At 40.7% G+C, this 61,521-nt stretch overlaps 2 protein-coding genes across 4 annotated transcripts; both read right to left on the minus strand.

Annotated features, from left to right (window-relative positions):
* Positions 1-31,222: 31,222 nt before the first annotated feature.
* Positions 31,223-54,879, minus strand: BMS1 (BMS1 ribosome biogenesis factor). 3 transcript variants are annotated; one of them, XM_075154367.1, is made up of 23 exons: positions 54,789-54,879; positions 54,054-54,296; positions 53,474-53,664; positions 51,945-52,024; positions 50,220-50,408; positions 49,586-49,728; positions 48,125-48,246; positions 47,221-47,417; positions 46,368-46,504; positions 44,958-45,799; positions 44,025-44,126; positions 42,724-42,881; positions 42,091-42,172; positions 41,018-41,094; positions 39,807-39,989; positions 37,904-38,092; positions 37,119-37,299; positions 36,522-36,580; positions 35,401-35,523; positions 34,191-34,338; positions 33,104-33,279; positions 32,464-32,625; positions 31,223-31,752 (listed from the first exon to the last, which is right to left on the minus strand). In XM_075154367.1, exons 2-23 carry the CDS (start codon positions 54,227-54,229, stop codon positions 31,516-31,518), a joined length of 3,954 nt encoding a protein of 1,317 aa, XP_075010468.1. In that variant the 5' UTR covers positions 54,230-54,296; positions 54,789-54,879; the 3' UTR covers positions 31,223-31,515. The 3 variants fall into 3 exon arrangements, with proteins under 3 accessions (XP_075010468.1, XP_075010471.1, XP_075010469.1); XM_075154370.1 differs by lacking the exon at positions 54,789-54,879 and adding an exon at positions 54,389-54,403; XM_075154368.1 differs by lacking the exon at positions 54,789-54,879 and having other exon boundaries at positions 54,054-54,545.
* Positions 54,880-58,325: 3,446 nt separating this feature from the next.
* LOC142084584 (uncharacterized) lies at positions 58,326-59,826 on the minus strand. The gene is given in 4 exon segments (XM_075155433.1): positions 58,326-59,382; positions 59,468-59,689; positions 59,691-59,750; positions 59,752-59,826. Coding segments are annotated over 4 exon segments (1,311 nt in total). The 3' UTR covers positions 58,326-58,428.
* Between the last annotated feature and the right edge of the window lie 1,695 nt (positions 59,827-61,521).

Consider the following 61,521-nt stretch of genomic DNA (forward strand, 5'->3'; position numbering starts at 1 on the left):
ATAGAATAATTTTGAGCTGGTTTAGGTTTTTTTGTTTTCAAAAATAAACTCCAGTTCTGTATGCACCTGAAAAAATTTGAGAAATTCATGTTGAATGTTCCTGGTATTCCATATGGATTGGTAAGCAAGGCTGAGAATAGGCCAAGAGCAACGTGAATGAGGCACTTTGAGGTAAAGTGCAAAAAATAAAGTGCAACTGCAGCCTTTCAGTATTTAAAGGGGGCTTATAAGAAAGACGGAGACAAACTTTTTAGCAGGGCCTGTTGCAACAGGACAAGGGGGAATGGTTTTAAACCAAAAGAGGGTTGATTTAGACTAGATATAAGGAAGAAATTTTTTACAATGAGGGTGGTGAAACACTGGCACAGGTTGCCCAGAGAGGTGGTAGATACCCCATCCCTGGGAACATTCAAGGTCAGGTTGAACGGGGCTCTGAACAACCTGATCTAGTTGAAGATGTCCCTGCCTACGACAGGAGGATTGGACTAGATGACCTTTAAAGGTCCCTTCCAGTTCAAACTATTCTGTGATTCTACGAAATACATTAGCCAATATTTTAGCGATAATTTCACTAATGGGCAGGAAAACATGGTAAAATAACTTTTGAAATATTCTATTGATATTCCTTGAAAACATGGTTCTAACCAAAAAAGTTTTGTTTTTTAAAGGTTTGTCCATGAACATTTCTTTCTTCCCCCCCTCCCCCCCCCACTACTTATCCCCCTTGTTGTCTACCCATTCACTTTTTCCCCAGAATAGTCTCCTTAATCTCTATTCATGTATTTTCTTTCCCAGACACACTCTCTCTCTCTATTTATTCTGAGACACAAAAAGTAGCCTGCATATTGCCCAAAGTTTATTAGCTTATAGCTAATAAGTTCTGACTGGTATAAAAGACTCCAAGGGAAACAGTTCTGTAAAGTGGGAGATTATGCAGACTCATTCAAGGTTAAAATATTTAAAACTGGCCCACCAAAGAGATATAGAAAAACAAAAATTCATATATTTCAACTTTTAAGGAATCTTCAGCCTCCCATTGTCTTCCATTATGCATTTTACAACCAAAATTTGTCAGGTTTAACGTGCTCCCCCTACCCCCAGCACAAGACAACTTTACTTAAGAATCCAATTTGTCTGCCATTCATCAATGCCCTCCACGTGAACCTCATGGCATCACAGAGACTTTTCTATCCCCCGCATTCACAGAGCTGGAGTCTCTTGAGCCAACAAACTGTCAAATTAGTGCCAACTCATGACAGCTTTATGATATGTAATCTTGTTCACCAGCAAATGGTCTGAGACCCCCTGCTTGCTACTGCTGTCAAACGAGAAATGCTTTTTTGTCTCTCTCTGATAAATTTGTATTTTGAAAGCAGATCCCAGCTGGGAAAGTAGTGGGTTTGCCTCACAAAAATCTTGCATAAGCACACTTAACTGCTTTCTCCATGTGTTACTTAAAAAGAAGCTTTTAGGGTTTTGCTTGAAAATGGTAAGTTAGGGAATAGTAAATTGGCTTAGATTCATTTGAAATGTACATTGTCCTGCTGATTCAAAATACTTATTCACCTAACAAGTAACTAATCCTTACTTCTTCAACATTCAATCACAACTGATGCAGTGCTAAAAATATTTTGCCTGACCTATGTGGGCTGTAAAGCCCATGTATCAAAAGCTGAAGTGCCAATAAACCCAGTTTATTCAAACATATTCAGAAAGAGGAAAAGTTGAATTCACAGAGAAACACTTCTTAAGATTTCAAGATTATAAACACTGGACGACTGAACAATGTGGAGAAGTTAGGAAAGTAACGCGCACACACACCCTTACATAGAGAGTTCTTTGAGACAGGGAAATGAGTCTTTCCTTTACATATCTATGTAATAACTTTGTTCTTGTCATTGCAATATAAAAACAAGAGTATATTAGCTGAATTGTTATATGTATCCTGAAATAATCAGCTTTTACATCCCTCTTTGTATAAATTATCTGATAGCAGCTGCCTGCATTTATTTCTTAATTGGTGGCAGAATTAACCACAAGTAGTAGCCAAAGGGAAAAATTAGTGAGTGAGAAATTCTTAAAAGCAAGAATGCTATTTTCAATTTGCTTCATTTATAATTCAACAGATACAAAGGGTGCAATTCTGCAAAGTTCCCATACAGAGTACCCTAGTGAAGTCAGTGGAAACGTGAGCATTTACAGGAACAAGCCCTGTAAACAGGGTCAAAAGAACCAAACAACCCAAGAGGTGGGGGGGGACAAAAATGGGACATTAGGAACACAGTAATGATGACTTTCATTTTAAAAAATTAGTTATATATTCTCCCCTTCAAAAAGGTCCAAGTGTAACACAATTGTGCTAGAAAACAGTCTCTAATTTTTTTCTACTGCGTGTTTCTCTCTCTACAGAACACCAGAAAACATTACTGCTTTTGCTTAAAAAACCCTATTCATAGGTGCAACACACATATCTAGACTTGAGCCGACAGGTTTTAACTAATAGAGCACTCGTACATACTTCCATATAAAGTCTATCAAGTAATATCCCCGAATTACTCATATAAGAAAAAACCTGGACAACTAACGGACAAACTTTCCTCACTATCCCATTAATCTAGCCATGTAGGACTTGCAGAGACTACAAGGCCATGTAAAACTAGGTGTGCAAATGCAGTGGATCCCTGGCTGCACGGCCACTTAACGTTGAATTTGTGGCTGAGTAGATTAGAAAGACTGCTGCAGGATTGTGTGGGGCGATCCTGATCTCAGAAACAGAGCTGCTGGAAGGGTGAGCGTCCCCAAGCAGAGTCAACAGTGCTGCTACAGGTGAGCAAATGGTGTCTCTGGGCATGGATGGCTTCATATGAAGATAAAACTCTATTCCCAATCAAAACCCCAAGGATGATTCCTAAAACTCACCCACAGTTTTGGGGGGACGTTTAGCACAGATGTATACCAAATGACAGAAAAGGGGGTTGTTTCCTTAGAACCAATCCTTAAAAACCCATTCTTGAACTTCTGGGCGAGGTTCATCAAAAGCCTAAATCAGGACCTCAGGCACCAGGGTAACCTGAGCAGCACACCTTGTCACAAGACAGCCAGTGACTATGAAAAGCTGTAAGAAACACATTCCTGCCACGCAGCTCTTCACCCACCACATCCTGGAGGGGAAAACCTGGCCTGCCGGGGACTGTCCTCCTCAGAATGCACTCAGGAAACCCGAGGAAGCAAGTGCTTTTCCCACTACCGAGTTACCCTCCCACTCGATTCTGCTTGCAGAAGAGGATGGTGGCCCCTGCCAGCACACGCCACACCAGGAAGCCTAGCTGCCCAGCTAGGCAGATGCTGTCTGAAATTACCCTAAAGCTATTCCATTTTTTGTCGAAAATTACTGCAGATTGTCTTGTGGTTGAGGATTCTGTAGCTTCAACATCAAAAATCATTACAAATATTCCACCATTATTTTATAATTGAAGCTAAGATATTTTTGAGGGGGTGGGGGAAGTACTTTCTAACATGGCTGATATTAAAGCCCAATAATTAATGGAAGAGAAGAATCTGCAGCTCATCCATTTCAGCTTTAGTTTATTTGAAAGTTTTGCTTGCTCCTGTACTCTGGCCAACTAGTGCTACGTTACATAGTCTGAAATTGGTTAAGTATCAACAGAAAATTTGACAGCATAGGTAAGCAAGTTTTCATACAACATCTTGCCATACAAACTAATCAATTCAAATGTACAAAGCCCACAGTTCTTCCATCCTTGCTCTTTCTGGAAATGAAAATATCAATATGAATGATGATAGATTTTTGCAAAATAATTTGTCCACTGGAGTTTCAATTAGCAGAACAACTGCCAGATACTAGTTGGAATGAAGTATTGGATAGACCTCAGAAGTTGTTCACAATCCTTTGAAGTTAGTCCTTTAGGCTAGCATTTTCTGAATTCAGATAAGAATTTTTAGATCATGAAGAAAAGAACATATTTCCTATGCAGTTATTCATACTAATATGACTTAAAATTATTTGAATTAATTTTCTTAAGTAAAATCTCAAATTCATTCAGGTTCATATAGCCAGGGACTTCAATGCAACTAAGAATTTGCCATGTTGAATCAGAAGCAATATGCCTAAACCCAGGCAATCTAGTCAGTAACTCTGCATATACAACTGCCTGCCTACGAGCAGATAAAACATGCTACTTGGTCTTTCCTGTCGCACATCAACAATCTGTCTTTCCCATTTACCTGCGATCTAATCAGAAACAGAGAAGCGACCTTTCCACTTGCAAGTTAACAAGTTGCTGCTCACTTCACAGGAGGACAGCTGGAGACTTGAGCAAAATATGTGATCTACAAATACATTTCAATAATGCAAGGCATAAAGTCAAGCAGGAAAATGCTTTTTTATTAGTTGCCTTTTTAGCAGAGAAGTCTTATGTTATAAGCCAGATAAATCCCTGTCACTCCTTCCTCTGTATTAGCACACAGAAAGGTACCTTTCCTCCTTAGTGCCAGTTTACAGTCTAAACAGAGCTGAGGGAGAGAGGAAGGGAGGCACACAAGCTTCTTCTTGACACAATAAGGAATGAAAGCCAATCTCTAGTGTTCCCGCCAAGAGGTATCCTTTCACCCTCACTGTGTGTCCAAAACAGATATAAAGGCTAGAGGTATTGCAGTGTATTCAACATGTAGTACAGTCTGTATTTATAAATAATACATATACTCAAGTATACTTAATATGCTTAATCATTGCAGTTTATGACCCTTCCATGAAAGCTGCTGCTATAAAGTTGCATAAAGCATCAACTGAGTACAGGCTGTAGCAACTAACAGCTCTGCAGTGTATACCTGAGCTTGAACCTTTCTGTGTACGATCTACGTTACGTTGATAAACTTGTGTTTGTAGTCAAGGGAAAACTGCACAGACCTCAGTATAAAATATACTCAACCTTTAATGTTCACTACAGTTATAAACAGTGACATTCACAACTGTCACTGTCAACTGCCAAATAAGTCCTAACAAAAAAGGAATTATCGTTATTGCAGATTTTGAAGAAAGTACTCTATAAATCCTTCAAATCCCAGTCTGCTACAGAAAAGCAGTAATAACCAAAAAAATTTTAAAAAAATTAAAAAGAGAGAGAAAAAAGAGCAAGCAGGAGATTATGGTGCGTTTGTTCTTTGGTGCCGCCTGAGAAAGACTCCCAAGAACAATCTGTAGTTATCATGATTGCCAGACTCAATTAAACTTCAGTGTATATGCCTTGGGTCCTGAGAGCAGGTAGATTGCTTTCATGGAGAAATCGGTTCTGCAGGGAAATCAGATCAATACAGCCCTCAAAATATGCCAGTTTCTCGCTAATTTTGCATTGCTTACTACTCAATAGATGAGCATTAGCCAGCCTGCCTTTCCTTGATCAAGCATGTAGTTAACTCCCCCTAAAAGAAGTAATCTGCTATGCCGCACCAGACATGCTTTCCCTAGGGGATCAGAAAGAGCCAGCGTTCCAGGCATCACTTCTCCACTTAGAATTGAATTTGCGTTCAGACTTCAGATAAAGCAAGAAATGAAAACATTACTTCTAAATAAAGAAGAGCATGAATCTCATTCATACTCTCTTCCATAGAAAAGCATTAAAATTAATTCTCACCATTGTGCTAATGCTTCACATTCGTTTTCAAAAAGCGCTGTTCAGTATTAATAACAGATGCTCCATCCAACTAATCCTTCACATATCCTGTCATTTGTTTTGGCTTTCAGGCTTGCTGCTCTTAATGGATTCTTTTTCCAAGTAATGCACATCATCCTAGGTGCTGTATCACTGCAACAGACGGAGGTGGCTCTCTTATTTTCTTCACCTCCCCTACATGCACATGTTCTGATGCACTTTTCCCTACCTATTACCATACAGTGTTAAAAATGATACACACACAAAAAAGTAATTTTACTTGAACAATAATATACTGTACCTGTAAGTTAACAGTGAGTTCAAGTCAGCATGGTTTCATAGTTAAGACACTAGAATAGGACACACAAGACCAGCATTTAGTTCCAGATTCAGCCAGGATTCTCTTACAACCTCAGGTAAAATTCATAACCCTTCAGCTACAGCTTTCTTATCTATAAAATGAGAATAACGACATTGTCCATATGGTTATTTTATTTTTGAGGAATTTTGAGGCTTAGAGTGTTCTGTATTTGCTGATGTCCAATATTTAGCATCTCAGAATACAGAGATGCTAAACATTTCAAGGAAGAATACGAAGAAAAGCAGAAAAGAATCCTCATAAGTCAGCCTGTTTCTTTTTTAATTCATATGTATTTATAGAAAAAGTAACAGTTTCCATTCTTTCATTGCCAGAAACTAAATGGGATACAAACCCTTTGACACAATTAGACAGGAGGAATCAAAGAGTGACTGACAGTTCCCTTCATTAAAAGATAGAGCCATGGTTGGAGGCAGGATCCTCTCACTTGCTCCTTTTCACTGGCAAGATCTGTGATACATTGCTATATAAATCTCTCTTTCTGCGAGTAATTATATAGATAATGTTTGATTTTATATATCTATACCTATCTAGATATAGATAGGTATCTATATAGTTATATAAAAATCACACACACACAAAATGTGGCAGCAATATGTATCTTGGCAGCCTACATGAAGACGACTTTTAAAAGAATATCCTTTTGTAAAATTAAAATGCCATTCTGCTTCGTTAGACAAATTTTAAAGGAAAAATAGTGAAGCAGTATTGAGCTAATATAGAAATAAAACCATATAAAAAAAATGTTCTGATATATATACACACACATATACGCATATACTCACACACACACAGGATATATACACATATATAGAGAAAAAAATGTGTGTTTAAAAGTTCAGAGCAGGACTTCCCATTCACTACGTAATATCACTGTTAAATTTTATCATTGCTGTCTTAAAATAAGTTGGTAAAAGTACAGATAGGATGCACAAGAAAAGGAAATCTGTCCAACATCAGAAGTTATAATCAGTGCAACAATATCACGAATATCCTACACGCATATCCTTTCCCTTATCAAGTCCTTTGACTAACATTGTTCCAGGAAGGCGGCATACGATCTTCATGTTATATTGCAGTCATCAATAAACTGACAGTTTTGTAGTGTATATACATTTACACATACATGTGCTCAACAGAAATTACTCTGGCACCATTCTCGTATGATTCCAGTTCAGCATATGTACAGAGCGTATGCTTAATTTAAACCCTATGCTTGAAGTTAAACATGAGTTTATGTCCTTCATCTGGGGAGTTAAAATAACTCTCAGAGGGAAATATGAATTTTGCTTGATCCTGATTTGGGCTGGATTTCTACAGGTTCTGTGCAGAGCCCATCGCATACTGTGAACTCTGTCACTCCCTTAAAAATTGGGTATGAGATTTGAAGTTATAATATAAAAAAAAAAATCTCAAAAACCTCATACCTGTCACTAGCAAGGGCACACCGGGGACAAAAAAGAAAAGGTAAAAAAAGACATGAGTATCACTTGCAATTGTATGCTGTTTTCTATGCATTTCACAGTCTCCGAGTTAAAGGCACCTGGAAACGACAGGCTTTAAGCTTTTCATAGTTACCTTTAGTTAGTCTTTTACATCACTCATCATTGACATTTTACATCATATAATGGGGAACGCTTTAAGGAGGAGGAGCAGCAAAATACACATCACTAACTCAATCCAATTTCCTGAGCACCCAGAGTCCCTCGGTTCTGAGAAACTCCCCATTCTGCCACTCTCTGAGATAGGTGAAACAAAGTTTAAGAGACATAGTGCACTAATAAAGAGTGATGTCTGCGACTGCCAAGTTTCCTGTTCCTGCAAGCGCTGGCATTGCTCCTGGAACAGAGGAGAAGAACAATCTGTTAAAGCACTATGGTCTCCAATAGCTCAAACATCTGCAGGAATGAGGGGATTTACTCTTCTTTCCCTTTTCCTTTCTCCCACTTCTTGGCCACTTTCAATTACAAGCACTTGTGATGTTTGTGTATATGCCATACTGCAATATTGACTTAAATCTGACAGCACAAAGCCCCAGTTATTTATTTAGTTTTAGCTCATAACACTAAGTTTCTGTAGCAGCTTTTCAAAGCATTATACTGAGAACTCATAGAAAACAGAACATTTTAAAACCTTTAAAAAAAACCAAAAGTATTTGATCCCAAGGAGTAAAAAAAGCATCCACATAAGATTTTACTACATGTAACTGGCCATTTTTCACTGTTGCAGTTAAAGCTTTGGAGAAGGTTACAGAATATAAAACCTAAGTCATGTTTCCAAAGTGGTTTAAGATGATCCAGAGTCAAGCTGAATATGTGAATATATCTAATATTAATTTCCGTTATAAGTTTTTTTATATGTAATTGAAAACACTAACACAGTCTTTTCTATAGTTATATAGCTAATATATTACACTAGAAAGAGGTCTTAAACCACTATTTTTAAAACATATGTTTTAAACAGGGCTTCATCCAGAAACATACAGGATTCCTCTTTTGTGAATAACAATGTATGCTGAAACAACTTCTCAATAGCCCCAACTCTCCCCAAAATGATTTTTTTAAGCACTGCAAGCATGGAAGTAAACGAATATCATGGAACTCCTATTTAAATAGTTCTGAACTGCTGCATTATCTGAAGCGAGATATAAGTATAATCCAGTTTCTTACCAAATGGCATGCTAGCTCATGTTCTGAGCATCTGTTAGTAGTGAAGTACGTTTGCTCTGCTCTCCATTTCAGCCATTAGCATTAAAACTAGCATTCAGAGTTGGAACGACGTGGCATGTGAAAAGGTGAGTTAGTCCTTATATGGGATTAATTTAAATAGATCAAGAATGGATATCTACCTAAAAAATATGCTCAGCCCCACATTATAGGCTCAACGAAGAAATCAGAGGATGAAGTTCTGTATCACTGAATTCTACAGCAGGTTAGACCATAATGGTCCCTGCTGTCCTCAAAGTCTATTCCTCTAAAAAAAAAAAAAAAAAAAACAAAACCCACCACATCACAAAAACAAGATGCAAACAAACAAAATAAAAATGCCACCAAAACCACACACACCGCACCTGACTCATTTTCCCATTCTGTTGTTCTACTTAAGAGTTTAATTGGCTTAGGAGGGGGAGCGAACATCTTCCTTGTTATGCTAAATCAAGTTTTCATCTCAGAACTTTCAAAACACATTATCTGCAGCATTCAGACATGAAAAGAAAAGTGTCTAGCACACATACCCTGACTGTATTAGATGCGTTTTCCAAGCTTATATCTAAGAGTTCTGTTCCCCTCCCATTTCTCAGGTCAGAAAGGGCTAACGGTACTTCAAAATGTAGCGCATACTCTCAGCTGGATAAGTTCTTTCCCTGTGGGGGGAATTACGGTCCCAAAGGAAGCTCCTTTCTTCTACTTAAAGGAGAATTTTTGGCTGCTGAGGGAGGCAGAGCTGTGGGAGAAGATTTTTAATGAACTCAAGTAGAAATTTTGTGAATTAACAGCTGCATCACTGGACCAGGAGTCAGGAGAGACGTACTCTATTCCTGGCTTTGTGACCTCAGGAAGATTAGTTTTACTTAATAATTACTGCACTACAAGTAATTGGTAGCCAAAAGATCTTGTAATGAAATACTCACATAGTATTTTTAACCATTTTATGTTGCTTTCAGTTTGGTAGCAAATGAGACAGAAGATGTCTCGGTCCTTCTGAAAAGATAAAGTAGAAAGAGAAGACAAAACCCAGGACCTAGTTCTCTGGGTGCCACACATGTGCACAGTGAGGAGCAAAAAGTAAACAGGCAGAGAGCAAGTGAGAAAGAAATCCAAGAAGCAGGATTGCCCCAGCCATACTGACCGAGCAAGGAGTAGCATCCAAATCATCCTATTCCCAGGCATTTCCCCTTTCACTGGGCTATGAAGCCTTCTTCACCTGGTGCTGTTTCAGTGGCCTCATGGCTGAAGCAAAGTTGTTTGCTTTCTGTTTAATCCTTTACAAAGAATAATGACAAGCAGCAACTACCATCTGCTTCTACTCTGTCTTTTCAAAAGACCTGAGGTGCCTCTTACATCCTTTTTAAGATGAATTCAAAGCAACACAAAATACCCAATGGTCAGTACTGCAGAAGAATAGTGACATTTTTAAAAAATAAATAAATAAACCTAGAAATCATCAAGCATTTTAACACCACAAGTCCAATAAATAAAGTCACAGAATTGTCTAGGACTTTGCTGGTCACAGTGTCAAGCATATTTGAGGAAACTAGGGAAGTATAACAAATTGTACATGCAACGGGTCATATCTTGCCTTCTGAAAGCAACGTGGATGGCTTAAAGTTTGGAAAGGGGAGAGGATTATTAATCCTCTATAATACTCTCTTATCACAAGACTATCAATCACTTCGCTATATGTTATAAAACAGAGACTAGATCCCCAAAGCCTAATAAAATTTAGAAAGATATTCTGCATCCTCTTCCCTCCTGGTTTTGCAGAGTCTTTCCCCAGCTGGTATTAACCCAGACAACCTGTCTCTTCGCATTAGCCTCAAGCTGCCTTTAAGCTCTCAGTGCACCCTGGGTAAGAGATTTCTGTTCTCATCCTGCACCTTAACGAGTAAAGTTTCTAGTTCTGATGTCAATATTTTCTCTAGGTCAGGTCAATATTTGATATCTTGGCTTTCTTCATAAATGAAATTAATACTGCAGCAAGAAAAAGCCCTCTGAGTTTTTCAGTTTTGAAACACAAGCTCAAGAAGGAAATCTCAGGTGTCTTTTGAGAACGGAAGGAAAATATCCCAGCTATGAACTTTAGACAATGACTATAATTTTTAGTATCTATCTATAATTACAATTCAAAAACTATTGTATCTAATATTTTTCAGAAAGTTGCCCCTAAGTATTAGGATACATTAACCTCATTTGCTGCAAAATGGGGGGGGGAGGAGGGGAAGGCAGGAGAAACCAATGACCAGGTTCCTACTGTGCTGCATCATGAAACCAGGCTGTACAGCGTAAGAAACGTAGGATATTTGCAATAACCTCTGTCATGGAGAATTCAATTGAATAGAAGTTTCTCGTTCCTATCAATCTGCAAGTTGGCAGGGTAGATATATGACATATAATGTTTGTTCTCTCTTCCCCCCTTCTACGTATATTTATGGGGCTAAAGAAATCGATAATCAAAAAGTTTGTTACAGCATAAATTCTTCATCAGAAGAATAATTACCTGATGCCAGCATCCCCTGTCGTACCTGACATTTAGCTGAATTAGCAGGTGTTTACCACAGTTCTCACGTGTGGTGTCCAGTTTGCCATAGTGGAAATAAAAAGGCAAAACCCACACAGCATTTTTCAGCTATAACTTTGCTATGCAGAAAAAGGCAAAATGTCCTGTTGTGGGGTAACAGAGGCATACAGCATGTCCTCAGTGGACAGGAATGGCCTCAGATAGCAATGAGCTATGACTCGGCAAGCACAACTCAAAGCTTGGTGTCTCAGCACTGTGACAGCACACACACTCGGTACAAGTTAGCTTTGTGCACCCTAAGATCAAAGGCAAAACCCTCGTGGTCTGAAGCTCTCTTCTCTAGAAACACATCATCAGCTTCAACACCTACAAAGCATTAGCTTAAATCCAGCAGCATGAGGAGAATACCCTTGTAAAAGGCTTTTCAGCTCTAGCCGAGTAAAATCAGATTGCTCAGTTAAATTAAAAGTGCTTTTTTTTTTTTTAATACCATTCAGGAACAATTAAGTCCATAATGTACTCAAACTATGAATTTGTAGAAATCTAATATTTAGTTACCAGTATAAAGCACATCTTTTTTCCATTCCTTTTATAATATTCATCACCAACATACAACCATACTCCATGCAAAACTATTGAAAAAGAGTGAGAACAAAGAATACTTGCTATTTGATTGCAGAAACAAAATTATAATGGAATTTCTAGAGACTGAAATATTTCAATTATTTTTTGTGGGAATGAATTTAAAGTGTTTTATATTTTTCCTACCTTTCCTGCCTATATTTGCATGAACTTTGTTGAAAGAAATCAGTCTTGAAAGAAATCAGTCTTGTTTTTTCTAACAAACTGGAAAGGTTAAACCCCCTGTCTCAATAAGAAAAGAAACAAATTAAGAAAATGCTAGAACTGGTGGATCACATGTGCTTTCTACTATCTTCAATGTACGCACCAGCATGTTTTACACAACAGAAATTCTCCAGTCCTATTTTACTTTAATAGTATTTGCAAGAATTAAATAAATCTCTACCAGTTCTCCAGTAACATGATAAATATGAATCACGCCCTATAATCAGTAAAACACATAGTGTCCTGGTACAGTGATGGAAGCCAGTGAGAGCAAACATCGTGAGGTGGAAGCCAGACACAGCCAGGAGAGCCCCGTGCCCAAGGACTTGCCTGTGGCGTAAGCCAGGCTCAGCTGCCCTTCCTGCCTTCAGCCGTTCCTCACACCTACCATATGTTCTTTTGTCCTGGGAGTTTCCTCCCCAGAGCACAAAATAAAAAGATTACTTCAGTCGACCCCTCTTGCACTTTAATCCAGCTGACCAGGGACACACTTCAGCAGGTACATGCTCTGGTTTCATGCTTCACAAGTAAGCAAAACAAAGAGCAGCAACAAGCTCAATGTGTAAAGTTACACATCACGGAAAAAAACCACCTGACTCATGTGCCCGCTCAAGAAAACCTAGCATTAGCCAAAGTATTAGCCAAAATATAAATTACTAGTAAATATAACCTCTGCAAAGAGCATTTCTAGATCTACTTCTCAGCAGGCCACAAGACACTTCCATCTCACAGAAAGAAATCAGCCTGACTTCTCTTGTTGTCTTGAGGAAGGCTGATTCACAGCACCAGGACACAGGAGCTACAAAAAGACCCATGACAGTCTTGCTGTTGCAGGAAAGAGCTCCGCACGCGCTGCGGACTGTGAAGCAGAAGGTAACCTCTCTTGGCACTGCCCCACATGCAGCAGTGACCGAGGAGCCTCCAGGCATCCTGCGCTGCCAGTAGCCCCTGCTGCAGGATGGGCAGCAACTGCCTGACACCTCCCCAGGCACCAGAGAGGGGAATTTCACATAACAGCAGAATCTAGGGAAGGAAGTAGCCTGTTTAAGTGTGTAAAAACCTGATTTCCTTCCTGATGTCCTCTCCTTTCCTCCCTTCAATAAGCCACCTCTTTATTACGTTACTTGGCAAAGAGCAGCTTGTTCAACACAAGGGCAATTAGCTTAAATTTTTCTGGGTAGGAGCTTAAACCAGCGTTTGTTAGTGACCTCTAAAATTCAAGCTCAGTCCTTGTTGCTGTCAATGGCGTCCTGAGAGGACGTTAGAAGTTCGGTGCAGTAACAAGCAAAACAGTGCTGCTTGCTTACGGCGTGCGCTTCCAGTGACCAGCCAGCCTACTGCTCCCACTTGCAGAGTAGCAGGGGAACAGACATTTGGGAATTCAGCTACCAATTCAACACAAAGTTGAAAAATATATCAACAAGATTTCCCCCTTTCTTAACACCAAAGGGAGAAAGGGACTTAACTGAAGCAGCCCACTTGCCTTGTCATAGCACTCCTCTGCCCTTAGATCAGAGTTTAAGAAAGCAGCCTGGGATTACAGTAAGACTGTAGCAATTACTTAACTGCTGCTCTGAAAAATACAGACCTTTTGCCTCTTGTGGCCCTTTTCCTGTGCTTCCAACGGAAGACTTCCTGACAGGAAAGGAGACCCGACATCTTCATTTCTTTTCATGGATAAAATACTGCTACAGGTAAACACCTTTAACAGAAATTATGTGTTTTCACCAGCATGACTGAATATCATAGACAATGCCTAATACTGTGTCATGTAACAAGCCATGGATTTTAGCTGTATCACATCTGTTTGTGCTAACATTTGTAATGGGGATAATTCAGGAAGATGGAGAGGATTTAAAACAGTTTGCACAAAAATCTAGAAAAATAACAATCAGTAATAAACCAGCAGCAATCCAGCTCTCAAGCTCTTTTCAGGGAATGTGTAAAACTGGTCGAGGCTTTCAGCCTGTTACACAGAAACAGTCTTCCCAGGCAAGCCCAGCAGGCGCTTACCGAGAGCTTTGCTCAGAGGCCAGAGAGCAGAACTGGGGAGGGCATTCGCTGAAGCTTGGGACATATGGAAGCAAACTGTTTCAATGTCAAAATTAAAAAGCTGCAATAGAGACAATGAAGGGTGTTGAGGTTAAAACAATGCTTTTTAACACAGATCAGTTAAAAGAACTATTTTACCAAACCTATATTGCCCAGGTAAATACAAAAAGATGTTCCTTTAAACAGGGATAGCACGTAGCATGACTGGGCTCAGCAATGTCAACTCACTCAGCCAAAACCCATCACCAAAGTCAGAGTCATTTCTCAAACTATTTGACAAAAACACCTCTCTTCCACTCTGCTGAGCAGGCAGCTCACTCTGGAGTCCCTGACCCAATTTCATCCACGGCTCTGCTCTCACGCTTCTTAACCCACTCTGGAGCTGTTTGGCTGCACACCCTGGTCACAGCAAGACACGTATACGTACGTACATACACATGCTTCTTGCCAGTCAGGATGAGCGGCTTCATAACTACTATACCTTCTCCCACTGAATAGGGCTGAACCTTAGCAAAATGCCAGATAGGTTTACTGGTCTTAAGACCGAAAATGTAGCCATTACAATTAAATGCTAAACTTTTTCTGAAGGAAAGGTTCAGGCTGGTGGTGTGAGTCTCCAGGCCAGCCATCACTCTGCAAACACCATTTCCCAAGAGGCAACATGCGTATACTGGACTGTTTCCACCTCAGATTTATTACGCTCTAGGGAGAATAAATCTTAATATCTAAGGAAAAAAAAAAAAAAATCAATGTAAACTTATTACAAATGCATGGTTTATGAACTTATTTTTAGAAGTTGGTCAAAATATCAGGGTTTTTTTCTTGGTTAAGTTTTGTCTCCTTTTTTCACCCCAAATATGCCAGCAATTTGACTAACAAGAAATCAGAGAAGACAGTAAAAGTTAGCTGAAGAAGCACCTCCTTCTTCCTGACATAAAAGCTTTAGTAAGGCAAAGTATTTCCTGAATATTGCAAAAAACAATTAGGAGTATTATTATATATCAAGACAAAAGAGCTACATTTGCCTGCTATTTACTAGTTACAATATTTATTCCAAATTTTCATGGACTTGGACACCCAGGTGAAGGTGAAACACGGGTACTGATGGAGGAACAAACATAAGCCACAGCTTTTCCTTACCACCTTACATACCACATCAGGCATCATTCCTGCCCCAATGCTCAGGCACAGCCACCCTGTGCTGCTGCTCAGAGATCACCAAAGGTTTGATGTGGGGAAGGGGACCTCAACCAGAGAAAGAGGAGAGGAGAAGGACCTGGAGATCTGAGGTCTGTCTGCCTGCTTTCCCAGCTGCAGGTCTGCCAAGACACCTTCTCACATTTCCCATCTCTGAGCACAGTTACTGCTCCTGCAGCCATATTTCTAGATTTTCCTCCTAACAAGCATCCCTTTGCCATCCATTCACCTAAGGCAAATGCAGTGACTTCTGCACCAGAAATTGCTTCAGAGTTGCATCATATTTGTAAAACAAACCTTCAGAAAGAAAAAAAAAAAAAAGAAATACTCATCCTTGACTCTTACAATGTATTTTTCACACTGTATTATACCAAACCAACAGGCTTAGAAAGAATGGGGGAGCGGGGGGGGGGGGGAGGGAAGGGGAGTGTGCCATTCTATTTGTACAACTTATTTTATCCAGTGCATAGCATTTTCTACAGTTGCAGCACCATATTCTGCAGGAAGAAATGCAGTATAAGTATTATTAACCTCCAAGGAAGCTTAGGTTAAAGAGTCCTCTGCTGAAACCTGTGTTTTCTCATAAGTTTGCTACACTTCATAACTTTCCTTTCTCCTCCACATGTCTCAGAACAGTTGCATTGATTATTCAAGCCATAATATCATAACCTCCCTCCATAGCTAATACTGTTAAACAGTCAAATCCTGGAGATACTCACTGTTTTTTTTAAAATGCTTTCTCTTTCTGCTGACAGTAACAGTGCTTACTAAGCTTGAACTCTTAATCACCCAACATAATCAGAGAACAGTCTTCAAGGCCTACATTTAGTTAACTAAGCTTACAAATGTGCATGCACCTAGGTGTTCTTCAGGCAAAGAAGAAGAATATGCAGTTCTTCCTCTAAAAATTTTACAGCACATATCATTCCAATCACTTTAGGAAAAAAAGAAAAAACAAGTTATGGAGTAGAGGAGTGTGAATGGTTCTAAATTTTACAGAATATCAATTAAAATCCTTTTCAGTACAAAACTCAATGAAAAAAAGAAAAAGATGAGAAATGAAAAAGTAAATTGCATGCAAACTTTCCACTGATGGCAACTGAAGAATAAAACACACAGTTATCTGACACAGAGAAGGTTAAGAGGACAAAAGAATGAATTGGCTGGACATGAAAAATTGAAGGAAAGACAAATTCGGAACTGCTGTCAGGCCACACATTTTAATTGCGGAACTGCATGCCAGACATTAACACAGAGCCGGGGTCATTCAGGGAACGATCAAAGGGCACTTGGGGGACACTGGGGTGCAGCAAATTTCTACAGAAAAACTTGCTAGTTTTTACTTACTTGTACTACTGCTGTGTTATTTGAAATAGCTAGCATGAACTGTGGTGCTCCTTTAGGAAAAAAAAGAACCACAAACACAGAAAGAATGAAAATAGCCATACCATTGAGGTTGTCAATCATAAGCAAGAAAAACTACAGGCATTCAAAACAAACTGCCCCTTTGGAGCTGAGGTCACCTTGTCAATATCAATCTTCTCATTTTGATGCACATTAAGAGCTATTGGAGTGTCCCGTTTTATCCTACGACTGTGAATTGACCTTACTGACACTACTGAATACAATATGGTCATTTAAGGATGTGGTAATTATTGGTAACTGCACTTACTAAGTTAGTAGCAGACAGGGCATCATTGCTCTGGCTTGTATTGCCACCTGGCCTTTATTTTAAGAGATTTATTCTAATTCATATGCCTTGACTCAAACTATATTCACATCAGTCCCTTATTTACAGTTATTTTCCATTGGACTCCCATGACAACTTACACCAAAACCAAGTATTTGTCACCTGAAAAGAAAAAAAGCTGTTGCTTTACAAGTTTTAATTAAGCCTATAAAAGCTCATGCTACACAAACACAAATACCTTTAGTCTTCCAACCTTATGATAGCACCATGCTGCATTCTCCATCTTTAAACATTATGTCAAGACACTGATGGAAAAAATGCTGCAGTAGTACTATCTTGCCATTTGTAAAAAAAAAAGAGCTTACTGGAGAGAAAGACACATCTGTGAAGCATTATTGAGAGTATAACATACACGCCATGATGCAATGTGCTTGCTAAACTTCAGCCCTTTAACAGAAGCACTGAGATCACCTGCATGCAGGGTAGCACCAGTTTAATGACCTCAATTTAGTTAAAACAATGCATGTAGGACCCACTTAGCAGTTTAAAGTATGGAAAGAAATGAAGTCTATTCAATAACAATTTAAGATATGATCTATGCACAAAACTATGACTTTAGTAAGAGGCTTAAAATGTGATTAAAAAAAACCAACAAAACAACTCACTGTGACTGTGTGTTGCTTTTTATGAACTTCTTGATTATGAATGGCAATTGTCAAAAGGGAATACTTTGTGTGCACTACTACCTTCAGCATGGTATTAAAATGCTCTTTGTCATCTCACATTTACTCCTTCTGACAAAAACACTTGCAAATGCATCAAACGACTCCTGTCAAAATACAACAGAGGAACAACCACAGCTTGGTCAAGAATGAGACTTCCTGCTGTGTGTGTCACAGCCTGTTACTACAGAGGTGACACAACATGCACCCCAGTGCCTCTGATATACACCAGCTCATCAGAAGCAAAACCCACTGAACTGCAGCGCCCTTTCTCCGGGATCGTACTCCACTTCCAAAGTGAAGCAAAAGGTAAAACAGCCTGTCTCCAAGACTCAAGATTGGGAAGGGCAGGTGCCCAAGATATGTATATATGCTCCTTTTTACATGGCTTCCAAGCAGCTGCAGCCTTGTGAGCCCAAGATGTGGCCTTGCGGGAGGACACTGGTCAACCTGGGCACACACGCCAGCTGCTGCACCGCTGCCAAACACAAGCCACAGTGCTTCCTTGTGCAGCAGCTTCCTTCGGTCTGAAATTGGCTTTACTGATTTACTGATGAAGATATATAATGTGATCACCATAGAGATGACTTTTTGTTAAAAGGAAAAAAAAAAAACAATCAATAGTAGCTTGGACTGGAAAGGGACCTTGGAATTGATTTGGAGATAACATGCTGGGCTTAGGCCCAAAGCAGAGATCCTGGCCAAACAAAGTCTAATGCTTTTAGAGTTCATTTAAAGATGACCCCAAATTAAATTTCCAATTGTAGGGGCCTAATTCACTGCGGATTGTTTAGAAACACTGCTAAGAAAAAAAAAAAAAAAAAATCACGACACAAATATCCTTCTGAGGTTTTGGAGTTCAGCTTAATAGATTTTTAATCAGACCTTATATATTCTTCCATGCTTGTTCACTTTTGCTGCTATAGGTTGTCACATTCTGTTAACCCAGAGAATCAATAAGGAGGCAAGCTTCTCTGGCAGCTTGTAAACACTACTGTTTTCTTCACACTGTTTCTATTCAGCGCTACTTCTGCCATAGATACACCCACATTTTTAAAACTATTTATTTTCTGAAATAGATACAAAATGCTGTAGCAAGGAGAAGGCACAATACTCCACCTATTTAAACTAAGCACCCAGAAATATCTCACCTTGTTTTGCCATACCACAAGCCAGACTTGAGAAGTTACCTGGCTTTAGATATTGCCATACATTCATCCCTCCAGACTGCAGCAGTCCCATCACATCAGATTCATCTGCAGTGCAGTCTTACCTGCAAACTGTGCCAATAGCCTTTGCTTCTTAATTGCATGAAGAGTGAGAATAAATCACATGCTGACGACGTATCAAAAGGTCACTGAACCTAGCCCCACTATGAAATGCCACTATATACATCCAGGAAAAGATCCGGACCACCAGAAATGCAGCGGTGATGCAAAAACCTGTCATCTGCTACCCAGAGTATTTCAGTAGCTCTAGCAGTCTGAACAGTACCTTTGCGCAGTTCTCAATGCCAAAGTCCTAGTGCTTACCTAAAGCATCACTCTACAAAGATAAGGGTGATGGGGTCAGCAGGGAGGGAGAAGAAGGGGAAATAAAGGTGCAAAACACTTCTTTAAAGTGAGTCATACTCACTTCGGCTATGGCTTCAACTGTCTCTTGACAAACAATTAATGCTAGATTTTCACACTACCACTCATTTGGCAGAACGTATTTAAGCCAATACAAAACACAGATCAGATTTCAAATTAGCAAGATCACCAATGAATTACATGATGAGAATGATAGCAAGTCTGTGCTGGCACCAGGCTTCAGCATGCCACCTGGTATTCCAGATTGCACTGATCCCAGCCTGTGCTGATCCCCACCACCTGGTGCATTGCAAAATGCCTCTTCTGCAATACTGCAAGGCTTTCTGAGCAGCCCTCTTGGAGGGAGAGCCCTTCTGTTTCCAAGGTCACCCACATTTCCAAGAAACAGCCTTGCAGAAAGGCTGCTGGGCTTGATCAGACCTTTATTTGCATCTCAGCATTGCGAGAACTGTATGCCATTTTAGCCTGCTGACTGACCAGTGCTCCTGACACTGCACTCATTCTCATGACCAGGACTACGTTCTCGTGCCCATTCTGCTCGTTGAGAGCAGCTATACTCCTCCTGGACACAATCCACAGCAAGACCCCCATTCCAAATCAGCATGCATGCTTCTGCCTAAATCAGCTTCTCCTTGCTGCTTCAGTGCTACCATAACTTCACTGCATACAGCATCGAGCATCAATTCTCCACAAGAAAAGAAGTGACGGTGGTCATTGTGCCCTCACAGCTCAACAGATAAATAACCCTCCTGGACCACCTCCTTTTCTCCCCTATTGAGCTAGTTTGCACAACAGCTTGTCCCTGTTCCCTGGTTGCAGCTGGGGCCAGACCATGAACTAAAGCATATCCAGGCATGCCTGGTGCACACCTTAGCAAGCCCTGCTGTTTGCCAAGTTGAGGGCATCTTGTGCTGTATTATCTGACCAAGAAACAGAACTTCTTAAATGTGAGCAGACAAATTTGCTACCCCAGAAACCACCCAAGGTAAGGTCTGTTGCTAGATTTAGCTACAGATAATTTTCTAAGTCCAAACAATAATGAAATGATCAACTGCATAGCAGAAGAGGTCAGATGCCTGATCTATGTTGATGAACAGAGGGGAATCATGCAAGGGTCCAGACCAGCTTCCCCACAGAAACCTCACTTTTAGCAGGAACAAGTCACCACTTTTGTTGCACACAGGCAGCCCTGCATTGCTGTTTATCTTCTTAAAAACAGACAGCAAAAACTTCCAGAGATGAGGGCTGAAGGAAAATGGACAGAGGCTGCAAGCCTTGGCCAGGGCCCCTCCAGGAGTGCTCACAGGGACACAGCACAGTGCTCCAGCCCTTGCCACCCCCCAGGGACACACAGCCAGCTGGACCCCACACTAGAACACAAGGCTCAGCAAGCAGCACCATCTACGAAATCAGCCCAGCCCATCCATCCCCTGGCACCAGGACTGATGCAAAATTCGTAACAGCAGCAACATACTTGGCTTACAAAGCCTCTTTCTTACATTAGCCAGTAGCTCCTAAGGAGCTACACCAGGGAATCAGTAGTGCAAAGGATCCTTCTTTCTTACCTGGTTTCATCACCATCCTCCAAATACAGCAGCTTCCATGACCATGCTCAACCTTTATATGCACAAACTTCAGCCACGTGACACTGAACAGCTTTGATGCTGAAACACCTGCAAAACAAGGTGTAGCAGATCAATTATCACTCACCTTAATCAGAAAAGCCTGTGTCTCATCTGTTAGACCACACAGCCCTAGCAAATTTTCTGGGGTCTAGCTAACATAACAGTGGGGAGGGGAGCCAAGGGACTGCCAAGGACACATAGAGCCTGCCTGCGTGAGGTATGGGGCTGGTGCACCAGCTGAGCTCCTCGAGCAAAACAAGCACAAGAAAGCTAGAAGTGACTTGTAAAAAGATTGGTGGAAGGTCTGGTTGTATACTGGGAAACAAAAAACATACATGAACTGGAATAAAACCTACCAAAATGAAGTTAAATCATTATGATTTTTTTTTAAAAAAAACCAAAACACACACACTTTAACTGATAGGATAAAGATATATGGAATTACTGCTTGGTGTCTCACAGCTACGATGTTCTAAATCCAGTACCAGGAACACTAAAGCACATTGTCATGCCATTGCTCTGTTTCCCACCTTAGTAAAAAGTGATAATTTATGATCTCTCTGCTATCAGAGTAGCTTAGAGGCTTCTTACACTAACATGAGTAAAAACCATCGAGACTCTTAGAGCAGAGGTAGAATAAAAATGCAAAATATATTAGCTCTCCACATTAGCTATGGCTGGAAGGAAAACAGGAGGCTCAGCAGACTAATTGCTTTACTCAGTATGGCAAGTTATCCATTCCAAAAGGCAACTAGTGGCATGAAAATAGTAAGTGAATGTTAGAGAGCATTAGCAGAGGTGCAAGGATTCCCTACCATTAACAGTGCTAGTTTATGCTTTTATGTTTACAGCAAATTAGCCATACCTTTCTAAAGCTTATCAACATTTCTCTCACTAGAAGTTAGACCCTGAACCCTCAAATATTGGCATCTCTGCCTTTTCGTAATAACAAACCTTAAATGAGATAAACTAATACTTTTCTGTAGTGGTTAGGGAAAAACACTGATTCAACTCATGCAACAGTATCTTCAAAGGCAAAAGTCTACTTATCTTGCCTCTCTTAATATCTGCTCATTTGCTTCAATGAGAACATTAACATTCAAGAGCAGCCAGATCTGCTTCACCTGCTCTAGTTTACCAGAGAGGCTGCTTTGGAGTCACAGCTGAAACCCCAGCCGCAGAGGCTGCCCTCAGCGGGACCCGCTGTGCACACGTGGCCAGTGTACACTCCAGCCCACGGCACACATGTGTGTTCAGGGGCCCCGTTCATGTCAGCAAGGTGAAGGAGCAAGGAAGGCTCTCAGAGAACTTGTTATGAGTTTGAATGGAGTAAGTTACTTGATACTGTGAAACAGTCAAACATCACTTCTGGGCTGGGGGAGCAAGAGGCTGGGGTGGGTTCTGCTTTACACAATTAGGCATAGTTAAATGAAGGGCACATTTCCCTAATAAGCCCTTTTACCCCTATAACAACAGGATGAATTACATACAATATATATTCCAGTTCACTACTTGAGAAGATTAAAATGGCATCTTTTAGTTTTCCAGAAGTGAAAGGCTGGATCACTATCTTTCCCACTTGCAAAGCCTCTGGGACTAACAGGCATCAGTCCATCTGAGAGACAAAAATTTGCCCTTCCAGCTGAGACCATAACCCACGAGTATTGATCAAACGTCCACCTCCCTTCCACATAATAGAATTTCCTGGTGAGCTAATTGTTTTTACTTCTTCCATCTCTGTAAATGAGGTCAATGGCAAGGGCAAAGAAGAGAGAATTAGCTCTAAGTGTTCCTGGCTTCAAAGCAAGAGGGGACAGAGCTTCCAGACTTTGGAGAGTGCAGTACAGGGTTTATAAAGCACAGTGGGACCTTCCAGATATCTGAACTTAGAATTGCTTCAGCTTAGGATGAGGTTTGCCTGCACTACCCAAGGATTTATTGCTCTCTACATCTGCCGTTATAGTTTGGCAATGCCACTTGTGGGTCAATGATGGCCTTAATTCATGCTGTCCCTCCAACAGTGACTGGATCTCGTCCACAGCTCCTAAAGCACTTTGCAAAAATGCATGAAGCTTCACAACAGATGTGGAGGCAGGCAAGTACCACAGTGTGTGTCGGTGCCTCATCCTCATTACCATCTGCCTGCAGTGACAGAGCTGAACGGCATCTCCTACCCTGCAGCCCCATGTTGTGAGAGTGTAAGTGAGGCAAGGCAGAATCATAACAATGCAGATTTGTGCATGCAGATATACACCAATATCGGGTTTACAGAAAGGAAAACTGAACCACCAGCAAAGATGCAAACAGCAGAATTAAAACCTGACTCTCAGGAGAAAAGTGGGACCTTGGCTTTCTCTCCCAAAGCAGCAATGATTCTCTGAGGTCTGGCCTTCAGCCCTCCTCGCTTTTTTTTCCCTCCACGCATGGGCACATGTCCTCAACCAAGGCTTTCCCTTTGTGCAATACTGCAGTTTCCTGCAGTATAAAAACCTTAGAAGACTCATTAGTGTCTCAGCAAAATAATATTTTATAGCATAGCTATCACAGGCAGAACTATTAACAAGGATCAGGAATGCTGGCCTGAGACAGGCACCTGCAGACATCTGCTTATACAGATGGGCAAGCAATTAATTTGCTGCAGAACTCTTCACAGAGTTACTTCCCATATTTTGGGAACAGCTAGAATTCAAAAGAAATCATGCTGCTAGTACAAACAGCAAGAGCAAAACTTCAGTTCTCCAACAGAAAGATTAAAAAAAAAAACCACCTCAACTTTGTATACAGCACAATGAGCACATCCCGTATTTTTTCTTCTCTGAGTTTGCAGCATCTGCTTTACAGCCCTCAGGTTATAACTGGTTCATAACGGCCCAGTACAAGGCAAGGTGGAGAAGTCAGAGCAATCCTTTGGGAAGTGTCCAGTCAGTTATCGCCTCACCAGACCTTGCTGCTGCTAGTCCACAAGGAGGACACTAATACCAGCCACCACCTCTGCAGGGCAGCCTCATCTACGTGGGCAGCCAAATAGCCAACAGGTGGAAACACTTTTACTCTCTCCCAATCGGGACAAGACAAAACTCAATGCCAGAAATCTCAGCAGTTTGCTGTTCCTCCCTAAAAACTAATGCTAAAGCTGTACAAATCAGTTTTGCATTCTGGAAAGATGCTTTTTAAGCCAAGCTCTGATTTTTGTGGAGTTTGCAGAGACCACCTCTCAAGAGACAGAAGAGACCTTGCAGACTGCTCTCAAAACACATGCGGTACCCTGTCCTCAGCCCCCATTAACCAAAAGCTACAATACAAGTAAGGTCAATAATAGCACAATGTCCAACATTTGTAAATGGATTCTGCAAAGCAAAATTGTTATGGGAATCTTCCTGACATGTTTACATATGTTTTCACTGCATTATTGCCAGAAAGGACACCTTGTAGAATATAAAACTACCCCAAAACATATGCAGCTCAATTCTGGGAGTAATTTTTGAAAGTCTGTTCCTTCCTGGATGCAGGCAAATGTTATTATGTGTCTAGAATAGATATAGTCTAGACAGATGGAGCATCATGGGGGGAGGAGGACTGAACTCATGATCTGTTTGTTTCCTGAAGAGCCTTTTGTAATGAACTTTGTAAAAAGCCTTTTTGTAAATCCAAGTGAATTAAATTGCTTTATATAGCACTGGGATAAACAACTTATTGACAATTAGATTTTTTTTAATTACTTAAACGATGAATGTTGGAAACAGATGAACAAGCAGGAAAATTTGGGTAAAATAATTTAAAAATACACACATTCCAGTAGGCTGGAAATTAATACTCTTCCAAAAAAGTGTTTTTAATTTAAATCATACAAGCAATCCCATCAAAGTCAGGGTTCTAATATTTTCAGGAATAAAGATTTCAATCTTTCTTTTCAAGCTATGACCAGTGTCAGATCACAGAATCATCTGTCAAGATCCTCAATAATCCATCTCTTTCCCTACGTTGATTACTGTCTGTAATGAAAAATGTGCCCTAGAAACTATTGCATGATCCGAAGACCTCTGAATCTTTAGCAGTCTGCAGCCTTGTAAGATTTACAACCTCTCTTGATAATTTTTGAAAGAGCATACACCACCACGAACACATGCTGAAAACTTGCGCTTAAAGGACATTTCCTATAATATAGTTGCGGTTTTGTCTGGCATCATACATGTATTATTTAAGGACAAAAAAAAAGAAAAACCAAAACCAAAACCAAAAACAAAGCAGGGAACTTCTGATCTTACAGCCAACCACAGAAAGAGAAGACCTGAGACAATCTTAGCAGGCCTGATGAGACTGAAGTGATTTTCAGCTGCAGATAATGTTATTTTAACCTATCTTTGTATCACTTAACCCTGTTGTGGCACAAAAGCCATGTTCTTCCTCATGCTCTGAAATGCCAGGTTTGGTGCAAATCCCAGAGGGAAAATATGAGCAAGTGTCAGTTCAGTCCCAACTATAATATATTTGCTTATTAGCCTGCTTCGTCTCTGGCACAGTGGTTTTACCCCTTCCCCCATTCATATGGAAGGAGCTCCAGCAAGGCAGAGTAATGGGTTCATGATCACTCTTTTAGCTCTTTCCCACGACATGGTGGTGGGACTGCTCTCTTGAGGTCCTACCGACTGCTCTTCTCATGGGGAAACAAGAAAAATATTGTTCAGGCAATTCAAAGTAAAAACCTACTGCAAATATACAATTTGTGTTTGAGTTAACTTTTGAGTTAACCAGTCTTTACCTTGTTTTGCTTACATTCAGGCTATAATCTTCTCCTACATGCAAAAATCTTGGGAACTCTTTCACAGATATTATCCACAGATAATTTAAAATGAGGCTTAAATGGCAACCTGTTTATACCACAAAAGGTGAAATTAGTAAATGGATGATACTGTAAAGAATTCAATTAGTTTTTAATATTTAATTTCTATGGATCATAAGTTTGTTTCATAGTCCCTATGAAATCTGCCCTTAACAGTAAGTAAAAAATAATTGCAATAGCATTCTTCAAACATCTGTGTTTGAATGGTGATTGCACTAAGCATGAGGGGCTGCAGCCACAGTTTAATTGAGGTAGTAAAAGCAAAAACTGGCTCAATGAATTTGCCCCCTCCTCTGCCTCCCCATGAGTTTTTGCCAAAGCAGATGACGCACTGAGTTGTGCCACAAGGCAAACTGGAGCAGCGAATTGATCTGAGTCAAAAGTACCTCCCCTGCTCTTTCCTTTAGACACCACTGATGAAGGAAACTGGCAGCATTCACTTGAGGTTACTATCCAAATGCCCATGTCCTTAGGCCATAGTCTGAAACCCTGACTCTGCACCTAGGAAACCTGGCATTTAGCAACAGAAATTCAAAGCCAAAGAGCCAGTCACTCCAGACCGCATCTTCACAGATGACCCGTCTCGGGATCACTGTGAAGTTATCTTGCTGCCAAGTAAGTTTTCAGTACCACAGTCTTCCAGTGTAGGAATTTAAGACCCTCCAAAATAGGAAACCCAGAGGAAAAAAAAAAAAAGAAAAAAATGTAAAGACAAACCAAATCCAACTATACCCTGCAATATCTTGGGGAAAAAGAAATGGATGAAGGAAAAAGTTGTGGATAGCTCTTTATCTGATTTTATACAATCAGCATAGAAATGCTTTATCATCTCCTACAATATAAGCAATCCAACATTTTTAGTACTATCTAGAAGCAAATATCTTTTTTGTACTAAAGAGAATTAATTTTAATCGATTTCCTCTGTTTCCTCCATTCAGGCAACTGCTTAATACATTGATCTTCCATGCATTTCCATGTTCTCCACCAATACATTTCTTATAATTGGAATGAGCTGCTCTATTAAGCTTCTTAATAGATTCTATGTTCTCAAAACCCAACAACTTCAGGACAATACATTAAAAATAGACAACAAATTAAGCTTGGTGTTTGTGAATGCAAGGCTCCATCAACAGTGACCTTTAAAGCTACAGCAATGATGCTGTTTAAAATTGGTTGCAGAGAAACCAGTGTCTAATATGTCTAATTGCGTTAGTTTGTGTCGATGCTACAACACCCTGAGACTCTTTGCAAACAGTTTGTGGGTAGCCAGGAACAAATTACAGTCCTGATGTGAAGTAGTAATGGACATGTGCAGATGTCAATGAATTCACTTAGAGCTGTGGGTCCGTAGCGGTTGTGAAAAAAACAGGACCTCTGTATTTAGCTGCATCACCTAGCACAGACACAGCCTAGTTTGAGCGATGAAGTCAAGACTGGTTTTGTATATGCAAGCAACATTGAGCATTACACACAACACAAAAGTATTTTGACAGTCTAACGTAGTTATTGTAATTATATCAATTGAATCCAATAACTATGCTGCAATATCACATTAACCTAGTTTGAAATACAATGTGAATGGAGATTTTATTTGCAAACCATTACAAAGATGTAATTCCATTTTAAAGTAGCAAACTATATAAAATAATTCTCTCAATGCTACTTTGCCCTGGTACGATTCCTCCCATAGCTATACAGCCAGCTACCTTCACATGTATTTTATACCACCTCTTAAGTCAGTCAGAGAGAGTTTTCCACCACAAGCAAAGAACAAGGTGAGCTGACAATGTGTGGGGTGAAGTCTTGAACACACAATGAGCAACTGGGGCCAGGGGAAGGGGACGCCCAGACAGACACTTTGCAAACTGCCAGAGCAGGTATTTGGCAGATATCCATCCCAAAACCCAGCCCCTAGGACAGGGCATGAGACCTCACCTACTCCAGTATACATATCGCCAGTTCCAGCTTGAAATCACACTGAAGCGACACTAAGAGTTAGGAGGAATGAGGTCTAATCCTTGTAAAATTAATCCAGGTAGTTAACCCAAAATGGAAAATATTCTTCATCTAGCTTTATGCTTCCTAGGAAAGGTTTTCTTTAAAAAGCCAGCTCCTACCTGGTCTTCACCTAGCATTAGCCTTTGCTAACCATTTGCACAGGTAGCACTGTGAGTAACAGACCCCTGTCAGCAACACGACTGCCCGCTTGATTGTACCCCATCACCCCCTCACATCTCATCTATTTTTAATTCAAAACCACATATGGCCTGTTTCTTTGCAATTTCAGTTTGTCTCCCAAGTTACACGTTTCTGCAGCCTCGTAGGTTGAACCATTGCTGCTGAAATCCCCTTGCTCACAGGCAATTAGCATCCTCTCCTAGGTGAAATATTTTGGGATATAGTTCATTTTTCATTACCCCGCCTGGAAGACCCGTATGGTGCCTTCTACCAGCAGATTACTTTTTTTTTCCCCTTTAACATGGAAATCATTGTACAAAAGACTTTGCTTTTGTTACAGGTTTTCATGTTTGCCGAGGGCTTAATCACGAACAAGACTCCTAATTATTTGTACCTCCTGCAGCGCTGACTAGGTTTATCCAAGATAAGCACAGTTCAGCCCCTTGTTCCACCACCTGCCAGCGCAAGACTGTTGCCAGCAATTCCCTCTGATAACTCAGGCTTTTTTCGCAGCTGATGAGGAGGAGTAAATATTGTTATTGTTTTCCTAGCAGGCAGTTTTACTTGGCGGCTGCAGTAAGGGACACAGCCTGCAGGGCAGGCTTTGGCCTCCTCTCTACCGAAGGCCCAAGCAAAGGGGGAGCGCAAGCCACGGGCCCAGTGGCGGGAAATGGGTTTCTGAGGACGGGGGAGGCATTTTGTGGTATAAGTAACTTTGGGGGCTACTTTACGCAGTGCAAGGCCCTCGCTTTCTCCAAGGCCAGCAGCTTTCACCGGCGCCAGGCTGGCACGCAGCAGCTCTCCAGAGCAAACCCCCTCAGCTGCGGTTCAGGGGTGCCGGTGCAGCACCAGGGAGGCGTTGAGCACTCGGCCCAGCTCGACCGCCTCAGCACTAACCACTGCCCTTTCTTATCCCCGGGGCAAAACTAAACGTTCAATGTTAAAAACAGGCCAAAAGCACTATTAGAGGTCGTGGTTACTACCAAAGCCAAGGTTTTATTTAGTCTTTCTGGATGAAAAACAAGTACCTTTGGTACCAGGACTCTGGTAGCTCTCCACACACACAGTATTAACGTCTCTCCCAGCTATGCAAAGGCTGTAGCACAGTTGTCATTTTCAGACAAGTACAGCAATGATTTCGACCTGTGTGTTGTGCAGCACTCCCCTCATGCTGGAGAAGAGGATTTACGCCGACCGACCCCGCAGCACTGTAAACCACGGCCCTGGAACACTTCGCAAAGGCACGGCCCTGGCCAGGCCCCCCATCACAAGGCTGGGCGGCGCGAGGCCTCCTCGGGCCAAAGCAGAGCCCGGCTCCGCCGGGACGGTCACTGAACGGGTTCTCTCTCCTCAGTCAGCACTGCAAGAGATTGCAAAACCTCTGCCTTTCTTTTAGCAGGGGTCACGACACACACCAGCTCCTATCTACAACCCACTGCATATTAAAACTTCTTTTAATTTAAAAAAAAAAAAAAAAATCTGTTAAATTTACAAGATTTTCTCTCCCTTTGAAAAGGGCTACCTAAAGAGTGAAAAAAAAGGTATAATCCAGAACAAGCATCTTGTATAGTCTTTGCAGGGGAAACATTCTCGTGCTCGGTTGGCTCTTTGAGTGGTTCTCTGCATAACGAAAAGACGACTGAAGTCCACCATTTCCCCATTTTCGTCTTTGGCAGAGCTATTACGAACAAACTACATCAAAATTATTTTTCATTACGTATAAACAGCAGATGTGAAACCTTAAGTCAAGTGTTGCAGAGGTAACTTCTCAGGTGGTCAAAAAAACTACAGCTACTTGTCACACGTGAATACACGGAAGATGCAAACAACAGCACATAAAATGGAAGTTTGCTCACAACAGCGTAAAAAGGGGATTAATAGGAAACGCTTCCTTGATGGTTTAGATTAGACCTAGCCTAGCGCAGTATGACAGAAGAGGAAACAACCCTGCAGAACAAAGTCATGGTGGGCCACCCTGCACCACTGAGGGGCAAAAAAAGCCAACAGCTTTGCTGTAAATATCTGAAGGCAGCGGTTGTCTATTCAGCAGAGAATCTTCAATTGTTTAAGCATAAATCATGTTTTCATATTCACATGACCTCAGCTGAATCTCATGGCAGGAAAAAATTACTGACAAATTAATTTGAGTCAGGTTTCTGCCTAATATCATACAGGCAAAGTTGGATGCATTAGAATTTCAGTATCAGTACACAAAATATTATGAGATTAATTAAGAAAATCCTGAAATGCTAAACGTTCACAAAAAAGTCTACAAACCCATTCAGCAGAAAGTCTTTGTGTGAGGCAGCCTGATCCCACGCAGGATCTCCCATCTGAGATAGCAAATATTACTACAGTGTAATAATAATAATAATTAATTTTGGCTTAATGATAAAGAGTGAACTCATTCAGGAAGGAGACCAAGAAATTACTGATGTTATCTGACCCACTGCCTGTTTGAAGATGAAGTATTAAAAATACATATATCACAGTAACTATTTGATGCCATGTATGGCATAACAAAAATAAATTCCACTGCTTTTCCAACAGAATGATTGTTCAAAGCCTCTTGTCATACCGAGAAAGATTTCAACTCTCAGTTAATTTAACAGGACTGAAACAATCTACTACCTCTCCTCTCCATTCATCTTAAGGAAGTCTAACACCATATTATCAAACCAAGCTAGCTGGACATAAGATGTTTCCAAAGGAAGCAAGTTACCCCATCTGTGCTTACCTCACAGAAAATCACCAGGGAGTTACACACATTTGGGAAAGGTCTGATACTGCTTGCCCAGAAAGTTGCAGTCATTGAGGGGTCTACTGACAGTCTCAGTGTGCCAAAACTGAGTGGTCAAGTAACAGAAGATCTGGATGGTACGCTACTTTGAAGATCTGCTTAATATCTAGTGAGAAGTGGAAAAAACTGAGGTGCTTTCATGCAGGATCAGATGATCTAAGCACAGGAGCGAGCTACTCTGGTGGCATTTGCTAGCACATCAAAGCTAGAGAATCCAAAACTCCTGCCCAGTAACAGCTGATCTTCATGCCTTTTAATGGAAGACTCGCCAAGGGCAAAATTTAGGCAATGGCTCAAAGCACTACCAACGCAGAAGCACATTCAGAGACATCCAGAGGAGTTCTCTCCCCCACAGAAGTCCACTAGTACTAAGACAAAACACTTACAAACAATATTCTGTAACTGACATTAAAATACTTTATTGGCTAGATATAATGTGCAGTATGGATAGAAATATACTGAAATACAAAGTCCTCTGGAATATCATGTAGAAAAACCACAATCCATATTTCTATATCTTATTTATATACATTGCCAAACATATTCAAGAGCTTGAGGAAGGTCATATTTGCACTTTTTTCTTCTCCTGAAAGCATGTCTAGTGTAGTCCAAGGCCTTTTTGTTTCTTCCACAGAAAATTGCACAGCTACCCTATTTCCTCATTTGGCCTAAAATCTGATGAAATTTTTACATATTCTTCTCTCCCTTGCTAGATCCTTTCAAGCTTGACTTCTGCCTTTTTTTCTCCCTTTGTCCTAGTATGCGATAGATTTTTTTCTTAGCCTCCTTTTGCCTCTTGAATTTCTGTTCATCCTCCTTCTGTTTAACTTTGAGATATTCTTTAAGCTGTTCCCGATGTTTTACTTTGGCTTTCTTTATCTTGTAATTATTCACTGTACTCAAAGCACTGAGTAGGGCTGAAATCTAAAACAGAAAATAGAGAATCAATATACAAACAGTTCAGATTTGTTGATCAAGAAACAGTTTAACCTCAGCAGAGCGTCATATAATGAATCAGAGATTCAGGGCAAGTTCCTAATTATTTCTGCACCTGTTACGCAATTTCTAAAATGGTTTCATCATTTATCTTGTTGGGACGTTAATCAAAGGCTTAGTATTTGTGAACTCTGATTTTTGGTTAAATACTATTTAAACAGCTACGCCTAATTGCTACTATAGAACACTTAAACTGAAGTTTTGATCTTCTTGCCTTTGCAAGCACTCTTTAATTCTCAATTTTTGAAGCAGAGTATTTGCTTCAAGTCCTGCCTTTGTTAATAATGCACAGCAATGACAAGTCAAATAAAAGACCGCAGCTGCCAATTTAAGTCACCCATAATGTGAGAGCACTACATCCAACTGAAATACCTTGCAAGTCCTGTGACAAAGACAAAAGTCCTATTTAGGCTTCAGGTGACCTATTAGTTTCAAAAATAGACACCATCCACTCAGAGCCAGTTCCATATACATACCACGTGCCAAACAGGAACAAAACAAATTGCAGGTGATTATTTTTCACTAGGAGCATATATGTCTTTAGCACTAGCAGTAGACTCAAGTGCTAAAGCAATAGTTAGAAATGGTCTAAGCAACACATTTACCCTTTAGGAGTCCTTATTTCAAAGTGATAATTACCTTCTTTTCATGAGGCTCCCTGATAACAGCTGGTCTCCACTGGTCTTTTGGAGTCTTGCCTTTCTTGTCAAGATTCTTAGGCTTGTTCTTAAAAGGCAGTGCCTTTTGCAGTGCTTTAGGAATGTGGAGCTTATTGAAATGCCTTTTCTCCCTCACAATAGGCTAAAAGAATTGATATAGAACATACATAAGATTCATGATCTTAAAAGCTTTTATTTTATTTTCCATCTTGCAGGGGAAAAAAACCAAAACACCATAAACAACAAAAACCCCCCAAAACACAAAAAACCCCACCAAACACTCAAAAAACGTTCTCCAGTGTCCTTGCACCGAACTGTGCATGGTATGTTTACCCCTATTTTACTATGACAGAAGTCTCAGTAAGCTTTTGGAGAAGACTCCTCCCCTGCAGATTACTTTATAAACTCTCACTGACCCACAATAATCTGCCTTCCACTGCTTTATTCCCCTCTTGTGCCAGGAAAGACTGGGCCTTGTGGATAAAAATATGAAGTCACACATGCATATGTATGAACACATATTTATACTACTCTCGGTCTGCACAGGTCTGAGGCAGAGTGCAAATTTGACTGTGATCACTGGTTTTAAAAAAAAAAAAAAAAAGACATCTCAAATATACCTTATAGAGAGAATCCTTGTTTTGTTTCAGTTTGATGCCTCGCTCATGCCTCAGCTGGCCTGTTGTCTTCATTCCACTCCAACTATTTTTCTCACCTGCTGGCTTCAGTAAGGATGTTACGGGGTTATAAAATGTTGGGATAGAAACAGGATACCAAGTTCTCACAAAGACAATATCTGAAAGAAACGGAAACGTTACTTGGCTCTGTAACACCACAGTTCATCACATGCACACTCTAGGCAAAGATTGCCTGAATAGAATAGGTAACTAACATCTAGATCACATGCTGGTATTGTGTTTGGTATATATACCAAATCTCTTCAATGTAGGCAAAAGCAATGTAACTATTTGTAAGCTTGGATTCTGCAAAACCCCATAAAGTCATAAACAGTACATATTCCTGAAAAGCAGCCAGCTGAATTCCACCCTATTCATTATTCATATTCAATTAAAGAACTAGCAACAGAGTTCATATATGTATCTGTGCCTCTACTATTACTGACAAAAACGATTTGCCTTTCCTCTGCCTATTTTAATAAAAGAACTAACTTGCTTTTATTTTGCACCATCTGTAATTCTGATGGGTTTAGGAAAACAGAGGTCACATAAACCCAAATAAGCATAAACTCGTATTCTCATCATCACAGTGATGCTCAGCAAACACAGGAGATCACTTCCCTATCCCCTGCATAATTGCCCCAAAAGGTTAGGGAAAAAAGTTAACTAGAGTTACAATGCCACTCTTTGGATTTCTCAAAAAAATGTCCTTCTAGCACTTGTACCACCAAATACAATTCAGCTTCATGTTCGAGGAGAAAAGCATACCATGCTGTGTAAAACACGTTAAAACACTCAGGTTCCAAGACAAACCTTTTCATCTGCATACTATATGACTTCTGAGTATAACTGAAAGAAATCCAACATAAAATGTACTTTTTAAAAATTTCATTCTGCATCTCACCAGATATTTAATGCTCTTTGAATTCACATCTCAATTATCAGATTCCAGAGATTCTGAGACACGCCTTTTCAATCTGTGAAGCAGGATGAAAGTTGCGTGATAACTTACAGGGAAAGTGCAACTTACCACTCATCAGCAACTTGTCTTCAAATGTTGCTCTGAAAGCACCTACTGGAGTTCGGAGGGCCTTTTTGATCTGTCCTCGGATACCACTCACAGTACGAATCGCTGCACCTTCAAATTTAGCCACTTCCAACTGAGAGTTAAACATTCCCTGGAAGTGTAAATTACCCACCATCATTCAAGATGCTAAGCCTCTCTCTGTGACCTCTGTAGGCCACAAAAACGTAAGTAATTCCCACAAGCATACCTTCTAAAGAAACAGGAAGAACATAACATCGTCTTCATACTAAGAGTGCTGATCGTTCCAAAAACCTACTGAGCTGACTTTAAGGTAAGCTACTAAAAGTAATCTACTTAGAGTCATATACCACAGGCAAGGCTTCTTAGCACTAAATATATACATTTAAAATTCTAAACCAGAACATATTTAAGAGAATCTGTCCAGCTCTCTTTTGAAGTCATTTGCTGGAACACAGCATAACTTAAAAGCAAGTAAGCTGCCTTAAGTTGCTAGCTGTGAGACTAAAATACAGCTCTCCAAGGTTTGTGCTTCTTTCATAAATCACAAGGAAGTCAGGAAAAATTCTGCATATGCTTAGTGCAAATACTTGAGTGCTTCACTGTTGGGATCAGTGCTTAGTTGCTTACTGCCCCAAATGCAGAATAACCTAACCTCTTCCTGAGCCTGAAAGCCCCAACTAAGGACAGCTGGCAGGTCAATGAAAATTCACTTCTGCAACACCTCCTGCCCCAAACACTTTTGTAACTGTACTTGTGAAGTCCTATGCACTGCTAGGAGTCATATTTGATCCCAGAGCTGAAATTCAGTGGGATCAAACTGCCTGAATGACACCAGGGACATGTTCACATTCTCACTGTGGGAAGCTAATCAGTGGGTTGGGGGGGAGGAGGGGGAAAGGGAAAGAAAGGGCGGGGCGAGAGAGGGAAATCACATTTAACGTGAGCCAGGAGACTGTACCAAAATTTTTGTCTGGTTAACAATAATTCATATTCATTGGCTAATGATCAGTACCTTTAGAGACCACACTGAAGAGAGCTCAAAAAAAAAAAACCAAGCAGCTACTGAGATCTAGAATACTATGCAACAATTACGGGGAGCTTCTGCCTTGGGAAAGACAGATGGACTCCCAGGTTGCATTCTTTCCTATCATCAGTACATGTGGTTTTACAATATACATACCTACATACCCACCTTAATAAAAGAAGTGTTCTTAAAAATTTTGAATGGAAAACCGGTTAGCTTTAATTTCTTTACAATAGTTATGGATTTATCTAAATCGAGCACAACTCCTGTTGCAGCAATCCGGAAATCAGGCTGAAACATACAGAGATGAAAGACACTGCTGAATGTATATTTACCAAACAGTGAAAAAACCATTTCACTGATACAATGTCACTGCTTTTTAAAGTCTGAGTTCATAATTTATAACCTTTACAGGAGTACAACAGCATGACAAATGGAAACTGACTTCGTACAGACTAGTTGAGGTGCTGCTGACATAACATTCCTACCATTCACTAATGAGATTTTCAGATCTGCCATTCTAATTGCCTTGGAAGCAATCTAAGAGTCCTTGTTACCTACCTCACCGTCTTCTCTTTATGAAACAGAATCTTACTCAGACAGAAAGTCTCAAAGGAGAAGTGCTTTGTGCACTGCTGTAAGTCACTATATTATGCTAGGGACACATGACAAAAATAACCTTTTAATACATATAACAAGATGACTGTACAATAGGACTTAAACAAGGCGTATTTTAGGAAGGAGATGATAATCACCACTCTGATTACTGTTGTGCTCGTTACAATGCCATGCAAAGCTTTCGTTACATGTTGTATGTAAACATATATCTACCTTTGGGTAATATATATGCAACAAAGATCGTATTTGATAAATACTGCTTCAATACTATTTAAATTAATTCAGATACTCATAAACATTCTAACAAGATGCAGAGAAATCACATTGAGGGCAAACTTTCTCAACAGGAACATCAGTATCTCATCCTGTAAAAAGGTTTTAGAAGTTATCTAAACACTTAGGACCTGAAAATCAAGTAGGTATAAATCCTTCCACAGAAAATAATAAAGCCATATTTGTCATTTTCAGTGTGGCAGATTAAAATTGTTAAAAAAAAAAAAAGCATCCATCCAGTTTCACAATACACCTTTCAAAATCTTGAGTCCACCTACTCTCTCAGTTCCTACATCATCACTGCTTTATCACATGTAAACCTTCTTCCCCAAATCCAAATATTTTATCCAAAGACCTACTGGAAAGCAGTAATCAACATTTTATGATAACAAACCTACCGTTGTGCCACTGACAGACTGAACTGCCAAAAATCCTGTCCCCTGAGGAGTGATGGGCCCTATAAGAAAATTCAATTAAAAATTTATGAAAAGCTTTACTACACAACATCTAGCCTCTATTTAAAGTCAGAAAGCTTAGAAATACATGCCAAATATTCTCAATGAATAAAACCAAAGAAAAGTTTAAAGCATTCAACCCATTACTCTCATACATAGCCCCACGAAAGTTAAAGGAATGGTTAACAAGTTACTCATGTATGGAAGCATTTGCAGGGCTGGGCCCATAACGTGTGCAAGTGTCTCTCTGCACACAGCCAACAAACCACGTTCCTCTATGATATGATACAACCTAGCAGAATGCTCAGAATTCAATTAAAAGCCAAATAATTCACAAATCATTCAAATAATTCATAAATAAGAGGCAATCGCCTTTTTTTCCCATACTATTTGGTGTTATTTTATATTCCACGGGGAACATGACTTTTTAAAGACTTCTCATTCCAAAAGCTACTGGCTGTACTACTGACACGTCCTGTAAAGCTTGAGAGTTTTATAATGATTAAGTGATACAGGACAGTAACTCCAGAATGCCCTCACCCCAAAAAGTTGCTCCACAATGCATATGTTGTGGTGTGTACTTCAGAAGCCTATGACGCCCATTGTGATCTTCAATGTAGAACATGGGGATAGTCTGAAATCGCCTCCACCCTAATGAGAGGATTAAAGGATCACGTGTCTTAAGTATCTTCTTATACCATCGGTGCTTCTTCAGGCGCAACTAATTAGAAGAAAAGATGAACAATGTTATTACAGGATAATAACATTAATTGTGAAATTCCAGCCTTAATTTTCAGGAATGACTGAAAGCAACTTCCATCTACACCAGAATTTTTTATTCAGTAAGCTTTATATCTTCGAACATTCTCATTAACACTAGGTTGACTGCAAAGATAAAGTTAATCAGTATTTCACTCACTTTGAAGTCATGTTTGTATGCATATGAGCAAGTATTATATTAAAATATAATATGTGCTAGTAACTCTTCTACAGCCGCTTGTCCATAGACCATGAACCTCAGAGTACAACTTAAGTTTGCAATTTAGCAATCACAGTATCAGACCTTAGTCCTGAGACATCTCTGCAGACGAACATAAACAACAATAACTTCTTCTTCCAGTTATCCAATTAAGCCTGTAAAAATCCAGTGTCTGCTACTGTAGAGTTAGTTGTGTCAAAAGCAAATCCCCTATTCAAGAGACAGAGACGAAGGTTTCTCTCTGTGTTTACTGTATCTTTAATAAACAGAAAATAAGTAGTAACTCCAGACCCTCTGAAGCACACCTGTACTGACATAAAGTGCACTCACAGCTTTGGCTACATACCTGTACATATCCGACATTTCCTTCACTGTTGCCTAAACCACCCAGGATAATAGGATAATGAGGGTCAAAATTCAGGACAAATTCACATGGGACATTCTCAACCTCTATTCGAACATACATCCCAGGCCGGAAGCCTTCATACTGCACTCTGGTCTCATCATCTTGATCTTCAAATTCCGCTCGATTAAGCTATGTGAAAAAGAGCAAGTCACCATGTGTTTTACAAAATTCAAGTATTAACAACTTGTTCATGAGGTGCCAGTTCTATTTAAAACATGCTAACGTTTATATAAATCTTTCAGGAAAGATCTGACAGGTTTTGTGACTTTATTCAGAACAAGATCTCTGCCACCACGAATTCCTTCCAATTTGAAATCCCAAGTGGGCCTGTTAGTCTACTTGAAAGACAGTACCCAAGAGAAGCAAATGACTGAGTGACTTCTGATATACCTTTCATAACGGTGACTTTGGATTTTAAAGATACAACTGTCAAAAGTACGTTTTTGATTTAGAAGCCCAAGTACCTTTTAAAGTTTATGTCCTGATCTTTAAGGTGTCACTTTATGAGGAGGCTGGGCTCCTATCTTCCTTAGCAGCTTAAAAATATTTCTGTGCATCCTCACACTGTATATCACCAAAAGGGTCTTTTAAAGCTCTTCTGTACCATATGAATGTAGATATTGTGTAAATATTTAACAAGACATCCTTGTGAATAACAGAAGCCTCACCCTCCTGTTCTAGCTCCTGATGTTCAGCTACCTATAAGATGACATGTTTAAGCAAACTAATTATTAATTTCATTTCTCAAGGTATTGAGATATGGCACAAATCTTCTGGTCCAAGTTCACTTTTTCTAGAAGCCTTTACACATCCCCAGTTTGAGATCCTTGCCATTCCATCCTGCAGTAGGAGTGTTGTTGATAATGTATTTACGTAACAGACCCCAAGCAAAACAGTTGTAAATTATCTCATATTCTTTTACTGGAATGTCCTTTTTTACACTTTAAGTGCTCTCAGTAAGCACATCAGCACACCAGAGTTCGTATGATCACTTATGGCAGAGGCTAATGCAAGAAGGTAACAATTTAATGACTATTCAGGGCAAGATTTTGTCAGAAGAGAAGACAGTGAAGTTCTTAGCAGTATAAGCCAATGTTCTTCCAAGTCAGCCAAAGAAAGAAGCTACTTTTAAGCTTACAAGATTTTATCTAAAAAACCAAGGCCTGGAACAAAATCAACACCTCCAATTCTGGATACAGTTACCCTGAAGACTCCTACCACACACACAGAGCAATGGTCATCAATTATTTTTTCCTTAAAATAACTTGACAGTTTGATGAAAAAGACTGCCACACAGAACTTGCTTATCCGTTAATAACATTGCAAAAATGACACTAAAAATAATACCAGGAAAATATTTGACACAAATTAGCATGAGAAAGATTTTCACCTTCCTACACATAAAAGGATGCCTTTTTTTTTTTTCTCCCCCCTCCTCTCCCTGGAGCGGAACCTTCTCTCTCATGTTTTGGGTTGGTTGTTTTTTTGAGACCTGTCATGCTAGTTCCACCACTAAGGGACAAATGGGTAACTGTTAGAAATTTTTAGGTAGATAAAGTTCAGATGACATGCCGACTTATTCAGTGATTTAGAATCTGGTTAACTACTTAAGTCAATTTAAATTAAGGTTTCAGTTGTTTGGCTTCTTTGCTTGTTTTCCTTTCCAGCTAATGGAATCAAAAAGTTCAACCACAGAAAATCGCAAGCATATATTTCTTCGTGTGTACTTTCTGAAGTAGCTCCTGAATGTCATGTGTATCTCCAGAAAAAAACCTTTGGGCAAACTCTGTGGGGTATTTTGAAGATGTATAGCCAGATAAATAGCCAAGTTAAGAGCTTGTACCTGTGCTTGTTTATGCATTTCTTCCTTAAGATCATCAAAGTACGTGGCATCCCCTTCATCATACTCTGCATCAAACATTTCTTTCAGTTTCCGTTTCTTGTCTATGCGCTCTTTTTTCTTTTCCTCTTCCTCAGGTTCTGGTTTGGATATTTTTCCATCTTCGTCCTCTTCTTCACTTCCAGACTAATCAACAGTAAGTTATCAAACACGTAAAACAGTTCATTGAAAACATCCCATTCTGATTAATATATATTATTAAGTAATATTTTGTATAATGCAGATTATTAGACACTTCTAAAATATTTCAATTTTAGACAGAAATTAGTAAGTTATTCATACAAGAAGATGTAACTTCAGCAACAGCCAAAACATTTCATAATCTAATCATATCCCTTTTCACTGAGAAAACTTCTTGACTTAGCATTTATTTTAATGTCAGGGAACAGACCCTAGAATTGACCTATCTGTTATTCTACAGCTAAAATAAGCACACACAATAAAAGAGGAAAAAAAGAAATTGTTCATAGCACTGAGTAATACTGCACTGGAAGGCAGCACTCTAGAGGCCAGAGAGGAGGAAGTTTGTTCATAGACCGTTTGAAAACTGCCAAAATGATGCCATCACCCTCAATTTTATAATGAAATGCAAAGCCATCAAGTTGCTCAGTCCGAAAAAAATTTGATTTTTCAATCCGTATTGTCACAGATAACTACAGCTCTGTTCTTGGAAGACATTCAAGTCACAGCATAAAATTGCTTCCACCGGCCTCTTTTATGCAGATATGAGGAATGACTAGGAAACTCTGTCAGTTTCCATGATTTGTTGTGTTTAAACAGAGCTCTATAATCCTCTGCGTCAGATGAAATGACACAGTACAAACAGTTACAATCACATTTGGTTTTAAAATACTTCTCTCATACCTCCAGATCCACCAGCTCTTGATTAAGCCTGACACCTGCTGTTAAATAAGTGAGGTGACTTCTCCTAAATAATTAGCTTTAAACAACAATTCAGTTTGAGACTAAAAACATGCCATTCTAGACATTTATAGTTTCCAAAGTCTGCAATATATATACCCTTTCTTCCTTGTTCCATTGATTTCTTTCTTATTGATTCACGAAAACTAAATTTATTACATAGGACGCCTATCACTTGACCGGAAACTCATAATCATGTATGTTGCTAAAGAACATAAAAATACAGGTCAGACCTCATCTCCTTCAGCAGCAGGCTTTCCTTTGTGCACAACACCGGTTTCAAGATCTTCAAAATCTCCATAGAGTTCTTCTGCAACAATAAGCACCCAAGATATCTGACAGTTAACCATTCTGTTATATTGCAGTTAACCATTCTGTTGTATTGTTCCATACAATTTCTCATATTTTCAGTACTGTTTATTTCTCAGTACCGCTTTGTAGATTAGTTTCAACCCAAATATTTTTTCTTCCCATCAACAGTTTTGTAAGTCCATTCTGCCGTCCCTATAGTTTCAGCTGAAAATTCTTAGCTGAACTCCAGTGGCTCCTCCTTTTTCCTTTCAATACCCTTAACTTTATGTTTTCAAAAATGTAAATAAAGTTTAGATCATTCCAAAGGACCGCACAGCACATTGGTTAGCACTCTAATGACCAGCAGAGCAATCGAGCTCCTATCTTAAATTTAAAAAAATAAAATTAATAAAAAATGTAAATATTTTTAAGTTAAATTTTTAAGTTAAAAAGAAATGCTTATAGAAGCCTGTCAAACTACAATCATTTTGCATATAAGATACAGCCATATTATTAAAGTTTTCTAAATATTTCCTAATTAAAAAAAAAAAAAAACAAACAAAAACACCACCTCCAAAACATCTGAAGATAGATCTCACTTTTCAGCTAAATGTGAATGACCAGTTTCCCTTCCCATTAAAAAAGAATTTCTGCTTATTTCTGCTGAGACTATCCAAAAGAATAAACCATACATAGAAGATGAATAGCTAAACTCGGACACATAACACGAAGTTGGCACGGCCAAGTGTTGACTAAGGACTCCACTTCCTAATTTAAATTATATACCCTATTTTTCAGAGAGTAAATTTTCAGAATGTGCTACTTGCCTACTGTTTGTACACAGATTTACAGCAACATTTAATTATATTAGTATCTGTATAATACTTTATGTAACAGTTTGAAGAAATTTGCAAATATATCACTAATGCAAAACATTCTACACACGTAATTACAAAGTCGTACTTTTCTTAAAAATCCTGTATACATTAATCATTTTTAGAAGTCTTGCACATACCATCTTCCTCCAACAACTTTGCTGCATCTTTATCATCTTCCCACTTTCCAGTTACAAAGCAGTCTCGAATACTGCTCATAACCTGCAAAATAAGCATCATTGCCTTGCACAGTTACAGCTTGCCATCAACAGAAACATTCTCCAATATGTTCCGCACTCCTCCATCAGAGATACCACCTCAGAGATAATCTGATATTCTCACGCACAGCTCCACATCAAGACATCATAACCAAAACTACACAATGCCTCAGCAAAAGCAGGAGCATGAAACCAACTCAACTCTTGCCCAAAGGTCTTTACACTAACAAGGACTCTACCCTACATCATATTTTCACTCGTGATTCCCCTGCTTTTTACTTTTCTGTAAATAAATAGCAAACTATGATCCTGATCCACCAAATAGTCAACAGAGCCAAGCATTAAATTGACTTATTTTAACTTTCCATTCCTCTAAGAAAAGACCTTGGAATCCATTAGCTAGTAAATACTTCTAACAGCGTGTAGCAGAAGACATGACACTCAGGCTGTAGCTCCCATAGGTCTGTTTCAATGACAACTCAGTAGTACTTTACGAGACACAGCCAGGACATAACCAGTATAGGATATGCAGAAGCAATTATCCAATGGCATTACCTCTTCTAAATCCCAATCTTGCGGCTTCTCTATCAGAAATTTGGAGCAGTCAAGAGCGTTAGCCTTCTGTTTGGATGCTTTGTCTGGACGGCTGACACGAAACAAACCTCCAAGTTCATCACCTGCATCCTCACTCTTATGGTCCTCATCCTCAACAGCTAAACGAAACGTACAAGCTGTGATTATTTCCCCCACAGTACATGGATTACATTCATTAACAACCTCTCTTCTGCCTTATGTTTCACAATACCTGCAGTAGTTTGAGGAAAAAAAGATGCAAACTAAAAATAGTTTTAAATATAAAAGACAAGAAAAAGGTACACTGATTCAGTGTAAGAGTTAAATTAATACCCTCACAAGGACAAAATAAAGTGAGTAGCAACCAGCGAGTTACTATACACTGTAATTATAGTGAACTTCAGTTGTACAGTTGTTCGATATGGAAACACGTCATTCCTTTCACAAATTCCACATAGTTCAAATTTCTTTGAACAACCTGAAATCTGGTTCTATTTGCATAACTGGAATCATCTGAAAAAATATTGCCCAGTAAGTAAACACAGGATGTTCATTCAACATCATAAGTAGAAACAATACCAAAACGACCTGTGAATAGAAACCACATTAAGCTAGTCTGTAAATCAAGAATACCGGACTAGAGAATCTGTCAGCAAATCTTCCCGCTCCTGCACTGTAGAAGGCTTACAAAAGCCAAGTTTTCATTGTGTTCTACAGAGGTTCTGCATGATGAGGTTTGTACACTCAGACAACTACTGGAAAAGTTGTGAATTAAACAGGACAAATTACATAAATAGCAATTTTCTCTTCCTTTTAAGCCAGCTAGGGTTTTTTTTCTTGACAAACATCCTTATTACAGACATGATAATACTAAGTCACATCTAAGAGAATATTCCACTCTCAGCCACTGTGAGACAGACAGCCAACAAACGACATCCCTTTATGAAACACATCAATTACTACAATGGATCTGCACAATATCTACCAGATAATTATATAAATGACTGAACTTTAAATGTTTGAGGGGGAAATGGTTGTACCAGAAAACATAAGCAACAATCGAGTGGTCTGGAAAATGAGCTCAAAATGCTTTTTATTGGAAAAGTAAAAACTGCCTGCATTACAATTGCTAGTGAAAATTAGTATCAGCAATTAAAAAAGTCAATTAACTCTCCTCAGGCCTCCCAGCAAAAGACAGCTCGAAAATTCAGACCTGCGAACTTGGTAACAGCTAAAAAGCTACCATATATTAAGACAGTACAAGTTTCCAAACAGATTTGTACCTGTTCCGTAGATGAGTTTACGAAGATTGGGGGTTGAACGTTGCTGTCTTAGGAAGGCCTGAGCTGCCTTCTGCGTAAGGTCCTCTTTCCACTTAAGCGCACCTAAAAGGGGAAAAAATTTGCATTCTACCTCCAAAAAACCCCAAAATTAGGAGCTACACGAACAATTTAGATAAGGACATGACCACAACACGCTTAAGAAGAACCCACAGTTTGTTTTTTTCATACTCCATATATACACAGGAACATAAATTGTGGCTAACAAATTATATCACTGATTTTTTTTTCTGATGAGTCCTAATTTTAGGACAAAATTTTAAGAGATTATTAGCAATAGTAACAGATTCGATTATTTTCTTGATGATACATGTATTCTTCACAGACTCGAAGAATGGTTGAGGTTGGAAGGGACTTCTGGAGGTCACCTTGTCCAGCCCCACTGCTCAAGCAGGGTCACCTATGGCAGGTTGCCCAGCACCATGTCCAGACGGCTTCTGAATATCTCCAAGGATGGAGATTCCACAACTTCTCTGGGCAACCTGTTCCAGTGCACAGTGAGTAGTTAATACATTTTAGTAACGTTCCCCCAAGGACGTTTTATTCTTTCTAAATGTAATAGACCATCATAATTTGTTTTACACACATAGCCATAAAGATAACAGTTAAAGAGAAATGTATGCTAAATCAATGAAGTTTATAAAATGAATCACCTCCATCTCAGAGGAAGGAAACCTGAGACCTGCATACTACATTGCAAATCAAAGGCTTAAGAGCAGATAATCCCAGGTTTCCTAACTTGAAGTTTGCCAACTTAACAACTATATATATATTTTGGAGGGGCAACATTATATAATATTTACTAATTATAATATCCTTTAACAATGAACCCAATTAAAAATAGACAGTAAAAGTTTTTTAACATTTACAGTCTACCTGTCGTGTCAGCAGAAAAATCTATTTTTTCTTCATACTCCTCTTCGTCTCTCAACAGATTCTCCACATCATCATCATCATCCTCAGCTTCTACAGCTTTAACTTTAGTCTGTCTAATACTATCAGCTTTCTTTGCTTGAGTGTGCCGAAATCCCTTCCTATTTGACTCTTCAACTTCTAATTCATCATGTGATCCTTCTTCATCATCGCCCTCATCGAGGGAGTTTTCAGCCTCAGATTCTGACGCCTCTTCTGCTGTGCAGTTTCCCGAATCTGTAGTGAGCACTGCTTTTCTTTTCAGACTGTGATCTGAGATTTGTGATCTCATTTCTGTATCTTCATTATTTATTTCATACTGCTTAGATTCAGTTACTCTTTTGCTTGCAGCCTCAAATTCACTATCTGAGCTTTCATTTTCATAAGTCCTTTGCTCATCCTCCTCCCCCTCCTCATCATCATCATCTTCCTCCATCTCATTCTCTTCAGGGGCAGTTTTTCCTTCTTCTCCTTCAGAACCTATCTCAAGATCATCATCACTGTCTGCAAATGCTGGCAGTTCATTCACAGCTTCTTCTTTAGCCACCTCTGTTTTCAGACGTTTGGCTCTACCAAGAGCTATCTCTTCCCTTAATAGGGCTCTGTTACTTTCCTCCTCAGCATCATCTTCATCATCGCCATCACTTCCATCCTCAGACATTGCTTCTTCTTCTTCTTCTTCTTGGTCGTCTTCCTCATCACTTACTGCATCATCATTTTCTTTCTCTTCTTCTTCAAATAATGCCTTCCGACGTACTCTTCCGGTCTTCAAATCAATCTGTCTCTCTTCTTTTGGCATCACAAACCTGTTTTCCCAAAGATCACATTTGGGGTAAGATGGTAAAGTACAGGGAAATTTTAATGAAACAATGAAGCTTTATGTTAATATTCAAAAATATTTTTTAATTTTATTTTTTTTTTTTTAAAAAGAGCGCAACGTTATGGAGAACACTAAAAAGGCAATGGAGTTCTTCAAGTACGTAACGCCTCTTAATTCAAGAGTACACCGGATGTTATAGCCATAAATAATTGCAAGAAATTTCTTCATTTTCCATGGAATGAAAATAGGTTATACAATGAATTTTACTGGAGATTATGACTGCCATTCTACAAAACTCTGAAGAAAAACAGAAATACGTTACTTATATCAGCAAGGAATTCCTGGAAGGCAGGACTATACTGCTTGCAAAACTTTTCTAATGTCAATTATTCCTACCTCAAAATATACATGTGGTCTAGAAGTAGCCTCAGAAGAGGAAGAACTGGGCAATAAGCCATTCTACTAACTGTGCTCTATTGAGAATTTCTTCTTAATTAGAGCCTGAAATTAGAGATTCATTCATGCTCAAACACTGCTCAGCATTCGAAACTTACTCTTGTCCTACATCTTCTGAACCTAAGGGTCTAGAGTCCATGAAGAGAGAGACCTTGCTTGATGCCATCTTAACATCAATGGCTGAATGTGTGGAGATGAGGCTCTGAACTAGTTCGTGATTTGGTCTCACTTCCTCCTGGAAAGCCAAGATTTTTTACTTTTCAATTAAAATGAATAAACAAATATCTAATGAACAGCTAACAGAGTCATTAATCTGCCCAAAACAGTAGAAATATACATATGTAAGAAAAAATTCCAAAGCATTTTAAAGAAACATTTTCTCAGAATAGCAAGGTTTCCCTTCCCCTCTTCACATTTCAAGAAAGCATACAATATTAACTAAAGAGGGCCTCCTTCACAGTATGCAACCACTACAGTAAATATCAGCAAGCACAAATTATCATAGACCCAAACGTATTTAACATTTAGCACAATACAGGGGAAAACAGCGGAATCCAATCTGTTTATATGCAAATGTTTTCCACCTCTCCCTTTGACCAGTCAAATCCTTCAAGTATTCTCCCACAATCACCCTGCCCTGCAAAATAAGAGTGATAATATCCCAGTACCAGGAGTTTTTATAAATCTTAAGTCAATGCTTGGAAAGTTTATGAAACTAACTTTAGGTACTTATTATTAACTGATCCTTCAAATGTTTTGCACAATATTTTACACAGAGATAATAAAAATATCCCTCCTCTGAAATCACTAGAGGAGAAAAAGAAATTACCCACTACAGAAATATAAGGGTTGATTATCTTAAAGAAGCTTACTTTTAAACACTTATTTTGACTCTAAGGATAAAAACCACATTTTGCAAGACAATTCAAATCACCAACAACATTTCCTTACCTCTTCTTTTTCATGAGCATGACTTCCACCAAGGTCAATATAAACAGCATCTTTATCATATACAATGCCCCCAACTCCTGAAAGAGGGGCATAGACTAGTTTCTCTTTCTCATTTAAAGAACGCTTCTTCTGCTGTTCAGGTAGAGCACAGGGGTCTGGTAGGAAACTCACATCACTCACTGTAAAGTCTCCTACACCTGGGATGGCAGACAAGGGAAGCAGTAAGCTTTTCACAAAGTTTTGATTCTGAAATTTGTACAATTCACCACAAAGAGACTAAAAAAAACACCAAAACATTGCAGCATTCAGTGATTCATCAACAGTGAGCTCTGTATCGAACATCCAATTCTTCTGCCTTACCACTGAACTTAGAGAAGCATACGTAAGTTCACCAGAATACTGCAAAGCTTTGGGTTTGTTTGCTTGTTTTTTAAATGACAAAACTAGCAACTCACTTTTCTGAGTAGGTCTATAAATTTATTATTAAAATATTTCTGAATTTAAGCTTTTAAATCATTCACTTAAAATATTAAATTTATTCAATGAATATGAGAAATTTTACATAAACTTAATTTACTTTTCACTATTAGGGCTGGTATGTTTTGCACTTCAAGCACCTTTTAAAGCGAAACACCTTTGAAAAACTTCAGACTGCCAATATTGTGTTTAACACTGCAATAAAACTGCATAATTAAAAGCAAAACTATTTACAAGGATTTATTTTTACAAAAAAGTGTATTACGAAAAATAATTTCCAAAAGCATAACGTACTTAGAAAGGTGAAAAAAATGTATTTTACAATGTACAGTTTAAAGATAGAAATCATTCCACAATAAAAATAGCAACAGCTATGTCGTTATTCATAGATCAGTACAAAAATAGTTTTAAGAATCTGATAAATTACCTGGCATATGAATTTGACTTTTGTTTTTTAAGTGTGCTCCTCTCAAGTATCCATAAAGTGATATCTTCCTGTCACATTTGGGATTGATTCGAACATCTTCCGGGTTTGTCAACTCTTCCATTCTACCCAACATTCACCAAAAAAAAAAGTTAGAATATCCAGCAGTCCTAATAGTAACTTCCAAAAAAAGGTAATTTGAGAAAAGAGAATTGCGGCATCACTGCTGCCACTGCAAGCTCTGCAGACTCTAATAATCAAAATACAACGACCAGAAGAAAAAAAATCCACGGGAAAGAAGATCTTCCAAAAATATTTTAAAATTGTATTTTAAAACTTGTATAATCATGTTCAACAATATATTTTCAGAAGACTTATTGACATTTCACTACGCATGTACTGCTTTTCTTAGCGCATTTTAATTACTGTTTATACGCTTTCCACACACAACCCTCCTCAAATCAACTTTGCCATTAGAGGGAAAACAGAATAACCACCTTATGACAGCTGAAAGACGCATTCCCTGCAGGCACACAATACCTTCTTCTCCCTTCTTTGCTCATGGCGGTGAGCAACACGAAAACCACCACCAGAAAGGGGAGAGGGCAAGACTGGCTGTTTTCAGGCAGATGAGGGGGAAGCTCCTTGCAGAGCTCCTTTCTACACTGCACAAGGGAGGCAACACAAACACACAGCCGAGGAGGAGGATGGGACACACGCTGTGCCTGCAGATCAGCTTAAAACTGACCCAGCAACCAAAGTAATTGTAACAGTTATAGCGATCTAAAACAACGTTGCTAAAAGACTACAGAATATTTTTTTCTCATTTTCCCCTCTCTTTGCTTGGTGTATTTTGCAGGACTTTGCATGATGGTTATCTACTGCTCTGACAATTTTTTCTAAAGAATTAGAGCTTTGAAAGAGACTTGTTCTGAGCACCTTGGATTCTTGTGGGAGTTTAGTCATAACTGTAAGCATTCTGGCAATAAAATATGAAAGGTGAGGTAATTTCTCAGGTAGGCACAGCCACCATCAAGATTACTTTCATGTTCCAAAGAGACTGTGAATCAAATGTTATACGTGGAGATGGGAGCAGAAGGGAGGTTCCAGGGAACTCAGAGGACTAATTCACCAGCTGTTGTTAAATTGCTGGAATGCTGTTTCTTTTCCACAGAAATTCAATATAATAATCAACAAGCAGGATTATTTTAATTTTTTTTTCTGTGTTTCAAAAGCATTTACAATATACCAAAGGCCTATCTACATGATCCCATGCAAGTGAAAACTGAATGGCTAAAGTTATTGGCACAAACCTGAAGAGTATGCTTTCATTTCCCCAAAGCCATCTAGACAACAATAAATACCCATTCACACACAGAGCTCACTGGCTCTAATATTACAGTTTTTTTCAAAAGCAAGGCGCTATCTATGCTGAGATTGAAGAGCAGAGAGAAAAGCACACACCTGTCCGCAAGAACATACGGATGAGACGTTTGCCAAGTAAGAGGTCGGAATTTCATAACTGAGATAAAACGCCCCAAATTGTGAATTTCCTGCTTTTGATATTCTCCGTGAACCATCCCAGACAGATAAAACAGCTTAGCACCCTAAATACATTAAAAAGACATAAAAACATTAAACATCAACTTCATGCCTACAAAACTAAAAAAAGGTAATGCAATACTAATTTGTAAATCATAATTGGAAATTACAGGTTACAACTGGTTCCAAAAGATCAAACTAACTAGTTTACTTCAACATGAAAATTGCCTCCTAAATCTTAGGGGAAAACAATTTACATCCAGAAAACCTCCTACAAAGGTTAATTTGTCTCTCAGACCTACAAGCAGACCTCCGTAACAGACCTTTTTGCTAGTATCACATGTTTAGTAGCTAGTCACACTGGGATAGAGAATAATTACCCAAGTATTTTAGCAAACAGAAGAAAGACTACATAATCTGATACAACATCAGCATTGTCCGTTTATAGTATTATTTAAAAGATGTAAGAACATAATAAATACTTAAGTATTGCCCCACTTTTAATTTAGCTTCCATAATGCAAAATATATGGAAAAATGAATGTTGAATGTCATACCGGATACACTTCAGTCCAGAATCTGTGCTTTAGCTTCTTTTTAGTCTTCTTTAATTGTTTGTTGTTCTTGAATGTATCCAGGTGGGTAAGAACTCCCATCATTTTGGGAAAGCCATGTACCTGGCAAATGTTCAGGAATTCAAATGTTTCCATCTCAAATCCAAAACTGGCATCAATAAGCATTAGAACCTGAAAACACAACACCAGCATTTCACTATAACAATACCACAGGGCCCACATGAGCTAATTTCAAAGACCACACCTTTAAGGTCATAAGCTTCTCAGGAACTAAAACCTTGCAAAAAGTTTTGTTCTTTATTTTCATAGAACTTGAAAATCAACTTTGGCTTTTTAATTGAAGTATGGATCTTAGCTGCTTTAGAAGTCAGTGGGGCTTAGGAAATCAAATCTCTTCTTCCAGTCAATCAAATCTCCTTTATATAGATTTGATTTGCTCATTGTCTCCGAGAAAACTATAGAATAAGGCTGCTCTACGAATGCAATAACATACAGTATCATAATAAGGTCTGAACAGGTGTTTACTTGGTGAATTTAAAACATGCAAAATTGAGTATCCTCTAATATTTGCAGGAATGTCTGAGAAAATTAATAAAATTTTTATATCTGTGTCTTCGATGCACTAATGCCTCTAAGGCCAAGTCTTCTGGTAAAATGAGACAAACTTACTTCACACATTGCTATTACTGTTATGCATCACTAAAACGCACTGACACAAGAAAACAGCACCCAACAGTCACATGAAAATGGAAGCAAAGTCATATTAGGACCTCAGCAATTAAGAACTTAAAACGCATGGGAACTGATGACAGAGATCTGCAAGCAATTATGTAATCTCAGCCTCCTAACAATAAAACCAAATAGATTCTCAGCATCACCATGTGCATGCAGAATCTCAAACATTCATCACATCTACTAACAGAACATTTTTGTATTTTTTAATACGTCTCCCTTCCTCAAATAGAAAACATGCAAGTAAAACAGTATCTGGATTAGCACACGCATGTATTTAGATATTTAGGTAGTTAACATTTAGATAAGGATCCCAAACCCTAATCAGCTATGAATAATATACTCCAAATCCACACATAAAGTAAAACTCTAAATAGACCACTGGATTGTGCTTTGGGTCCCCAGGATCAGTTGACGTAATCCACTGAACCAAAAGTTACAAGTCAATTACAATGGTGACCACACTCCACTGAAATCAGTCGCATTACTACATAGCGATCTTCAAAGATGGAGACATCAGAGTGCATCAAATAAAACCAACTAGTAAACTAATACATATTTCTACTTTATACATTAGCTGAAAGCTTCTTGACTAAAAACCATTTTCAGATTTTACATGGTTTGACCAAATCCCTTAATGAAAAGTCACTTTATCACATTGGCTTGTTATAAGATCTTCCATTAAAAGTTTACCAGTTGCATTAGCAATGAAGTTCAGTTGCATTTCCCCTCCTCCACATCCTCCCCACCATCACACACACACTTTATTTCCCCCCTACCCCCCGGATAAGGAAAGTCCTAGGGGTTGTTCCAAAATATTAGGTTTATTGTCGAGCTTAGTCCTGTTCTCTCTGAAACCAGACAGTTTTGCCTTTGATAGCAACAGGTAGAGAAATCAAACATTGGTGCAGTCCAGTCAAAAGTAGTATTTTCAATATAAATTATAGTAGAAATCACGTGCCATTGTTAACTTACCAAATCAGCAACTTTAGCCAGGTCAATCATTGTGTTAATGTCACATCCACATTCAATAATAGTTAGCCTGCGTTTTTTACCTGAAAACAGAATTAAGAATCAAAAACTGAAACAGAGGGAGCAAACTAATTAGTCCACTGTTTTCTTTTCAGATCACATTCCTGAAGTTCCTAAAGAGTATCTGGGGCTCAAATTCTTGCCTAACATATAGAACGTCCAACATGCACCACTGCAGAAGGGCCTGTTTTCAAACGTTTATACCTCTGCTAAATTTTAGCTTTTTGGTTTAAAATTATCAGGTTGAGTTCATTTTCAAAGGAGTTGTTCGGTCTTTTCCAAAAACAATGCTAATAGCAAAAAAATGGTGTTGTTTTTTTTACTTTGGGGAAAAAAAAAAAATTCTCTGCTTCTTTTATCTTTAGTGCCCCAGAGTTAGTACTGTGGATTTTATTTTACCACATATTTTTGTTCTGTTGACATTATTAGAAAAAATACAGTCTGTTCTAGCCTTTAAAAAATAAGAGCAGATTTACATATCAAAAAATTTCGTAACATGCATCCAAATAGAAAAAAGTACCCACTGTTAACTTGGCTTGACTAACTTGAGTTAGCTAACTGAACTTTAGACAACAGGAATAACAACTTTAAACAACTATAAACAACAGGTATCATGTTTTTTTTTCTTCAGGTTATCAATTGCAAAATTCAACCCTTGAGTCCCAGTAGACCAATTAGGAAATCCAATTTAACACATGAATTTTCCTTTCCATTTTTTCTTTCCCATATTTGACAATTATCCCTTGCAAAATGGAGATTTATTAGTTAAAGTCTCTGAAGAGTCTACCTGCACCAAACATATAGTTGTCTGCATCCAAGCAAGATCTCTCTTACAAATTGGTTCTTTGAGCTGCTGTGGGCTGTGCTCCCCCTAGAAACTCAGGGATCCCCCTGGTAATTTTCAGAGAAAAGTATGAAGGGAACAGACTAAGACAAGTGGAAACTGGGACTGAAAACTTAACAAAAGGGAAGAAGAACTGACTATGGGGTGAGGTGGAGAAACGTAACCAGAAATGGCTAGGCAAATTAATTCTTGGCTTAAGAAAGAAAGGGACACAAAGACAGGATTATAGGACAGGGAACCTGAAAGAATGGGAAATGCGTGTAGAGGTTAGGATGAAGCCAAAGAAAAATAGTTCAAAAGGGAAAATAGAACCCAGTGGAAAAGGAAAACTTGGGAAAAGTCTGGGGATGGAAAAAACTGGAAAAAAAGCCAAAAAGGAAAAAAAAAACCAACAACACAACAGAATTGGGATCCCAGCAGGGTGGAAAACAAGTTTAGAGGGACAAGTCCCCCGAAGGCCTAAATCTCACTATTCTTTTACTGTTAATAAGTATGCCTCATAACACATCCAAATGATTTCTTAAAAATTACCAAAAACTATGAGAACATGAACACGTCCTAGCTCCAAAAGCAAGACAAATAAGGAGCGCAAAATAAACATTTCCATTTCTCAGATCTTTGTTCTCACCTGAAACAATTGTAACAGGACCCCGGATTTCAACCAGTTTTTGCCTTGTGAAGTTCTTAATGAGACATTTTATTAAGGTGCTCTTCCCAACCTTGGGAGGGCCGACTACAACCACCACCACAGGAGGTGGCTCCAAAGGAGTACGGTCAACCACAGGAATGTGATGTTTTTTAGTCTTCAAATCCTGAGTTCTGAGAAGAAATTTGTAATAAATAAATACAAGAACTTACAAAGAATATCATTTATTCTTTGAAATTCTCCAGTATTTGCAAAAGCTTGGACACAAAGGTTCACCGAGAGGCCAGATACTAATATGTATGCAGAACCCTCACCAAGTCTAAGGAGCTATACGCATTTTTTTTCCATTAAGACTAACACAGCTGTACCACGTAACACAGATGCAGAAAGCATCACGCTGCTGACACACACGTAAACTACAACACAACGCAGTCAACGATGAAAAGCTATGTAAGCACACCAGTGAAAATTACACCGTGTTACAAAGTAACAAAGAAACCCCAGCCAATGCCTATTCATTCCGCCAACCTTGCATGCTCTATAACCAATTCCCATTTCTTACCTATGGAAAGTTCTGGCCATCCGCACAGCAGACTGGACCGTAAAGGCTTTGGGGTTTCTCTTCCGCGCATTCTCCTCGTCTCCTATTCCTAGATCATTGAGATAACGTTTCCTTTTTTTCTCTGCCTTTGGCCCACTATGCTTTGCGCGATGCTTCTTCTTCTCTTTTTCCTCCATCTTACTCTTTCAACAACTGTCTACAATCAATACGACGTAGATTGCTTCTGTGTGATACTGTGCACAGCTGACATAGGAAGAAAACGCAGTTAGCACACATAGCATACGTATACAGCATACCTAGGAGAGAACAGCAGCACCGCGTGAACGCTACTTAACCGTCTGAAGGAACAGCTAACTTGTACCCTGCCGGGCCGCACATGAAAAGCGCCGCAGCCCACCCAGCGCAAAGCAGCACTCCTGCCTGACCCCAGGCCCTGCGCACTGGCCGGGGCCACCACGGCCGCAGGGCTCGGCCCAGGCCGGGCTCCGTGCCCGGCAGGACGCGGGTCTCTCTCCGGGCAGGCCGGCGGCTGCTCCCGGCGGCGCGGGCCTCACACGCAGCGGCGGTGCGGGCCGGCGCAGCGGCAGGGCCGCTACTGTACTCCAGGGAAAGCCGATTTCCAACGCCACCCGCGGCAGGGAGCTGCCGGGCACGCCGCGGGCCGGCCCCACGGCCCGAGGAAGGGGAGAGAGCCATCCCGCGGGGCTGCTCCCTACGGCCGCCGCCGCCACCTGCCTGTCCCGCCGCGCCGCGCCGCGCCGTCCGCGTGGGCCCGCACCGACCGGTCCCCAATCGCGGCCCCCCGGAAACAGAGGCTGTGCCTGGAGTTCCGGGAGAAGCAGCTGCGACGGAGCCCTATTGCCGGCACACACGGCAGCGGCCCGACGGGGCGCGGGCCCGTCTGCTCCCTCAGCAGGGCCGGGCGCGCCGCGGCCGGGCAGGGGCGCCGGGAGCCGGCCCGTGTCTGCGCCTGGTTTGTGAATAAGCAAGTTTCCCGCAAGTGCTGTGAAGGTTCGCGGTAGCTGTCCGGCGGTGCTTGCCCCACAGCACCGGGGGCTGAGGAGGCATGCGGACCCTGCGCCCCGCCGAGGGCCGACGGCCCCTGAGGGCCCGGCTGCCCGGCGGCCGCTCGGGGGTTCCCGCAGTCTTCGGGGCTGGCCCTGTACGAACTGGCTGCCGTGGCCCCAGAAATCAATGTGAAAAAGATCTTTTTTTAAAAAATCCTTATCAAGGATTATGGGAGGGCCAACAAGTCAGAGGGTAGAAACCTGTGAAGGGTGTTCCAGTGCTATGAACTCGGACGAAATGCGCTTAAGGTGGGGGCTTTTTTCAGACACCAAGTCCAGCACCCCATAAGGACATGACTAGGCATGCAGGAGTCAAAGTACTCTAGGTGAGCAGTGAGTAGTTGTTTATCTCGGGCCCGTGGCTGTGCCTTAAGGCGAGTCCTCCTGAAGTTATTTACAGGTACAGGCCCTGCTTAATTAATTACCTCTTCTCCGTGGTAATTTGCCTTATACCAAGAAACAGTGAGGAGCAGGGTTGCTAAAGAGGTGTCCAGGTCACAAACTGCTGTCTCTGTGATGCTGGCCAGGTCCTGCCTCCCAGGCAGGCAGCTTCCAGGGAGGACTCGCAGCTGCAGGGGCCGTGGCTGTCACTCTGGTCCCGCTGCTCCACGAGGTGGCAGAGAAGAAAGGAATGCGCTTTGCAGCCTCCCACAAAATAAGGAACTCAAGACGCCTAGCAGTGGCGTAGGCCCAGGCTGACTACAAACCACATTGGTAAATTTGGGCCCTCACTATCTTTGACAAGTTATGTAGAAGAAAATACAGTTTTCCATATTCGGCATGCAAAATCCTCCTTTCTTCTATGAACAGGAGCATTTCACAGGCAGTACAAGAGTAGCCCAATACTGAACACACTTGGTTCCTGCCCCGCCTCTTCCTCAGCACCACCTACTTGTATGACAGCAGAGGTGCTTTTGGCATGCAAGTCCAGGGGAAGCTACTAATGCCATCGCTGTGGAAGTACCTACTACATGTTGAATAAGCATGTAATTTGTGTTCTGGCATCCTCCACCTCATAGCAAGGAGTGAAAGTTTACAGAAACATCACAAGCGAGTGTTGCATCCGACTGCTCTGCACAGATTGTTCTTATTTGTGAAATATATGCTATGTAGGTCTGTTAGAAGCAGCTTGTAACAAAATAAAGAAAACCAGTAACTTACAGAAAAGCTCTACCCTGAGCAGTAGGTAGCTCTGTGATGGGAGAATGATTTATTTTTTGTTGGACTTGCTCACAAGAAGTATTCAGAGTGTATTCCACTTCAGTGTTGGAAACATGGGTTTGCTAATAAGGGAAGTGTGTTCCCTAGATCAGATGAAGGGCTTGTAATGCCTGGTATTATTAGAGCAGCCAGGAGTGACAGCTCACCACCAAACGCTTCACACAGCTGCCTTGGTGCGGCTTTGTGAGCTTTGACAGAATAGGATGTCTACAGAGTGAGGGGGGGACAGCTGGATGCGCTGCAGGGCCCAGGCTCACTTAAGAGAATCTATAACAATGACCCTCCAATTATTTACCTCAGACCCCGATTAGGTAAGAGGGTGCTGGTTACCACGCATTGAGAGCAGCAGGGAGGATACCACGGGAAGACCCGGTGCTGCCTGCCAGGCGGCCACGACTCCGGGGAGGAACCAAAAGCCCACATCCTTGTTGGTTTAGTGGGGCATGCTGTTCTTTCAGATGTCCTTTTTCCTCTTTAACTCACCCTTTCTTTATGAAGCAAGGCTGTTCTGCTACACACTTTTGCATTCCAGTTTCTTGTCTTTTTCACGGGTAAAATTATTATTCTTGTTCTGTCTGTGCCTAGGAACAACTCTCACTTCTCATTAAATAGGTCTTATGAGGGAAAGGGTATATGTTAATAAAGAAGTAAGTCTTAATGCACAGTATTAACGTTTACTAAACTAGTCATATATACAATCATAAATAAAATCATCACCTTGTACTTGGCTCTCAGATACAACTTTTTGTGTTCAAAGTGCCTTGCAGCTATTGTCTGAAGCTATGGTTCTTCCGTAATATATGAGTGTGTTCCAATTCTTCAGGTCAAGGCAGAAAAGTTAAATGACTTCTCTACAGCCACACCTAAAAGTTACCAGCAAAAGTCAGGACTAATTTTCTGGACTTCTTGTGTACACATCTCAATAGACAGCTTCTTCACAGCAATACCAGCTTTATTAATAAAATAATGGTCTGTGTTTAAGTCTTATTTTTATTATGTTTCTTTTGTTCTATATACAAAGTAATTAAGTTAGTAACATGTATTAAAATCTAGGCATACTTAAAATATTCCAGCACCACATTTTAAACATAAAAAAGGATTTGCATGTATAGTTTCCAGCATCCTAGGCCCGATATTGCTTTAATACATAACCAAGGCAGCTCTCCAGAGATACACATGAAGAACACTTCCATGATTACAGTGGTCTTCCAGACGGTCATGGATCTTGAGAAGTCTAAAAATAGGCTCAATGTCCGAATGCAAAGATGGAACACAATTACATTTTTTTTCTGTGAGTGCATTTCTACAAGCTCATTATCATTCAGGTAGAAAACCTTCATTTCGCAAATAGAAAACTACAATTTGAAAAAAATTACACAAAAGGAAATCACAAAAGTATTGCCTTTTAAAAGGCTACACGTGGTCATTTTTAAATGAAAACACCATACATAAAGTATCTAGGAAAAGACCAGCAGTGTTCTTTATCAGGAGCACACCTAAAATGCAAACACACCCAGTGAGCTGTCCCCTGCCACCACCAAGGCTGCTTTTCCCATGCTTGTATTCCTCTCATGTTAACGCTTTCTCCACTAAAAGCTATAAAGAAGTCTGTTTTCTGTAGATTTCTTAAGTTAATGCGGGTTCTGACCAGAATAGGAACACAACTCAGCGCAGTAAGGCCACAAAACCAATGCCATAGTCCCAGGCCTTCCGGCAGAATTAATCCAGCCCAGTCTGAACACAGAAAGAGTAAATCTTCAGTACTGATGTATTTGTGAAGAACATCAGTCTGTACGTGCAAGTTAACGTGAGGCTGCCGATACCCAAACGCGTGCAGGAATACTGCAAGCAGCTTGGTGACAGTTCCCATAGGATGGGGCGGGGAGGCAGCACACATTCAGCAGGTTATTCTCCTGTAGCCCTTGCTAACTTCGCTTATCTTCCTTCCCCTTCCAGACAGCGCACAAAACTCGGAGCAAGCACTCCACACTTAGACCTGCAAAGCCTCTAGCCACTTTGGACAACACTGCCAATCAAACAAAAAACCACATTAATTTTTCATCGGGCAAGCAGACCCACTGTCAGTTTCATGTGTGACCGAAATCACAGGTTGAACTCTGGCCACCAAAAGCAAAAAGGTAACTTTTTGGCCCACCTTGCTCCCCATTTTGCTCATTCTCAAACACCGAATCTAACCCCGTTCCCAAAATTTCATTTCTCACGCCCAGCCAATGAGGGTCATAGTCATTTACTGTCTCCAGCAGCTGCTGCCCATACGATGGGGCTGGAGCAGCAAGTGTCCCTTGATACCCCCCTTCATGTTTTGGAGGTACCGAAGGAGGACTAGCATGACCAGCCGCAACCAGAGGTGGACTGTGCCTCATCTGCTCGAGCTCAAGCTTAGATTCCCCTTCACCATAATTGAAAGTGGAGCCCTTCCCAAAGGGAGAAGTGTTTGCCTTGATATACAAATAGTTCCCATCGCCCAGGCCCTGGTTAGCATTCAAGTAGTTTAAGGCAGGCCTCCTATACATGTTCTCTTTGGCTGCCAGGTACTGGTGATCTTCTATACAAGACTGGAAAACATCTGCATCTGAGTGGCAGCTTTCAGGGAAAGATTTCTTCAGGTATGGATATTCCTGCCCATGCTGCAGAGGGAGCAAGAGCTGGGGGGGACTCCCCACACCTCCCGCACCGAGTGGGACCCCTTTTCCCATGCAGTCCAAACCGAAGAGAGCTGGGGTCTGACTCGGGGCTCCAAAAGTGTTATCCAAGCTCCTGAAATGAGTATCGAGCCTTGAGTACGGCTGCCCCGAGTAGGGCGACGGCTGACCAGAGAGACTCTGGTGTCCTCCTGCTAGGCCGGGCTGCGGATGGAGGCGGCTCCGGTCTGGCCCAAGACCCTGCGTCGTCCGGGACCTCTCCTGGCAGCCGCCGCCGCAGCGGGCCGGCTTTTGCTTGCCACAAGCCGGCTTGGGGTAGGTGGCGGCTTCGCTCTTCTTGTGGTTCAGCTGCCGGGCTCTCCTGTTCTGAAACCACACCTGCGAGGCCAGCAGAGACTGAGCGCTCGGCCCGGCCCGGCCCGGCCGGGGGAAGCCGCCCCGCCGCCCCGCCCGCCCCTCTCACCTGGATCCTGGACTCGGGGATGTCGGTGAGGCCGGAGAGCTGTTCCCGCAGGGCGATGCCGGGGTAGGGCTCCTTCTCGAAGGCGCGGACCAGCAGCTCCAGCTGGGCCTTGCTGAAGGTGGTGCGCTTCCGCCGGCCGCCCTCCCGCCCCGCGCCGGGGGCGGCGGGGCGCGCCCGGGCCTCGCCTGCGGGGAGAGGGGAGCCGCGGTCAGGGGCGCCGAGCCCAGCCCGGCCGCGCTCCTCCGGCCCCGCCGCCGCCAACGCTACCGCCAACCCGCCCTGCCCTCCCCGGCCCCGGCCGCACCCCGGGGAGGCTTACCGGCGGGGCCGGGGCTGGCTGGCAGGCTGGCGAGCTCCATGCGGGCCGAGGTCTGCGGGCGGTGGGGCGGCACGGGCCGCTCCCCGCCTTATGAGCCCTCCGCCCCGGCCGTTAGCGACCCCCACCCGCCCGGGCCGGCCCCGCCAATGGGGCCGGGGCCGCCGGGCCTCCGAGGGTGACTCAGAGCTGTCTCCCACACCTCCATTGTCATCCCATCACTAAAATACACATAATGAGGTCTCGCCCCACCGAAGGAGCCAAAGCGTCTCCCAGCGAAGCCCCCGCTGCCGCCACAAACCCATCCACCTTTCTTTAATTCAAATGAAGAGAGGGCAATTTAATGAAGTTATCTTTCACCTTCGGTTTGGCCCTCTGAGAAGGCTCCCCTTCTCTCCGCACGGCAGGGCTGGGGCTCTGGTGGAAGCCCGGGGCTCCCCCGGATGCAGGGAGGCCTCCACACCACCCTTCTGAAGGGAAACCATCCCAGCTCTTACTGCACCCGCCTGACGAGCCCTTGTCTTCCCCTTTCAGGTACCCTGCTCTATTCCCATCCATGAGACATTTCTCGTCGACGTAACTGCAGTAAATGAAACACTGGTGCCTTTACTAGACATTGCATCAAAACCCACCATTCACAGTAAAGGACAAAGCCTCCCCAGCACACCCTGCGGTCCCCGGGGGAGCAGGAGCAGTCTCCCTCCCCAGCGTGTGCTGAAGGGCTTAACACAACCTTTTCCTTTCCTAGGGCTGCTTTTTTTTCCTCCAGACAGCTCTACTCATCCAAGTCATGTACAGAACAAGCAAGGTCTCTGCTTTCAGCCCAAGGTGAAATCATGACCAACCTATTAATCCAAAAGAGAGGCCAGAAATATTATTTAAGAGAGCCAAGAGTGACATAAGGACTTAGAGGCAGCAACAGTTGCAATGCCGAAAAGGATTAGATGTTAGAACAGGATTAGAACAGCAGCAAATCAATTAGTTAATGTAATAATTTGTCAAATGAGGCCATTACTGGCTATCATTGAAGGTGTTCAAGAACAACGGCATCATTACTTCATGTGGTTTTTGTCTCAACACGTCCCCATTCATTTTTCAGCCTTGGGACCCGCTCCAGCTTGTTCTGAAGCTAAAGGGTACAGGGACAAAGTCTGCAAGCTGTTACATACTATTTGCATTCTGCAGGGACCAGCGCATCCGCCATTCAAGCAGCTGCTCTTGGTTGAGCTGGGTGAGGGTTTTAACGTTACACACAACCACCACAACAAAAATGAATGCCCTCCCAGACAGGGGCGACAGTCAGCCCCTGCGGGTCTAGTGCTCCAGAGACGCGATTGCTTTAGCAGCTCTGTAAGGCAAGGTAAATGCCCTCAGAAACCACTTTACCTAAATAATGTTTTCAAGCAGAAGTGTATACGAAGGCAGTGAGAATTTCAGAGGGCTGACTGCAGCATGTAGTCCAAAACATCTGGAAACAACCGCTTGAAGCATTTTCTCAGTACTCCTCCCCTTTCTTCTACCATATCATTCCCATAAGCCTGGACTGTCGTAGCACAGATATATGCCACAAGATTTCTTTTCTCCCCCAGAGCGGCACGATAGTTCAGAGTTTTTCTTTTCCATGTAAACTATAAATTTGTATTTAAGCTTGTATTTAAGAATTTGCTTGTGGGAGAAGGGAAAAAAGCAGCCAGGTGGCAAGCGATTCAGCAGTTCTAAGTACTGTCAAGGTGTGCTG

The sequence above is a fragment of the Calonectris borealis genome, chromosome 7 (assembly GCF_964195595.1).
Source record: "Calonectris borealis chromosome 7, bCalBor7.hap1.2, whole genome shotgun sequence".
Classification (NCBI taxonomy): Eukaryota; Metazoa; Chordata; class Aves; order Procellariiformes; family Procellariidae; genus Calonectris; species Calonectris borealis.

What these genes read in the sequence shown, in the direction of transcription:
- BMS1 (XM_075154367.1), bottom strand. Translation starts at nt 54,229, where the DNA reads ATGGAGGAAAAAGAGAAGAAGAAGCATCGCGCAAAGCATAGTGGGCCA. An exon ending in TCCTGTTACAATTGTTTCAG is followed by an intron (nt 52,025 to 53,473) that starts GTGAGAACAAAG and finishes TTCTGTTTTCAG; the next exon opens with GTAAAAAACGCAGGCTAACT. An exon ending in TAAACTCATCTACGGAACAG is followed by an intron (nt 42,882 to 44,024) that starts GTACAAATCTGT and finishes CGTTTCGTTTAG; the next exon opens with CTGTTGAGGATGAGGACCAT.